Raw genomic sequence first — 72,089 nt, 5'->3', positions numbered from 1 at the left:
TATTGAGATCATGAATTGATCAGTATTAGACCATCATTGAGAACGTGGAAGCATTGGATAGGCGTTTCGTCCTAGTATGGGACTCTTCAGTAGTGCTTATTCACAATTCTTCAAGCACGACTCAAACACAGGACCTTCTGTCTCGCGTATGAACCCCTATTCTTTAGATCATTGAACTGACATCTAACAGTGTTAATGTCTAATTTCAACCAATTCACGATATTGAACTATTATCTTTCATTGTCTTCGGTGAGTAACTACCTCACACCCAACAAGGTTTAACTCCACTGAAAACTATTTATGTTGGGAATGTTTTTTTGAAAAATTTCATCAAACTTTCTATGGAAATGTCCAGAGTACCAAATGTTTCTGTCAAATTTCCCAATGACTGATATTTGGTAGGATTTAACCTATACTATCCATGGTCTATTACAGAACCATTAGAAATTATTCATTTATATCAACAACGTCTCAAATTTATAATTATCCAAGTGATCTTCATTAGGTAAGATGAAATCCTATTTGAAAATAAGTTATTATTTGAATTGAACACGACACATATCGCCTTACTTACTACTTACTGAATACATGTTTAGTAATATTAATCGAACTTAATGTGAGTGTTGACACTTGTAATCGGAAATAAAATGGCATGTTATTTGTTATTTAAATGATAGAAGATACTCTGATATTAAAATGAAGAATTACTTAAGTTGGGCCTCTCTTTGAGCTTTCCTAACGATAACCATCAATCACCTAACATCGAAATATAGGGCATAAGATGTCAAGTCACTGAGTGGCCACATTCAGTCAGGACTAAAGCACCAAAAAGAAAATGCATGATATTGGTCAGTACTAGGTTATTAGTCGGTTGTAAACATCTCATTTCCACAGCTTTTTGCTCCCCTCTTTATGTCTCCAGCTGTGAAGATAGACGATGCGGGTTCTAATCTTATAGACGGCATTGGCTCTAATAAGATTACAGGTACCTCATGACGACGAATACCAAATAGAATGGAACCTAAGTTCAGAGTTTCCAGCTAACTACCTTCATATTCTAGGATCTAACTAGTAATGTAGGCGTGAACACTGTCATCGTCTCTACTTCCTAGTGGTGAACGGACTTTGTTTGAATACCAAGTCATTAAATCTCGTTGTTACATGTAACTTCATTGAACCAATACACCAAACATTAAGGTTTAAAAAAGTATGTGATTAATTATTAATCAGTTCTTAATTAACTTAAACATTACATTATTACAAGTTAATGGTTACAATCCAGCTAACTCAATATTCGACTATGACATTAACTTGTGTAGATGTCGGTTTACTCGAGCCCCTCCAATATGTACCATCTTACAACATAGCTGTTTTTGAGAATCAGGAAACTTTCCTTCTGATATCGACCATTATATATATACGGTTACTTAAAACTTTAAAAACAAATCTAGAAGGTTTCGATTTTCAGACAAGAAACAGATTAAATTACACCAGATCATCTAAGTTGGCACATTTTTGTAGGTTTCATAAACAGCTATAATATGAGTAACGATATAACTATTCTTTCATTAATTAAAACACAGCAGTCCCTGATAATATCAGAACATAATTTTAAAACAAAGTAATCGAGTCAGTTAGCCAGTTGTCACAAACTAACATTCATTCAGAGCTGTAATTAAACAAATTTGTGAAATATTAGAATTGTAGTATTCTTAATATTTTTAGATAGAGATGGGTGGTGACTAACAATAGAATCCAAGACTTTTGACTCGTCAACTGGATGTACCAGATTCTCAGAGTTGATATTCCCTCTGGGTCTCAAGCCCAGTACGCCGTTACGATGTCTACTTAGCTACTGAATTCCAAAGTGAACATTAACTCTGAGACGCATTTACAACCGGTTAGCAAGTCCCAAATAGGATGAAACGAGCGTCCTGGATTTCAATACTAGGCATCATCCATCTCTGCTCACAATCCTTTAAAATTAGTGGCAATATTGAAGAAATCTGCACGTGATGCACATATGCCAAAAAGCGACTTGCCAATTTTAGTCGTAAACACCAGTAGGAGGAGTCAAACAACCAATAATTATAAGCATTTTTCCAATACTCTTTCATTTTTATTTATTCGCCAGTTAGTATCACTATATGATTAATTAACCAGTTTTTGACATTAAATATTTTCTAGTAGTACTTCAATTAACCACTAATTGTTGAGTTTTTATTGAGATCATGAATCGACCAACGTTAATCCACCATTAAAAACCTGGAAGCAGTGGACAGACATGTCATCCTAGTATGAGACTCCTCAGCAGTGCGCATTCACAATCCCGCATGCTGTTGTTGTCAAGATTTTCAAATGTTCCAAGGTGAATATCCTTTGTAGCTTCTTCTTTTGATCCTATATGACGTGTTGATATTTGTGGATCCTATAGTGTGCATCAAAATTCAACCTGATGTTTTTGCTGATGATGTCGTTTAGAAGAACGATGAAAGTTCCATGACCAAACCATTCAACTTAGAGAACAAAACTCCATCATAATAGAAAATTCCCGAATTCTTAACAGTACACTTACTTACTCCTGTTACTTCTCGTAAAGGAACATAGGACGCTCACCAGCATTCTCCATCCAACCCTGTACTGGGCAATCCTTGCCAGCTCCCTCCAGTTGTTATTCATCCTTTTCATATTTGCTTCTATTTCCCAACGTGATGTGTTCTTTGAACTTCCTCTTTTCCGCTTCCCTTCACGATTGCAAGTTAGGCTTTGCCTCATGATGCATTTTGATGATTTGCGTAATCTATATCCTATCCATTTCCATCGTTTTTTCCTAATTTCCTCTTCAGCTCGAACCTGGTTTTTTCTCTCACAGTTGGCTGTTTTTGATGGTATCCGGCACATCGATGTTGAGTATCTTGAGCGGTTAATCAATTTAAAAGAAATACTATTTCCACTTAAAGGAATATCATTTTCTTTTTTCTTCTGCATATTCCTTTTGTATAAATTGAATATTTGTAAACAAGTTAGTTTTAAACAAATTTCTAAAGATTTAATAAAGTCCTCATTAGTGACTAGTTTCAAGATGTTTTAGTGAAAATTCATAATTAGTGGTATTCAAATCATATTGGATTTAAAACAGTTAGATAATCTTTTGAACCAAATAGATGTAAATACATTAATCTATATGTTAGGTATTCATATGCGAGATTGAAAGTCTTAAATTTGATACCCTTCAATGTATTCATGGATTCGTATTATTCAAGCATTCCATACTAGGACAGAATAGCTAGCTATACAATGTTTTTATTTATGATCTAACTAAGAACAGTTTGTTATTAAATGGTGGTTGGAGGTAGTCGACAGGAAACCCTGGACCTGGGTACTCGTCAGCAAGGTGTACCTGTAATCTTGAGGGAACCGGTGCTTCCTGAAGGATTCGATCCTATGTCACCCAGCTTCATAGTCAGAGACGTTACCACTGAGCTATCCGGGCCGAGACTGACCTCTTGTAGAAGGTTTTCTGTCGAATACCTCCAACCACCATCTAATCTCAATATATAGTGCCCGCAGTATCGAGTCACCTAGACTGGTGGCCACATTGCAACATGATCGATAGCATTCGATCTGCACTAAATAAGGACTAGACACGCATGACATTGATCACTACCCAGTGATCAATCAATTGTGACAGTTTTTTTTTTATTTTTATACTATGAAAATCATACAGTTTACATACACAAAGTACATGTATACAAAGTCTAATTTAATCATTTAACCCTTTTTTTCATCTTTCCATTTATCATTTAATATCTACTAAATGGAGTTAATAAATTTTTTGTGTATACAAAATCATCTTTATTTATTTTTGTTTATTTTTTTTCTATTAAATAGAAAATAACATTTAATTGAACATGAGGGAGAAGCTGGTCATTCAAGTCATAAAAATGTTGTTGGATTAATAACAAACCCCCTTGTGATGAGTATAAATAATTGAGTTATATTATTATATATATGTATATACCGTTTACTGAAGTAATCATTTCTCATGTCGTTGATAGAACGGTAAGTAAATATGAGAAAGTAGATTATTAACCCAAAGGGATCATCAAGAGAAAGAGAGAGAGAGTACGAACAAAGAATTAAACCTGCAAATGATTATGTAAGTAAGTGAATTAAAATCTATCTATCTATCTATATACATATACTTGTATGGATGTATCTGTGTGTGAGTGTATATATGACAGTAAGATTGATTTTGATTTACCACAAGGGAAATAATATTGTACTAAAGGATTTGATAAGATGAAATTGATCCATTTTTATGTAAAAGAAGAAAATATTATCTAATATTCCATATAGATAACTTTTCGTTTTACAACTAGATTGTCATTTTCGGTGTTGTCCTCGTTGTTGCTGTTGTTATCACTAGTATTATTATGATGATGATGATGTTCATACTTTTATATTGGTCAAACTATCGATAAATATTTATCTAACTATATTAAAAGTAATCAACTATATTCTTTTTAAAGAGTTACAGAAAAAATATATGCAAATTGATTTACTTCATAATGAAATTGTTGTAAGACCAAGAATTATAATTTTATCAATGTTAAATATGAAACAGTTCTCTAATACAAAAGTGATGAGATCATGAACCGATTGATGTTCGATCACCATTGAAAATCTTAAAGCACTGAACGACCAACTCGTCCTATTGTGAAACTACTCAGCAATGAGCATCCACAATCCCGCTTGTGGGATTTGAACCCAGTGCTTTGGGTCTCCCGCGTGAACGCTTAACCTCTAGACCATTGAGTCGGCATTCAACTGTGTTCGAATCCCGTGAGTGGGATCGTGGATGCGTACTGCTGAGAAGTCCCACTATAGGACGAAACGGTCGTCAAATACTTTCAGGTTTTTAATGGTGGTCTAATATCAATCGGTTCATGATCACAATCAAAAACTTAATAGTCTCCATAACCCTATACAAAGGTAATGGATGAAAGTTGTACAATATCGAGAATTGATTAAAATAAAGATATTAACATAATTTGATGAGAACTTAATGATCTAGAGACTAGATGTTTACACGAGAGACTGAAGGTTCAGGATTTGAGTCTCTTATATGGAGTCGTGGATTTGCAATGCTAAAGTGTCTCAAGCTAGGATGAAATGGCCATCCGGTGCTTATATATTTCCAATGGTTTAGTTATCTAGTCAAGATTATTTTCTGATTTAGCGTTGAGAATTATAATTGTTTTGTTCAATTTAGAAAGTCGATGCTAATCGGATGATGGTGAGTCAGTTTAACAAAATAATAATCAGTTATCAGTATTGGATTGAGGAGATTATTAGGTTTCTGATTAAGATCATGAACCAATGGATGTTAGGCCACCACTTAAAACCTAAAAGCACTGGACGGCCGTTTCGTCCTAGTATAGGACTCTTCAGCAGCACGCACCGCGATCCTGTTCGCAGGATTCAAATCCAGGACCTCAGGTCTGGCTCGCGAACGCTTAACCTCTAGACCACTGAACCGGCATCTGACAGTGTTAATGTCTAACATCAAATAATCCATGAAATTGCGCGATCATCCTCCCTTATACTGAGGTAGACACCTGTCTCTACCTGACATGGGTTAGCTCCATTGGCCACGGCTTCCCACTAGAATTCCAAGAATTCCCTCACGATGTTAGTCACTAGTGAGCACATGATAATTATCAGTATTGGGTTGTGGGGATTATTAAGTTTTTGATTGAGATCACAGGTTAGGTTTTTTGATATGTATTGCTATGATTTCTGCTATATGTAAGAGTCGGATTCTGGAGCCAAAAAGTAAATATGAAGAGATTTATTAAATATCTTTAAACGCTGAAGTTTATCTATGTGGCCAGTATCGAATTTACTCAACTCATAATGTAAGCATAATTTAATGGTATCTTTTAGTAAATACTTCAGTTTTTGTCGGTTTATTCACAAAAATTAAGGAATTTCTACAAGTGTTACTTTTAGTAAAATGAACACTTGTAATGTTGCAATCGTAACTGGTTTCTGGGTTCCTAAAAATTTGTGCTTTTTGTTTTCTAATGCAGTTAAAAGAATGAGATAGAGATCCCTCTTTCGATCTGTTTCTGTTGTGTAAATCATGTTGTATCTATGTAACTTGTAGTGTCTATGATACTCTACACCCCATAATTATTTATCACTAAATAACGACTAATATCATCTGTGTCTGTTTTTTTCAATCCTGATAAAATTATATCAGCCAAGTTACTATATATCACAAGTTCAATTGACATGATATCATGTGCATTGTGGCTTGATTCTAAATGATTGGGAGTTATCAGAATGAAATTTTATTCCACTAAGGTTTCATTCTAGTTAGCACTCACCAGCAAAATATACCCATAATCTTGAGGGAACTGATGCTCCACTACAGTGTATGATTGTTTTCTATCACTAATCTGCACACTATGAAACTTTATTTCAGAAACTATCTTATTTCACGTCAACATTTTTAGAGAAATTATTATTTTCTTCAAATTCACTTCGTATTGTTTACTTGAATCTTTTAATTGATGTTTAGCACTGCAACTGTTCAGTCTCTTATCGGCATATGTGCATACTAAGTGTATTGACTCGATATTGACTTAATTAACAAAAATTATGAGCAAAGATGGACAGTGGCTAGCAGTGGAATACAGAACATGTGTTTCGTCCTACTTGAGACTCGTCAGCTGGATGTACCTGCATCTCAGATTTGGTGTTCACCCTGGGACTCGAATCCGGTACCGTTTGTTTCAAACGTCATCGCTCTATCCACTTAGCTACTGATTTCTGATAGCCACTTGCTTGTGCAATGGAACGAAGTTCAAATTCACTTAATATTATTTACTTGAATCTTCTCGTTGATTTTTAGGACTTCAATTGATCAGTCTCTTATTGGTATATGTGTATACTGTGCGTATTGACTCAACATTGCCTTTACGCAATGATCAGAATAGGTTTTGTGGAGATTTTAGAAATTTCACTGATTGAAATCATGAGTCAATTGAAGCTAGACCAACACGGAAAACCTGGGAGCACTGGACGACCGTTTCGTCCTAGTATGGGAAGCCTCAGCAGTGTGCATCCGCGATCCCGCCCCCCGAGACTCGAACCCAGGACCTATCAATCTCGAGCCAGGCGCTTAACCAACTAGACCACTGACCCGGCATCCAATGGTGTTAACGTCTAACTTAAACCAATCCACGAAGTTGCGCCACCGTACACCATTGTCTTCAATGAGTTCCTATCTCACAACAGACCTGGTTGAACTCCACTGGTAACGGCTTCTCATACTTAGACGAAACGACCGTTCAGTGCTTCCAGGTTTCCCATGGTGGTCTAGCTTCAGTTGACTCATGATTTCAACCAGTGAAATTTACGCAATGATGTTTGAAGCGAACGATACTAAGTTCAAGTCCTAGAGTGAACATCAACTCTGAGATGTAGGTACATCCAGTTGACCAGTTGTCCCAAATAGAACGAAACGCTCATCTCATATTCCACTACTCATCACTATTCATCTTTGCTTATAATGCATGTTTTCATTTCACTCAATGCTTATAACTTGTAAACATAATCATCTCAATGTTTTATAGATGTAATAATTCAATGGTCGTTTGTATTTGTATCATTATGTTTTATGACGTGTGTTTAATACAACCTAATCATAAATATTTGTATAGATACATATACATAAGATTCTATACGAATACAACAATCAATGTAAACATTGAATGTATGTTTTGCATGTATATCGAGATAATATACACGTGTAAATTTGAGTAGTGATGCATTTTTCTTAGAAAAATATTATAAAAAAATTGAAGTGTTTAATGAGATTTACGACTTCTCAATGATATAATGATCGGTAAGTCGGTAAGATTTGCATGTTACATCATCATAACATAAACTATTTTCTTATTTTTATGATCATTGTCAATAGTTACGTAAATTTATTGTTTAAATCACGAATTGGCTTCTAGTTAGATAATTATTGAAAATAAAGCTACATAGAATAGATGTTTTGTTTTAATATGAAATTCTTCAATAGACAACATCTATGACATTATCATACGAAATCTAACTAATAACAATGCTTAACCTCTAGATTAGTGAGTTGATATTCATTAATGTATCTGTTCAATTTCAATCGATTCATGGAAGTGCATGAAAAACAGTAACATTCTGTATTACTTACTTACTTTACTTACGCCTGTTACTCCTTGTAGAGGAGCATAGGACGCTCACCAGCATTCTCCATCCAACCCTGTACTGGGCAGTCCTTTCCAGTTCCTATTCATCCTTTTCATATCTGCTTCTATTTCCCAACGTAATGTGTTCTTTGGACTTCCTCTTTTCCGCTTCCCTTCACCATTCCAAGTTAGGGCTTGCTTCGTGATTCAGTTTGATGATTTGCGTAATCTATATTCTATCCATTTCCATCGTCTTTTCCTAATTTCTTCTCCAGCTGGAAGTTGGTTTGTTCCCTCCCACAGTTGGCTGTTACTGATGGCAAATAATTGTACCTTCTTGATGATGGTTGTTGTAGTTCTCCAGGTTTCAGCTCCGTACAGTACAACTTCCTTGACGTTGGTATTGAAGATTCTCATTTAGATATTGGTTAAAAGGTGTTTTGAGTTCCATATGTTCTTCAATTGTAGGAATGCGGCCCCTGCCTTACCAATCATTACCTTTACGTCTGCATTTGGACCTCCTTGTTCATCGATGATGCTTCGAAGGTATGTGAAGGATTCTACATCATCCAGAGTTTCGCCATCAAGGGTGATTCGATTGCTGTTCTCCTTGTTGTATTTGAGGACCTTGGTTTCCCTCTTGTGTATGTTGAGGCCTACTGATGCAGAGACTGTTGCTACACTGGCTGTCTTTATCTGCATTTGTTCCTGTGTATGCGACAGGAGGGCTAGGTCAACATTCTGTAACGGAGACACTGAATGTTTTGAAAAATATTCCGTTTAGTATATCTTTTGACACAATTAGAGGTAAATATGAAATTATTCTACACAAATTTGAAAAACATGAATTATTCTACACAAATTTGACGTAAAACACTGACATGGGCTCCAGTATTCTAAGGAAACAAACGGCTTATGAACCAATTATCGGTCACCGGTTACCATGAGACTACATCTCCTTAGGTTGCTCCACTGTCTTGTGGACTGGACCTTTAAATCTAAGGCTCGGGAAGTGGCCCCCTAAAAACCATATGTTTCGGTCTGGGCGCCTGGACAGTATCACAGCCCTCACATGAATTGAATAATTTATGTGAAGCATATCTGTTTGGTGCCTCCTTGTACCAATATTTATGTGTTTAAATAAATAAATTTATTAAAACAGTGATTTACTTCATTATTACACAAATCATTATGAGAACACCTTACTTCAACAAACTTTATGGCGAGACTCTAAATTATGGACGACCTTTGAACTAATTTTAAGTGACCTTGGGAAATATTAGACAATCAGCAAACAGTAAGTATAGAGTAAAATATATTATACAAAACCAAGGAAATAAAGTGGATACACTTCTTATACTTGGTTCAAAAACTTATCAAGATTAGAAAGAGGTTCAGAGGTTCTAAAATCATAATGCGCGCAGCAGATGAAACCATCCATACGGCTACATAATAGTCGGCCTCCGGAGACATGATAAAGTCTCAAAACTCTTTCAGCCTCGACCACATAGTTTCTATATTGTTTATGTACACTCCGGTTGTTGAGTACACAAAATGCTACTTGTGCATAACGAAACGATGCACATAACCAAGCCTATGCAGGAGTCTGTACGCTCTCCAAACATCCGTGTACATTGTAGTACCTGGCTGCAGCCAGTGTTGCTGGTGCTTTTTTTCTGTTCGCGATTATTTTCTTAATTTGACTTAGTTAGGAATTATATATAGGGTTTTCATCACGAACTGACATCAGCTATAATAGCAGAAATTTATTTATCCAAATGGATGAAAGGCTTTCGCATTAAAATCCCAGATTTATTGTCTTATACCTGATTGATTCGTCCACAAGTTATAGTCTCGCCGTTTTATTTGTTATAGCCGCTCAATTATCACGTTTTGTACAAAATTCCCCGTGAACCGATCGTACGTTAGCACTAAGCACTAAAGTTGGCGCCGAAACCTTTAAATCTCTAAAACGCTTCTGATTGGCTCGTTCATAAATTAGAGTCCCGTCAAGTTTATGTTGTGATCATTATTACTCTTCCAAAAAATATTGAAATGATAAACTATCAACTCTCAATATCATTTCGTAGAAATTTCTAAGAGTCCAGGATCAGTAATAATCCATCCTAGAAACAAAAACTCCTGTTTCTTCTTTATAAAGTGCTTTATAGAATGAAGTAAAATTTTCTCCGTTTGATTTCATCCAAGTTTTTCTTTTCTTTTTTTAAAGTTTATCAATTTTATTGTTAAGATATCGAGTAGACAGTCAATAAACATTCATATATTCTCAATGTACCGACCTTATTCAAGCCGCAAAATAATAAAAGTTTATTCATGTTAATGCATAAAAATGGTTTGTTCATAATAAAAATTTTCTCATTTAAACATTCTATAGACAAATGATTTATGTATTCATGCATACATTTCTATTATAATTTACTAGAATAATCTACTATTCTATATGATATAAATATAATCAGATAGTTTTACAAAATGAATTTACATACATTTTTTCACGATTACTACTACTTACTACTTACTACTAACCACTTACTACTTACTACTACTACTACTACTACTCATACTACTGAGTATTTATGAGTTACACATGCATAAAAATGAGATGAAAATGATTACAATACACATACATAAATACACCTTTTATATTTACTCATGGGAATAAGAGAATAGAAAGAAAAAAAAAGTAAAATAAGTGAATGAGAATTTTTACCTACTTGCTAATTTCTCTTATCTTGTATTTGTTTCATTCTAAAAAAAGAAAAAAAGTCAAAAAAAGAAATGATATTTTCACACTTATATACGTAAGTGTAAGTATATACATATGTAGGGAAGAAGAAGAGAGAGAAAGAGAGCGAGAGAGGGAGAAAGAGAATAGTTGAAGAACGAATAAAACACAAATTATTATAGAAGAAGGAATAGTTCTGAATAGGATTGAAATATAACGGAACTGAACTTCCGGTCAAATTATAAATTAACACTGATTATATTGTATATACATTGCTGTAGTTAATTTATGTTGATAGAATAAAAAAAATTTTTTTTAATTTTAATCAATTGGTTGTTTATATTCCATGTTTTATTTCGTTGAATATCAAAACTGAATCAATTTTTGTGTGTGTATGATCGTTAATTCTTATTTATTTTTTTTGATTGAGATCATGAACCGATTGATGTTAGATCACCTTTAAAAACCTGAAAGCACTGGACGGCCGTTTCGTCCCATTGTGAGACTCCTCAGCAGTGCGTATCCAGTACAGTACAGTACAATTTGTGAAAACCATAATAAATATGAGATAGACATTGGACTATTGTATTTATAAAAGAGCTTTCAGTTAATTATCGGCTATGTTTCTAAGATAAACGAAGAAACTCAATCAATAAAATAATGTGTATAGTTCAATTGTAAATTGAAATAATCTTTATAAGTCATCCAAATAAACAATTATAGTTCCTGAAGTTCTTGTAATTTGTGTCTTATAGAGTGAGATAATTATCATGCATCATAATAGACGATTACCACATAATATCATAAATCAATGTGTTGAATATAAGAGTCGATGATAAGCAATGATGGATAGTGGTTAGCAGTGGAATATAGGATGAGTGTTTCGTCCTGTTTGAGACTACTGGTCAGCTCGATGTATCTGTATCCTAGAGTTGATGTTCACTCTAGGAATTGAACCCAGTATCGTTCTCTTCAAACACCAAATATCAATGGGAAGATTCAATTAAACAATACCAAGTGAATTTGAACTTCATTCCATAGCACAAGCAAGTGGCTATCAGGACTCAGTAGTTAAGTGGACAACGTGATGGAGTTTGAAACGAACGATATTGAATTCAAGTCCAAGAGTGAACATGAACTCTGGGATGCAAGCACATAAAGCTGACCAGTAGTCCCAAACAGGACTAAAAGCTCATCATGGATTTCATTGTTAACTGCTATCGATCTGTGCTTATAATGCTTTTGAATTAAGGCCATATCGAGTCAATACGCTTTGTATGCACATTTGCCGATAACAGACTGATCAATTTCAGTCCTAATCATCAATGGGAAGGTTCAAGTAAATAATTCCAAGTGAATTTAAGAGTCAATGAGTTTCGACTTGCCGATATAAAAGTATACTAGCTTTCCTCGTGACCTGTTTAATTCCAAATGGGGTTATGGATGAAAGCTGATAAAGGGTTTCTAATTAGAACGAAGTAGTAGTCTGAAATTTGCCCATTTTGTATTATCGGTTGTTGTTTCCTAATTGAACTGATTAATAAAATTTATCAATCTTAAAAGAAATCGGATAGTTATCTTCACCATCACTGATTCCATTTTACTTACCTGATCTTTAGCAACTCCAACTTTTATACAACGAATAGAGTTGCATTTATCCTCTTCTTCCTTACACACTAACCAATGTGAAAAGTCCGATGTCATATAAAAGCTTTTATTGAACGGTACTTTTAAAAGAATTAAGTTGCATTTGAGTTAAATCAATTACATATTGACTGTGAGTACGGGCTTGTGAAAATTGTTGAATATCATCGAAATTACAAATCGATCTAGATTAGACAACCATTAAAAATCTGTGGGACCCCGGATGGTCATATAGTTTTAGTGAGGGAATACTATGCAGTATTCTGCAACAATACAGCAGACAAGAATTGAACCAATGACCTTTGATCGCACACGCGAACAGTTAACTTCTAGACCATTGAATCAGAATCCGACGGCGTATAAATCTAACTATCTATGATATCACGCGATCATCTACCATTGTCTTGGGTGGCTACCTTTCATGCAATTAAGATATAGGTTGATTGAATCTAGACTTATAGACTACCAGATTCTGGCTCAGAGTTCTAGGGGGATAAGCGTTCGTACGCGAGGACGATGAACCCAGGTTCAATCCCTGATTAAAAAGTAAAATTCACTCTTACTACATAAATCCATCAAGAATATTTTAAAGGTTAATTGGATAAAAATTACTTTAATCTGATAGACTAATTTTTCTTTTATGATTGATCATCTTTTTACACAATTTTGTGACATTAACTGTGTCATCAACTGAATACTCCATCACAAAATGATATTAACAGTAAGATAATAATAACATTAGATGACTTGTTTCTTTAAAATAACTCAACAGTAATAACAATAATAAATTAATTAATAAAAATGTTCATTACTCAATAAATAATATATCTATATGTGTTTTCTTTATCTATTCATCTATCAGAACTATTTGACACAATAATACTACTAATGGTAATAATATCAGTAGTATATATTATTAGTAAGATTATTAATAGTACACTTCCTGCTATCATCATTGTAAGATAGTTTATTCGTTAATTTAAAAACAAAACTGTGTAACATTAAACAATCTCATTTATTATCTTAGATGTTAATTAATGTTTGATGTTAATTTTAGAATTTGTTTGATTGTTTTAAAACAACACGTAAACAAAATAAAATGAATAAATAAATCAGAATGAGGTTTGTGAAGATGATCATAATTTCAATAGTTGAATTCATGAGTTAATTGAAGTTAGACCACCAATGAAAACCTGGAAGCAATGAATGGTCGTTTCGTTCTAGTATGAGACTCATGAAAAGTGTACATCCACGACCTAGAATATAGCGATGACATAGTTCTATTTGGTGAGGACGCTGACAAAATGCAGAGTATTCTGACCACTCTAAGCAACAATGCAAGCATGTTCGAAATGCGATTTTCTCCCTCAAAATGCAAAATGTTGCTTCAGGATTGGGTTGCATCGACACCTGAGCTAATGATAGGGAGTGAAGTGGTTTGGCGTGTCGACCGCTTCACTTATCTTGGAAGTCTCATCAGCTCTAGTGGTCTCGTGTGACGAAATCTCAGCGCGGATACAGAAGGCTTGACTAGCTTTTGCCAACTTGCTTCATTTATGGCGTTGGCGAGATATCCGTCTATCAACCGAAGGACGTGTTTACTGCGCAGCAGTTCGTTCCGTCCTACTTTATGGCAGTGAAACATGACTGGTAGGAGTAGAGGATATTCGTAAGTTACTAGTATTCGATCATAGATGTCTTCGAAGCATTGCTCGTATACCCTGGGACCATCGAGTAAGTAATGCAGTTGTTAGGAAATGTGTACTAGGTAAGGATGGCAAATCAATTGGTGAAGTAGTGAAACTTCATCAGTTAAGATAACTGGGACGTGTTACGTATGCCCAACCACTGACTGCCTCGACGTGCGATGTTCAGTGGTAAAGGAGTAGGTTCGAAGAAAGCTAGTGGTGGTCAGACCAAAACATGGCACAAGTCCATGAAGTCACTGACAAGTGGACTAAAACATGTTGGTAGACGTAGACTATCTGGTTCTGGGGGTCCGCGAGACGATAGCAACCGATGGTTAGAGACCTTGAATGTCATGGCTCAAAACCGTTTGCAATAGTGTGCGCAGGTGAATCCACTCTTTTTGTCCTCCCGAATTCTAATCTTCTGAATTCTTCATGTCCCTTTCACTTTTCTCTTTCCAAATTCATTTCACTGGATTATACTCCTTGAATAACATCTTCAAGCCCTAATGTTCACCGGACTCGAATCCGAGACCTTCAGTCTCGCGTGCGGACATTTAACCTCTAGACCACTGAGTCGTCATTCAACGGTATTAATAAGAATGTCACTTTTTCTTATTTCTCTAACAACATATCTATACATGAATTTCACAACCACGAACAAAAATCAGTTCCAACTAACTAATTCATGTCAGTGGACTCTACGGTAATGTTATCAAGTTAAGTGTTTTCGAAAAACAATGAACATATATATATATATATATATATATATATATATATATATATATATATATATATATATATATATATATATATATATACATGAGTATTTATGCACTTTATTGAATAGTCGAATACATTTTCTCGCTCAAGTGGTCAGTTAGGGAGGGAGGAGTTAGAGCATAGAATACCGTGTATCACTACCAGATTTCGGATACCGCACATCACAAGACATTACATATTAACAATGATTACTGCAACATTCAGACACTTAGTTGTAATCTAGTTCCCTGCCCTTATCGATAAAAATATACATGGACAAATCTTCCGGAAATTTGATATTAAATCTATAACGTGATAAAAGTTTCTGACAATACACGTGATTCAAGTGTATCGAATACAACAGTTTAGCTAAATATATTCATATACATATATAGATGTGTACAATAGAAAATATAGAAAGACTTGAAATTCACCTGGTGACAGTCGAATAAATTTTATTAGTACGCTTGCACTTGGTAATCATTTTAGTTATTTGTCTTGAATGATGAAATTATATCTTCATATTGAGTAAACTCACTTATTCCATGCTAACTGAATAATTGATATATATAAATTACAGATGCACCTGTAAGGTAACTCACATAAAAGTCCTTCTGTTGTTCATGCTGAACGATTATCCCTTTATATATTTCTTGTGCTTAATCCAAATTGTTAAATATAATACCTTTAAGTGTGTTCAATTCTTCCTTTCTGACTTGACCAGTGCACATACAAAATCTCACCAAGGGTCAAACCCATAACTTGTGGTATTACTCAAGAACCTTTAACATCTAGTTTATCGAGTCGGAATCAAATATTGCACGATGTTAACTGAGTTAATTTCACGATGTTGTTCGATCATTTCCTAATGTCATCTGTGAATAACTGCCGTACACCCGATACATGTCAATTTCACTGATCATGGCTTCTCATTAGAATTCCAGAACTAACTTCTGCGATTGTTCATTAGTAAAAATATGATAACCAACAGTATAAGAGATTAATGGGGTTTATTAAATGTTATTGGTGTTAAGAACACTTCTCGTTTTCGATGGATTTCTATCTTCGTGATATCATCAACACTCTACGTCTTAAGGGTATAGTAATGACTCTCTGCTACGAATAAGATAAATAATTCGCAAATTATTATTAGCAATAATATTTTACAAAGTGTTGATTAGTTTATTTGTTTAACTTAATTGTATTTTTCAGCATAAAAAATGATTGACCCATATAAAATGAAGCTTAAACGTTTATAACTACTTATAATTTGTCAGTAGCTAAAAGATAAAATCATATTTTCAACAAAGTTACCAGAAATTCAGAAAACCTCGAAATAATTTAATTATTTAAATATTTGACAGAATATTCGACTAGTCAGGTATTTCAACGGAAGCCGAATACAAAAAAGCATTAAATCTACCATTGATTAGGATGAATTCGTCAGTGAACTATTTATGAATATGTAAAATTACAAATTATTAAAAACTATTTCCTTCCGAACTGGTATTCAGCTGTGCTTCCAAAAAATTAATTCTACTTCGTCGACCATATATATTCGTGATAACAAAGTGATTGTAAATGCGGCACTTCTAATTGAGTTGGGTATATAAATTTTGGAGTAAATGTTTGCAACTTTCTTGCCCAAGTAGTAAGGATGGTCGATGAACAAAATGAATTTAATTCACTTATTTCCACTTGCAATGTGACATACGTGCATCTTGTGCGGACTGCCTTGAAGATGTACTACAAATGTCACCTCAGCAACTTTCATGTCGACCATTATTGCAAACGTTGATGTCGGTTAGAAAAAATCAGAAAGATAGTTTATTGCATGGCACAGAGGTATGGAAGAAAAATGTTTAGGTCTATTACAACTTCCTTGCTAAATTCCGAGATATAGTCGAACTTCATCGGCTTAAGATGTTATCGGATATGGTTCAAAATACAAACCTACACTAATACTATCGTAGCTCTGTCCTTCTAGTACTCTTCATCAAAGTGAAACTTCTTTGAATAAAAAGATTCTTTCTGCTAATATTTTTTTTCCTAAATGAACTGTATTTTCCATTAAATACTACTACAATTTACTACTGATTTTTAAGAGTAATATACCACTCTATAGCAGGTTCGTTACAAAAATATAATGTACTTCTTCAAAACACAGCAACAAAACAATTTATTCTTTAAAAAAAATAATAATTTTGCATTTACGGAATAACTACAATCAAAAAACTTAGTTAATTTAAATATTCATGAATTCTTCTTTGTTGTTGAAATTTTCTTAATGCATCTTCTAAGAGATTTAATGTTATTCCATGTTGAACTAAATGACATTGTACACCTAATTTGGAAATTTCATGAATATTACGAGTTTCATCATCGAAAAATAACATGTCCGCATAGTCTATACCAGATAATTCATGAAATCTAAAATATATAGAGTAAATAAAAAAATAGATTATAATTGAAGGTAGTGACTAATGTACAAGTAGATTTGAAGAAAGTGAAAGATGGTCAAACTAAAATGTGTTATTAATTCAAGATATCGTTGTCAACTGAACTAAACTATGTAAGTACATAGGTTCAAAATACTAGATTAGGGTTTACACAATCATCGTGAACAATGGTTGGAGATTTTAAGTGGTATGGCCCAGAATCATTTGTAATAGAGTATGTGCATTCGTTCTTTGTCTTCTCTTTACATTACTTTACACTCTATATTCTGTAAATTTATTTGTTATTCTCGAATTATATTATCTATACCTAACCTTTTCTACTACTACTACTACCAATACCGTTACAACTTTCTTTACTATGGAATTTTTCCTGGTAATGTTATTCTACTGTGGCAATGTAGTTTGACAATGTGAGCCGATGTACATATTTTCCAGGCTTTTACATTACGCATGACTGACTGATTAAAATGAAAATGTGAACGGTTTTTATTTATTTCGAGAATAATTTTGGAAAATGTTTGAAGATAAGAAGAAAGAGGTGCCTATCAACCATTAGTTGAATTGATTGAGGATTACTAGTTTGGCTGAAAGGTAGGTCCTAATTAAAGTAGTGTCAGGACTTTTATCGATCGGCCCTTGTTAACAGGAAAAAGAATATATTAAAGCATGTCCCATACACGATTATGTTGGGGCACGCTTATTGGCTCATTCCCATCCAATTACTGCAAGCAGATAAATGGAGAAGACTCTAGAATCTTCCTGTACAAAAGTTATCAATACATTAGAAGTTTTTCTACTGAAACTTCAACTTGGTCAGTTTTGTTTTTGGAATATAATTAATTTCCTGTTCCATTTGTGTTCTGATTTGAGGACTACTTAGATGAAATAGTGTTATCAGGTAATCCAAGTAACCGAGTCCGATGAGGGCCAGAGCAGACAATTTTTATGTATCCAATATATCACACAAAGTATGCTTTGTGTGTGAAATGCGTTTGTTGGCCATATATTTACCAGAAAATTTCAAGCCGGGGAAGGGTTAACTACCGCAACAAACAGCTTAAACATAAACCAATTTGACTAAAAAAGAAGTAGAATACCCAAAAGCACAATGGTGGATAATTACTGAGCTTCCAAACTAAAACAGTACACTAAATTTCAGACTGAACTTCATAGGGTAGTGTTTGTCTATAGCTATAGATATTTAGCTATACGGTCTTCGAACAATCGCCTAGATAGAGATGTAAAATACGTTTTTTAAACTTTCCGATCCTAGACTTTTTCTAAGCAACTGAAACGTTGTTTATTTAGTCATCTGAAAACAAATCTTTTCGAAATTATACCTTCTTAGGATCTTATCTGTACTTAAAAAAAATTAAATGTGAAACCAATTAATACATACCTCTTAAAGTGAGCAGTTTTAGACCCAGGGTAGATTTCTGTGTAATCAAATAAATCCGACCAATTAAGAGCTTGTAGAAGTTGTCGAGCAACATTGACAGCAGAAGTACTGAAAAAAGATGACAAATATAGGATAAAAAAGCAGTGATTTACGCCTGGATAAAAAACTATCTTAATATCAAATAAGATATCAGAGAGAATGATTTATTATTAAGAAAATGATACCCGGCAAATATTTATTCAAACGAATGTAGATACATTCGTAAAAGAAAGAAGCTTCCTTGTATTAGAAAAGTCAATTAATCCATGCAACTAGGCCTTATAATTTAATTATTATACAGAGAAAGACTTCAACAGATCGAATACAATCAAAAAAGTATTAGTTATCTCAGTCAGTCAACAACAACGAAGAACTTCGTACGTACGTACATCAGTTCGAGTTGCCATACCACATCACCACATAGATACAACTGTCGATTCAAATCCCATAGTGGTAGAGGTAGTAAAAGTATAAGCAGTAATCGGAAACATTAGGGTTTGAAGATGTTATTCAAGGAGTATAATCCAGTGAAATTTGGAAAGAGAATAAAAAGGGACATGAAGAATTCAGAAGATTAGAATTTGGCAGAACACAAAGTGTGTATGCACCTGCGCCATTGCAAACGGTTTTGAGCCATGATATTCAAGATCTCTAACCATCGGTTGCTATCATCTCGCGGATTCCAACCAGATAGTCTACGCCTACCAACATGGTTCAGTCCACTTGTCAATAACTTTATGGATTTGTGCCATTGTAGTGAACAAGAACACCAGTGGGGACAATCGAATGTATTTGACCACATAATTACAGACCATCTCAATTAAATCTGAGAACCATATAGTAAATCGTTAATTTGCAAAATATCAATCCGTCATATCAAACTGGACTGTTTCTGTTGCAAACATCAATCCGTTGTCTCACATTTCATTGTTCATGCGTCCTCATACAAATTGCATCGTGTTCCCGCTCTTCCTTTCTTGATCTTCCCCCATCTTCTGCTGCCAGACATTACGTTCCTAACTCGCGTCATATACTACTTATATCAATATAAGTAGTACGTACCACACCATGTTTTGGTCTGACCACCACTAGCTTTCTTCCAACTTACTCCTACACCATAAAATATCGCTCGTCGATGCAGTCGGTGGTTGGACATACGTAGCACATGTCCCAGTTTCACTACTTCACCAATTGATTTGTCATCCTTACCTAGTACACATTTCCTAACACCTGAATTACTTACTCGATGGTCCCAGGATATACGAGCAATGCTTCGAAGACATTTATGATCGAATACTAGTAACTTACGAATATCCTCTACTCCTACCAGCCATGTTTCACTGCCATAAAGTAGTTATCTTAACTGTTAAATATTTTTATTCATGTAAAATTACGTAAACTACATGTTAATGTTTATAAATTATTTTTATTCGAAAACGATCTTCAAAACCTGAGATATCAGTCCAAACAAAAGAATATAGTTTGATCTTATATAATAAACTTAATTATTTCATAACATGACAGAGAACCAGATTTAAATAAAATAATTACATAAAAACAAAATAATTAACTTAATAGATAGCTTTTTTTAAAAATTGTAAGGTCTATAATTTTTTGATACATAGTTGGATTACTTCGGTAATGCTGAGTTTTCAGATCTAGACAGTTTACTAGTAGAGCTTTTATTGCTGTTTCGCACAACATAAACACCTACTTTATGCGGCTTGAAAAGTAAAATTGGAAAAACTTATACGTATTTCTTGACAGGGTTTTAGAGCTTGGAGGGTGTTAACTGAATGGTTTATACTAACAGCACTTTATAGTGTAATTACGATATTTAATCCAAAAGATATTAAGTTTATGTGGCATTCCACTTTTCTAGACGGTACACATTATTATCGTGATATCCAAAAATCGTTAGTAAAGAAGTTGGGGAGATGAAACCATATACTATTAACTGACTTTGTGATATGTAATAGTCTATGACTAACTAAATGACCAGTTTAAACAAATGCAAGCCATTTAACAAAAATATACGAGATCCTAGAAATCAACTGTTTAAAATCTAAGGTAATAAAGTTGAAAACTAGTGTGGTGTTTGTATGAACTAATGATTCTTTTGTACTTGATGACTGTCTAATTTCGAATTCTATATACGATACGTTCGTTTGTGTTCATCTAATTCGTCACGGTACAACTGCGTTACTTCTGGGATTCCTAGTTTGTACAATAATCTAAATACTCCTAACAATCACATTGGCGTCGCGATGGAGCCTGTGATGAGACAATCGGACATACATTCGAATTTCCATGCTTTTGAAGATTACATGGAAAGATTCGAAATCTGGGCTATGACCAAGGACGATGTTGAGGATGTTAACATTGTGGCTAATTTCCTTGTATTCATTGGAAAAGAAATCTACAACTTATTAAAAACTTCGGCATTTCCAGAGAAGCCTATTTCACTTCCTTATGTAACTCTCAGGAAACTACTGCTCCCAAATAGTACGGCTGAGGGTGGAGAAATTCAGCTCTCCCTGAAGAAATGCTCTCACATGGCTACGCGTATACAGCCACTTCCAGGAAAGCCCTACTCACTGCTTTCTCGTGGCGCGGGTGTTGTTTACGAAATTGAGAGGATGGAAAGCGAATGTCCAGCGTTTTAACCGGGTTGGTGCACATGGAGAGTTCACCTAGGGAGTTGGAGAACCCTCATTACAAACCAATGGTCACATGGGCTCCATGATCCTGAGGAAACAAATGGCACATGAACCAATCGTTGGTCACCGGCTACCATGTAACTGAGTCTTCTGATGTTGCCACTGCCTTGCAGACTAGACCTTTAGGTCGAAGGCTCCGGGTGTGACCTGAGAAAATCACCTGCTTTTGTTTGGGCACCCAGGCAGTATCACAGCAAATAAACAAATCAAGTGACTTGTATGGCGCATATGTGTTCAGTACCCTTTCGTACCAATGTTTATGTGATCAAACAAAGAAATAATAATAAACAATTACAAATGAATCGTTAATTCATACAAACACCACATTCGCCACAGCTTAAATTGGATTCCAAGTTTCTGTAATCGATTGTACGTCTTCTCCTTAAGTTCATCCTGTTCGACAGTGCATTGGATGTAGACTATGTATTATCTAGAATCTACTCATTAGTATTAGAATTAACAATCGAAATCGAGACGGACTCACCTGTGTCCTGGACTCTCCATGTCCACCAACCCGGTTAAAGTGCTGGACATTCGCTTTCCATCCTCTCAATTTCGTAAACAACACCCGCGCCACGAGAAAGCAGTGACTAGGGCTTTCCTGGAAGTGGCTGTATACGCGTAACCATGTGAGAGCATTTCTTGAGGGAGAGCTGACTTTCCCCACCCTCATACGTACGAGGGCATTTGGGGGTCTTTGTGCTTGATGACTGTTTGATTTCGAATCCCAAATACAATACGTTCGTTTATGCTTATCTAATACTTCTTAGTTAAGTCGCGTTATTCTTGGGATTCCTGGTTTGTACAATAATTCAAATACTCCTAATAATCACTAGTTACTGTCATTCTTCACTCAACACTGATTTATTCACTCCTAGTTTATTGATTCTTTACCAATATCCTCATTTTAAATGTATGTGATGCAAAGTGAAGTATCAGAAATTTCCTTCAGATTCCATGTTATGCCTAACTATCCATGTGCTTAGCGACCTATTATGTATATTTGCACTTCACTTCGAAATCAGATGTGCTATATATTTGATACGTGCATATGGGCTATCCTGAATTATAGAATAGATGAAGTGTAGCTAGCAGTGAAGTTTGGGGTACATATCTTACCCTTTTTGGGACTCGAGAGCTGGATGTGCCTGCTCCTGATTCCGATCTCCGCAATAGGACTCGAACCCAATACCTTTCGCTTCAAGCCCTTAACACATTATTTACTGAGCTACTGAGTTCAGATGACCACTAACGTTTGAGATGGGTATGATGCTTAGATCACTGTTGGTATAGGTTGAAATTCTACTTTTGTTGATACAATTTACTGAATTTTGATCGAATTTGCTGACATGTGTGCGTACTACAAAGATTACCTGAAATATTGGGAAGTATGGTGCCATGCTAAAAGTGTGAAACTCCATTCAAGACTTTCCTATAATAATGAATGAGATTTCAAAGCAGCATCAACTAGATTTTTCAATGCAATATTATCCTTAAAACAAGATTTTACATCGTTCTATGAGTAATCATTAACCAGAAAAATCATTAAGCAGTCACCTTTAGATGGCTAATAGGGTAATCATATCACAAAAGCCAACAGAAACCTAGCAAAAATGACTGGACAACAAAAAAGAATAACTATCTACTACTTGACTAGTGTATATGGATCATTCCCATAAGAAATCAGTACAAAAAATTGGAACCAATGATAACTGGACATAAAATATGAAAGAAATGTTGGGACCGTAAACAATAACTACTTCTTGTGGTGTAACAAAAAAAACTGGCTAGCTATTAATGTGAAGAGAATGCTCAAATATGAAACAGCAAATGTTCACTTTAGTATTTATTACAAACTGTTTTTGTTATAGCATTAAATCAAACTGATTGATAGGCTAGTAAGGAATAAAACCAGAGTAATGAGGGTGGTTGTCAAGATATATTGGAATGGTGATACGAGGTTGTTTAAAACACAAATCTCAATTCGGCGAGACTATAACTTAGGGATGGACCAATCACATTCAAGACAACATATCTTGGATTTTGAAGCAAAATTTATCTACTCATTTGGCTAAATACCATTTTGGCATTACAACTTATATTGGTTCGTGATAAAAACATTAAATCTAATTCCTAAACCTAACATTCAAATGTAAATCCTAATTCTAATTCCTCATACATACATACATAACTCTCATTTAACCCTAGTACTTAGGACATCCTAAGGCCATTTTAACGTTGCCCAAAAGTCGTCCATAAATTACAGTCTTACCGATAATTACTGTAGGATTTAATATATCTTACAGATATTCTACTAGAACTGTGAACGCAATACTGACGACCCCAGAGTCTATGTGAAAGCTATAGTCAGGACAAGGACAACTTGGCTTTAAACTTGATCTGTTTCTAAAAGCAAAGACAACTCGATTAGTACCGTAATTAAAGGGATTATAGTCGTTAAGTTAAATGCACAAACAAACCGACCAGTAGTGCATGCCTTATCAAAATGAATAAAATTACCAGCCACACTAAAGTAATACGATAACAATATCCTTCAATTGACAGGTCATATGCAACAGGGATAACCTACAGACACAACATACCAGACTAACGTAGTGGGCGTTCAAACAACGATTTAGTCGGTCAGTTATGGACATAACTAACAGTTACTTACGCATCCAAGTAAAATATACGATGAATAGGGTTAGTACTTACCGCGAAGCACATCCCAATTTAATTTTCGGAGACTCTTTGATCATCCTGTAAAGCAGTGAATACATTACAGTACATCTCACTAAATTCCTACCTCAATATTACTTGCGCATCTGAGTAGACATCAACTCGTCTCTCACTAGCATCGTATACAGTGTTATTTCTAACAAATCACCGATCATGAAAAAAAGATTATACGAGCCTCACTTTCGTATGAATGGAGGATAAACGTGAGTGTCGCACCACAGAGGCCATAGAGTGAAGTCTAGAGATGAAGTTAACTTTACTGTTTTTCCTACCGAGATCAAACACGATAAGTTTAGGAAGCCGAGAGAATGTACTTAAAAAGTCCACAGTGACCATCTGAGTTAGCTGAACTACTTAGCCTTTAAAAGCTGTGTATAACTTACAAGTAAGTTGTTTTCAGTAAACTGTGGGGAAAGACTGAAGTACGTTTGGTGATTCAGCAGTCTATTACGTATACACGAACGATGACTCAATGAACACGAAGTAGCCGAATTACGAGAAAGAACGAGTTTTGATATATTAACGATGTAACGGTAGGTTTCACGTAACAGCTCGTCAGTCAATTATTATTAGGTTTCAGATGTTTGTCCCTTAAAAAAACACGGGATTACAAAAAACAAAACCAGTACAGAAATTTACATAAGCTCCAGTCAGTAATTGTACACCGTTATGCAGATAACCAAAAAATTACTAGGTACTTACTAAATTCTTGGGAAATCGCTTAAGTAAGTCTATTACATCACAACGCTCTCAGGAAACGCTTCAGGGGTACCGTTCACTGGCGGAGGTTGCGAGCACTTGAAGGTTAAATTGTCGCAAGATGATTGGTGCGTCATATCGACAGTTAGTGAAAATTTTCAGAAGCGGTCAAATCAAAATATTTTTGAATTTGAATTGAGTTCAGCCACACCATGTCCGGTAACGCCCACCCTTCAAGTAACGAAGACGATGCCATCGTGATGATGCATGATGTAAGACGAATCTTCAATGATATTATGTTATCTTGACGATTTACAAGTTGGGACAATATTGAGACCTGTTTAAACAGGTCATAAGGCAATATATTGACTTCTGTGGTTAATAATTATTTTTTTAGTATACGCATCCTAAGTACGTTATGTCATTATGTATAAAGAACAATGATGAACCATCTCTAAAGTATTTTTTGTGAGATATGTCTGTACATATGGACGTAAATTCAGTTCATCCGAGTCAGATGCATGCGTTCAGGATGTAGATGATGGTAGTGATCATCATTCTTCTGAAGAGCATACAACTCCTAACTCACCACCACAACCTAGATAAAGAAGACGACATCGGTCATCTACGTATGTTTTATTTCGAAATATTGCCATTGCCAATCTGGATTTTGGGTGCGTGCAGTAAATGGTGAGCTAAAAGTCACCTCTATCAAGACCATGCACAAACATCCTTGCACAGAAGAATATTCTCCTGTAGATCCTTCAAGACGAAAGTCGACGTCAAGTGAACGCTTATATTTAAGAACGTTTCTATTGAGTAATACGCCAACTCGTAGTTTACGGTATCTGGTTTCTTGGAAGTTCCATAAACAGCTTACCAAGGACGATGTCGCCGAAAAGCGTTCACAGTTGTACCCAGGTCGTTAAACTCACATTGTATTTAGTTGAGTTCAGACACTAGAAATATCAACGACATTTTTCAGCGTGTTCAAGCAAACACTGAAATAATAGTATCCAATGAACATGGAAACATATCTATGATTTGCTTCAGTCGCAGAGAGCGAATAGCTATTTACCACGCGTTCTCAGAGGTAGTATGTATTGACTCGACTTATCAGACCAAGAAAGTTGTGTAACGAAGAGTAATAAGGTTTTCCACTGTTCCAGCTAGTGACTACTGATAGTTTGGACAAGGACGCACTGTTATGTATGCTCTTTGCAGGCAAGAACGATGAGAAGACGTCGTAAGACTACTGGAATGCTTCAAAGACATAATGCGTGGTATTTATGATACACGTACTATCGTTATGGATTCGGCAGCGACCGAAATTTCAGCGGTACAGCCTACTCACAGTCATGCCAAAATAATACTGTGCTCAGTCCATGTCTTAAGAGCATTTTTCAGGAAGGTAAATGTTAACGATACAGACTATTTGCTGTATTTCAGAAATCTCTATGTACGCAAATACTTGGAAGATCTCATTAGAAAGCAGGCAATCTAGCATGTGAGCATCGCTTTTCATAACGCATTATATTCAGATTTACTCAGAGGTATGAACACCTAAGAACCCATTTTCCACAGGCATTTGATTATATAAGAGATAACTGGATTGCTCGGAAGTCAATGAGGGCTCACTGTTATCGGTGGCATGTGCTAAGCCTGGGCACACACTCGAACAATTGTGTCGAGGGTGCTCATAAATACCTAAAAGAATGTTTCAGAGGAGGTGAGTTTCTTCTGTTGGCGTTCTGGGAAATTTGGGGTAAAACAGACACTGACCTACATTTGCATCCATATGACGCTGTGACGGATCTTCAACGTTTTCCATTGCTTGAGGTAAGAAATATAGTTAAATGTATCGTTAATTCCAGGTTCCACTGTGATTCCGAACTATTTTAAATGAGTTCACAGCTTTTGCAACTGAAATTGTAGCTGTAAATTATAAACGTGTTAGGAAAATGAGAGGTGAATTTATAGCAGGTGAATATATCCACTGCTATGACAAGGGTATGATGTACGTTGTTGATACTTCACGTGCACGATGTGCTTGTGAGCGTTTCAATGACCATATGCCCTGTGGTCATATTTTGTATGCTCATTCTAAGGATCTGGTTCGTGGAGGTAAGTGTGTGTTTATTTGTCCCTATGAGACTTATTTCGGCATAGCAGCCAGTGGACAAGGAAACACATAATGGACTTGGTTTTTCGTGAGCTGAACAACATGTCAATCTCTATAGGGAGTGAAGACCTGTTAAAGAAGTTCAATGACAACTACCACTCAATCCATGCTCTTAGTGAACCTCCGCTCATGCCTCGAAGCATCAGAAGACATATGCGCACAAGTTATGAGTTCAATTGGTGCTAATGCTGAAGCCACATCGTCAGAATTCATTGTTCTCACTGACTATAGCTTTGCTTTTTGATAACAAGAAGTTCGAATATTAAAATCTTTTTAGTTTTACATAAATTCGTTTATATGGCTATTAACTTGTTCTTGTAGCGTTACAGCAGGGAGTGTACTGTACAGTCTTATGTGGCTGTGAGACGTTGAGGTCTTGGTTCGCGTCCTCGTGTGACAATTACCAGGTTGGTGCACGCGCGATTAGTCACACAGACCGTTTACCAAATACTGCAACCTTGAACATGGTGTACTATATTACTAGGTCGAATTCCGGTCTGTCACGATTGATAAGCATTGCAGTAATTAAAAGGCTGAGACGCACAAGTGATGCATTAGTAAATAACTTCCAATTCTTAAGAATTGCTCATGTGTTTTAGTTAAGTACATCAGGTTGGTGTTGAACTTTTATTCACAGTGTTCCACAAAAATAAAATGTCACATATCTGTATTACAAGTGCAGTACCAGAACAGCTTATAGTAGACAAACGAATGCCGCATATCATAGACACTATCCAACCTATGAATTCATAATGCCTATCAATGGTATAACAATGTTTGCTAAATTAAAAAATTCCAATTAGGTTTGTAAACACTTGCGAAGCCAGCTGAAAATAAGATAAACAGGAAATAGTTATCTCAGCCAAAATGTTTACCAGAAACTAATATAAATACAGAACCCGGTATTCAATTGCAGATCGAAAGTGCGTTTGGCACACCCTTTATTTGGATAGTCACCCACATATATATAAAAACTGCTATATGAACATAGTTTGAATCGTCCTGTGGAATCTGTATATACTGATGCCTATTTTATTTTGGTCCCACGTAAGGTATAAGTAATTGTCATTCCCGGCAACAGCATGTAAGCTAGACACACCTCGATTGATTTCCGAAGATCATCATATACGACCTCAGACAAACTGGTCACCTAAGATTAGGATATCTTAATTAAAAAATCGTACATTTCAATGCTTTCTCGTAATTGTTTTATTACAGTACTTATTTCTGCTACAAGCTACCTTGCATGAATACCAGCAGCCTAAAATTTGGAACTCTGTACAAGAGGTAGTATAGCTGTTAGCTTTGTCTCTAGTAAAATCTTCACATTACTGTACCTCTAGCACACGAGTCTGACTTATTTCTCACAGTACAATGATTTGGTGGCTTATATATCTAACTGTAGAAGGTGATGTTAACATCTTGGTATGTGTTATTATCATCTATAGCATATACATAACATTTACAACCCTCAGTACAGCTAATATTTTCACTATTAACCTATTTCTGCCATAAAAGTAGAACGAAATAGTGAAAATCAACCAAAATTGCAATAAAAAGTGGAAAAACGTTGAATCTTATTATGATGTCGTTACGTGTTGCGTAGTTTTGGTAGCCTTGACAACAATGAAGATTTGTATGACCACATATGCTTAAATCATGTTGCCTTATATAAAAATAAGTTGTTTGTCTACTCTCATTTTATAGCTAAGTGGAAATAATCGCCAGTCTGCGATGTAAATATGGAAAATCTACTGTAACATCACTTAAATAATGAGTTTTTAACGGCTTCGCGATACAATGTACCGCAAAATAAAAGAAAACACTTCTTTACTTGAAACTTTCAAATTTATTTATAATTAATTTCGCTTTTTGGCTGTGCGCTGGAGCACTAAAGTCAGACATCGAAGTAACTACAAACATGCTTCACCTTCTATTCAAAAAGATTTGGGAGGAGGAACAAGTGCCGATGGACTGGAAAGAAGGACACCTCGTCAAGATTCCAAAGAAAGGATCTGAGCAAATGTGAAAACTACAGAGGCATTACACTACAGTCAATACCAGGAAAAGTCTTCAACAGAGTGTTGTTGAACCGGGTGAAAGACACAGTAGACGCCCAACTTCGAGATCAACAAGCTGGATTCCGTAAGGATCGGTCGTGCACAGACCAAATTGCAACACTACGGATCATCGTCGAACAATCAGTTGAGTGGAACTCATCACTATACATCAACTTCATTGATTATGAAAAGGCATTTGACAGTGTAGATAGGAGGACATTATGGAAACTTCTTCGACACTACGGAGCTCCTGGGAAGATTGTCAACATTATCCGGAACTCATACGACGGACTACAGTGCGAGGTCGTGCATGGAGGACAGCTGACAGATGCATTTCAAGTAAGGACCGGAGTCAGACAAGGCTGTTTACTCTCGCCCTTCCTCTTTCTTCTGGTGGTCGACTGGATTATGAAGACCTCGACATCTGAAGGAAAACATGGAATACAATGGACAGCTCAGAATCAATTAGACGATTTGGACTTCGCAGATGACCTAGCCCTCCAATCGCGTACACACGAACAGATGCAGATAAAGACAGCCAGTGTAGCAGCAGTCTCCGCATCAGCAGGCCTCAACATACAGAAAGGGAAAACCAAGGTCCTCAAATTCAAAGCGGAGAACAGCAATCCAATCACTCTTGATGACAAAACTCTGGAAGATGTAGAGTCCTTCAAATACCTAGGAAGCATCATCGATGAACAAGGAGGTTCAGATGCAGACGCAAAAGTGGTTGGCGAATCAAGAGCCGCATTCCTACAGTTAGAGAACATATGGAACAACTTTCAACCAATATCAAAGTCAGGATCTTCAATACCAACTTCAAGGCAGTTCTGTAGATCACCAACGTAGATGATATATATCGAATGATCGGAAGCCTACTCGAGTTAAATGGGAACGGCGTGAAGAACCAGCTAACGTTGAGGTCACAACTCGTGGTCGGCATCTTACGTGGACTACACCATTGATGTATCAATGTACCATAGACGCTTTGGAGACTGTACAACAGAGAGGACGTTATTACAAAAATATATTAATTAAAGAAGATACAGGCGAAAGTAAGACCACTGCCGTATGGGCCAGTCCATGGTTTACGATTAACTGATGCGCGTTGGTTGTCATTGTCCTTGACGAGGACCAATGATTGGTTCGACATTCAGTGACCCAACTGATTTGGTTAGAACTTGGTGAAATTTCGCTGACCCTGCAATACTCCCCCCACCAGATTCAATGGCCGTTTGAATCGGTACCAAACATGTTAGGAGTTGTCGCACGCCGAGGGCTACCAAACGAATAATATGAATCCTCCGGGTATTGCTGAGCTGTAAAACAAAATGGAAAGTAGACGGCAAAAGCTGATCGGGAAAACGGCGAGTATTAATATGCCTCTAGGACGCTGGTTGAACGTAAAGCGATTAACCATAGAAATAATAAAAATAACATAACGTCGCACTGAAATATATAGCTCTGACAAGTAATTGAGCTCCTCTGATGAGATCGTTGAGTTTGCCGCGAGAGTAGTGATGGTATAGCGATAGTAGGATAAGTGTATTATCAATCGATGCCGTTGTCTATACTGCCATTGATTTAAAGTTAAATGTCAGACAGTGTCGTTGACAGCTTCTAGTTATATCTATATCTAACAAACTAACCGTAAGTACAGAAGTATAACCGTGAAGAGAGGTCGTGATTCCGTTGTGCTAAGCTATTAATCAACTTGTAGTCAGAGTTTGAAAATTCGATGACTTCTGTTACAGTCACTAATGGTCGAAGGCAACAAATTGACAGCAAAGGTGGCACTGTCGAGTCTCTAAAAGATTATAAACGGTGAGTGCTGCTTACTTGTTCGATTAGTGAACAGAAAGATATCTAAAAGAACACAAGAAACCAAGAGTGTCACTCTGGACTCATGCCATTGATACCAGTGAAAAACGCTGTCAGTGTTGGAATAGAGGCGACAATGTCATTTTCAGTTTTCAGGGGATTCGCTCGACTGCATAAACTGATGATTCACGCGAATGATATTGTCGTCAGACCACCAGTTCAACTGGACAGGTTGTAAATCGTCGAGTAGTTGAACAACCGATTGATGTACCGAAATCATCTGTTAGATAACAGCCACGAGGAAACAATAGTTCATAAACACAGTGTAGTGACTCACGTTTATCACGAGAACACGACTGGTTTAATAAAAACAATTATTTTTATAACCAACTGTACCAGTGTTTGTTTTAATGTGCTTTTGTTTGACTGTGCTAATGACAGCTATTTTCTGCTTCCATTCTTTCGCTTACACTTCGATTGTAACTTCGCGCGAATTCGGTTACGTTCTGTAACCAAGCTTGTATCCTGGCACGATCTCGGTATCCTTTCGATGCCACGAGATCGCCAGCAAATAAACATCGACTTGGTCCATTAATTGCCTTCTGGTATTCGGCTTCTCGGGGATTTTATGGAGTCATTTGGAACGAGCTTCTTACGCCTTCTGATTCGCTTGGCACGTGTTTCTTGGTAGCGGTGTTCACAGTCAGTCTTCAACTCGACGCCACGCTACAACTGGTAATCCCAATTCGCTACAATTGGTGAGCCGTATTTTGGAACACGCCTCACCTTCTGATCAAATCTTCCAAAGAAGCCAATTCGGTGAGTCTATGATTTATCTATCCACGTCTGTCGTATATTTTCATATTTTTAATATATAATATACGCGACATGACGGATAACGATAAGAATAGTATTAATACAATAGACTCACACGTATGTGTACCGAATCCTTGTCACTTTTTATTCGCGTGATGATGAATTCCACGCTTCATTCGAGAAATGTTACCCTATTAACGATTCTCCTCGCTGACCCGGCTGCTTGGTACGGAATGCATACGCATAAGCATATTCGTCTACCACCCAGCACCAAATGGTTAAGTTGAACGGTTTCACTGCCAACTTAAAAGTGTTCTACGAGCACACGAAAACGGCAACTGGCACGAAACCATACCTTTCGTTCTTTTAGGGGCGAGAACGAGCTTAAAGGCAGATATCCAATGTTCCGCCACTGAACTTGCATACGGCACGACATTGCGTCTGCCCGGAGAATTCTTCACACCACGGAGCAGACCTAATTTCGGTAAATCAGACTACGTCCATCGACTGTCTGCATTTATGCGAACGCTGTCTCCGGTGTCAACTCGAATACAACATCGACAGGTCGCTCTCCCTCGAGAGTTATCTACCTGTTCACATGTTTTTGTACGAGTAGATTCGGTACGCAAACCTTGGCAACAACCTTACGAAGGTTCTTTTCACGTGATCGCTCGTCACGAAAAGACCTTCAAGGTTGATCGATATGGACGCGTCGAGATCGTCAGCATTGATCGTCTCAAACCAGCACACGTCGATGACAGTGCCCTATCTGACACCCTGAGATTCAATGCTAGACCTGTCAAACCTAGCGGGATCCTTAAATCTTCTTCAGGTCCCACGCTAGATGCATCTGAGACCTCATTCTCACGTCCCAGTCAACAGCACGCGTCATCTGCACCGTCTACGGACGAGACGACAGTCTCACGTCCAGATCAGCAGACCACGCCGCCCTTGACTTCGGATGAGATTGCAGGCTCACGCGACGCGAACGAGACTGCCGTCTCACGTTCCGGTCGCCGAGTACGATTATACGTACGCTTCCTCGACTAGTCGCACAGTCAACAACCGATACGGTGTAGGGTTATTCCTATACTACACGTATGCTACACTCCTCTTTTTTTGATTTTCCTTTTGTTTCCTGAGCCCACGCCTTCGACCATCTACGTTTGGTTCCGTCGACTTCAGTCAACTTTGGCGAAAGCTGGATTGGCCACCCACGCTCTTGTCAACGTACTCAGTCGATATATTGGTTTCGAATGCTTGGCATATGCTTGGTCTCGAACTTGGTCGTTATGGTCGCTTCTGGTTCATCGGCTCAACGTGGTTTCGTCCTTCGTCTGCAGCGTTTATGGTCCGGACCCGTACGAACGCCCTCTTCAGATTCTGGATACAAACCACTCTCGTGTAGCATGCCAATTCAAGCAACAAATACAGCACATCGCTCCTGGTACCGTTCTCCGAAAACGACCTTCGTTGGCAACTCGACGATCAACGATCGCTTTCCTGTTCGCCAATTCTTCCGTCCTACAATCGCTCATCAGCCGATCAGTCCCACGATTCAAACCGCTATTTATCGAAAGTGTAAACCCTTTCTAGCGGGGGCTCCTGTAGTGACTCACGTTTATCACGAGAACACGACTGGTTTAATAAAAACAATTATTATTATAACCAACTGTACCAGTGTTTGTTTTAACGTGCTTTTGTTTGACTGTGCTAATGACAGCTATTTTCTGCTTCCATTCTTTCGCTTACACTTCGATTGTAACTTCGCGCGAATTCGGTTACGTTCTGTAACCAAGCTTGTATCCTGGCACGATCTCGGTATCCTTTCGATGCCACGAGATCGCCAGCAAATAAACATCGACTTGGTCCATTAATTGCCTTCTGGTATTCGGCTTCTCGGGGATTTTATGGAGTCATTTGGAACGAGCTTCTTACGCCTTCTGATTCGCTTGGCACGTGTTTCTTGGTAGCGGTGTTCACAGTTAATCTTCAACTCGACGCCACGCTACAACAGTATGACATTAAAGTAGAATAACTACAATATTTCGGGTGTGTTATAAAGTCAAATCTAAATAACATCGTTCTTACGTATACTGACAGTTGCACTGAACGTTCGTTTAGGTACTATTGGCGTAACAGTTGGATGTGTGAATAAAAACATATACGAAAACTATGGTTGGGTTCGTGGAGAATTTTCGAGGACGTTTAGAATTTTCCAAACCCGTATTGCATGTTAATAAACCGAATATAGAATTTAAATGACTGTCGTGTAATAAGGAAATCGAGCCCTAATTTACCGTGTGAAATAATAACAAATACAAGGAGTGTAGTAAGCATTAATTAAAATGGTAATCACCAAAGCAACTAAAGTTTAGAGGGTTCAGATAACGTTACAATTTCGTAAAAGGCTTAAACAAAGAGCTTACTACCTAGCGTTAAGTGACATATTATGTACAACAACGTGTGTACTTAGAACATGGACTAAGCGTACTCGTGTACATGCAATATGTTTTTTACTACAGTATGTCGATTAAAGAGTCATAAATGTACATGATTTCGACTGAAACTTTGCGGCAGTGACAGAATATATGACTACTTTACGTGAAAGCAACTACGAAATGTTGTCACGCAACATAAATATAGTACGAAACAATCTAATGAAATTCTGAAACTCGCCTGGGTTACTCTTGTTTCTAAGTAATGAAGATATGAAGTAGACGAACAGTCTAAACAAAATCTAAGATTGCAGAACATTTATACTTCAAACTCACTGTAAATTTCTAGCATTTGTATCCTCTGTTTGGCTACGAAACTCAGCAATTGGAAATTGGGCAGGCGGTGGTAAAAAAGTAAAACATTCTAGTGTATAGTGGTTAAGCAGAAATATGAATTTATAGTCGACAGTCAATCTTGTCTCGCTTATACAAGTGGATAAGTTACAAACAGATGCGCGTTCGTGTTGACTTGCAGCTATACTCACGAGTGGTTGATATTTTAACAGACTTATTGCACAGGAGCGTTTACATGCTGCTAATGCTTGTTAAAGAACCACGATAGCCGGTTATAATCGTAGTTGATTAGTTAGTTCTATCGACTGAACTAATTAGTTAAGTATAAATATCAATCAACATTGACATGAAGCAACGAAAGTTCACAGCAATAGATTAACATAGGCGACGATAAAAATGAAAAAGAATAAGTATAAAACGCAATAATAAAGACTATAATTATAGGTTGAGTTATTCGAAGTCTTGCTCACCAGTGTAGATCTACTATACGTAGCTAAAACTTAGAGAACTACAACAACCATCATCAAGAAGGTACAAGTATTTATGAATAGCTGTCTACGCAGGATACTCAACATCCATTGGCCGGATACCATCAGCAATAGCCTTCTGAGGGAGAGAACAAACCAACTTCCAGCTGAAGAGGAAATTAGGAAAAGACGATGGAAATGGATAGGACATAGATTACGCAAATCATCAAACTGTATCATGAGACAAACCCTAACTTGGAATAGTGAAGGGCAGCGGAAAAGAAGGAAGCCACAGGACACATTACGTTGAGAAATGGAAGCAGATATCAGTAATACATCCGTTCCCTTAACCCCAATCAGTGTGACAGGTAATTGTAGCTTAAGAATAAATAACTGTGTTTGTTCAACGACAATGGATTTGTTACGACCATCAGCTAGCATATTATCACTCCGAATATTTATTTGTTTTACTAAGAAAATATGGACTGGCGAAAGGAGGATAATTGTCATAATAAGTGAATGAGTCGTTTGCACAAAAAATATGAACAGATGAAGCGAAGTAAAACATGGAGAATGAAATGTTATGGTTCGAATCGATGTTTGGTAAGCATTTTGTGACTGATCCATTCATAGCTTCCCGCGACCTTATATATCGAAAAAATTAGCTGTTATTGAAAGTTTTCAACTTTCTACCCATTTTCGGGGGGGGTATAACTGTAGAATTATGGTCTCCTTAGTTATTATTACTATTGTAATAGTAGACGTAATCCTAAAATTATAGATATGTCACGATGTGATTACCTAATCTATGAGATCTTACTTTGAAGTCCCATTATTGTCTACACCGACTCGTCGTATCATAAGGATCAGCAACATGACGTCTAGTGCTTTTGGAGAATACATTTGCGCCAAAGATAGAATAATATATTTAGTGTGAGTAAAGAAAAGTTATACATAGTGACCAAGTCTGAAAGGCCAAGCCATGCCATCTGACTGAATTCGATTGAATTTTCTCGCGTTCACCATTGTTAGCCTTCTCTTCGTATTAAGTGTTGAATATCTATTTTCCCAGTTATTTCACGTTTGGCCTAGAGGATTATATGGTGTGTAACAGCTTAGGTTGATTGGTTAAGAGTTGACCTCAAACAACTAAGTATATGTCAAAACAACAGAGTTCAAGTATTCATCCACTTCCTTATTTTGTATAGGCATTATATTTCCTATTATCTTATGTTGAGTGCTGAGAAGCTTTGTTTGTCTGAACAGGAAATCTCACGCTCACTCCGACTTTGCGAAGATCTATATAAAGGCCTATTCGCTACTAGTCAGGTTTCTTCTATCAATAGCACGAGGGTTGCCTACAGGCACGAAAGGCGATGACCAATACGACTACACTACTCTCCCACTAGAACCAATGTTACGCTGGTTCGATGCCATATCGAGTGAGGTTACCAACAGAATGATAAGAATCCTCCGGATATTAGTAAGCTGAAAGATAAACCAACAAGACTGAGGCAATTGATGGGGAAATACATGTATTAATTTCAAAATGCTTGGTTTAATTCTAGACACGCGCAAAATAGAGATCTATGCGAAAATCTTTTAAGAGTTAAACAGAGAGAGGTTATAATAATTAAGAATGGTTTTGTGTACAGATATTTGAATAAATCACAGGAGGATACATAGTAATAGCCGTTGGTTACTAGCCTGATTCATGGGCAGTATTAGTATTTTGTGCTTAGCAATAGAAAAACAATCAATGTTACGTCGACACTGACATCGGTATTACCTTTGGTTCAAATTAGAACGTCCGTTGACGTTTATACCGGTATACTGTCCGTATGAGTCGATTTCCAATAGCATTTGCATTAACAGGCTAACTGAAGGAACAAAAGTATGACCGTAGAGAAGAATTCTAACTAATATTCTAGTTAGTTTGTTAAGTTTAGTACGGTTTATCTAGTTACAGGGAGGTATTTTCGACCTCGTTATTGTTTGATCGTGATGGGATTTAATAAAACCACTAATACATACGATTGGTTACCAAAAAATTCTTTCAGTACGGGAAAGTTGATAACTATGTGAACTATTGACATATAGCTAGGAGTAATTAGTTAGACACGAGTGTATTCGTAAGAACTCTGCCTTTAGCTCTTCTAGAGTTACTGCCGGCCCCAAGCCCGGGTAAAAGAGGAAGGTCGTGTTTGGGGTTGACGGTCTTACCCCGTAGAAAGCTAATTCGCTGAGAAAACGCTAACCAGAAAAATAATTCAAACTACTTAAACTCTGCCCTGGGAGTTTGGAAGTCTTCACTTAGAAAAGTTATGACGCCTCACGGTGAAAACTGATCTCCTTCGGAAGTCACAGTCCGATGCCCGTTCTAACAACCAGAGTAACAGTTTTTATAGGTAGATGGAACATCCGGATAATGTGGGAAATCGAGAAGACCAGTCAAATAGCGACGGAAATGAGAAGATACAAACTGGCAGCACTGGGAATCAGAGAAACCCATCAAACCCAAGCTGCAAAGCCAAGGCTAGATACGAGAAAGATGCTGTTATACTCCGGTCACGAAGAGGAAAATGCTCCACACACTCAGGGAGTTGCTACAATGTCCAAAAAAGCACGAAATGCACTTGTAGGATGAAACTAACAAGTCGACCAACCTCTAATGCAAATTGTTTGTTCTGCCGACCCCGTTAACGTAAAACGAACAGATTCGTTTAACGCGATACATATTGACCTCCAAATAACTGTCAGTTGTTAGTGCCTTTTGTCATCTCCAAATTATATATGTGAGGAATGATGAGATGTTATGCCTAACGAGCTCCGTATGTGTTTGTTAGCCAGATGGTGTTGCTCAGCACCCGAGTAAAATTAGCAGAACAAGGAATTATTTGAGAAAATTGCGTTCGTTCGTACAGAAAGTTGATAAGAGACATGAACTGGAGAAGATAAAATGGGTATACCCTAACACCAAAAAGGAAGCACAAAAAACCAACCAGTTACGAAGATATTGGACTGTCTGTGAACTAAGAACAGTACTTCACACTGGTCTGTTGATACCTTTCATAGTTCTCTTTGTTTCATAGGCCTAGGTGGTTTTGAGCGCGTGCACTCAAGGGGCAGCGCTCTAGGTGTATCGCGACACATTTTTGCGCTACTTTTTCATTTCTGCTTTTTGCACAGCCAAAATTCGAAATTAATTATAAATAAATTTGAAATTTCATTTTCGGTTTTCACAATTAGGTGAAAATGTGTTTTTTATTTTGCGGTACATGGTATAGTGAAGTCCTTGAAAATTCATTATTCAGGTCCACTTGGCGTCAACTGTCCTCTCGATGGATCGACAGAAATATATCCTTCTGTCAGGGATGGTTGTGCACGGTCTTAATAGAGGTGAGTTTTAGCTCACCATTTACTGCACGCACCCAAAATGCAGATTCGCAGTGGCAATATTTCGAAACAAAACATACGTAGATGACTGACGTCGTCTTCTTTGTCTAGGTTGTGGTGGTGAGTTAGGAGTTGTATGCTCTTCAGAAGAATGATGATCACTACCATCATCTACATCCTGAACGCATGCATCTGACTCGGATGAACTGAATTTACGTCCATATGTACAGACATATCTCACAAAAAATACTTTAGAGATGGTTCATCATTGTTCTTTATACATAATGACATAACGTACTTAGGATGCGTATACTAAAAAAATAATTATTAACCACAGAAGTCAATATATTGCCTTATGACCTGTTTAAACAGGTCTCAATATTGTCCCAACTTGTAAATCGTCAAGATAACATAATATCATTGAAGATTCGTCTTACATCATGCATCATCACGATGGCATCGTCTTCGTTACTTGAAGGGTGGGCGTTACCGGACATGGTGTGGCTGAACTCAATTCAAATTCAAAAATATTTTGATTTGACCGCTTCTGAAAATTTTCACTAACTGTCGATATGACGCACCAATCATCTTGCGACAATTTAACCTTCAAGTGCTCGCAACCTCCGCCAGTGAACGGTACCCCTGGACGTTGCCCATTCAAGGCCATCAAAACGAAAGAGCGGGGAAGTCTGGAGGAACCTTACATTGTAGAGTAGTAATTTCACTGAAATCGTATGGTTGGGTTATTCTCAGAACCATTTTTGTTTTTCTTTTTTCCTATGCTTAAGAGATTTTTTTGCATTGTTCCCCTCTGTATACTCACTTAGTTATTAAAATAACATCAGATTCAGATTTGTGTAGTAAAGACAGTAGGCCTACGGCCTATTTTATTCCTTTTCTAGTATGCTTCTGTAAGTGTCCAGTCTTCTCTTGAAAGTGTCAATTAAAGGTGCGGACACCACTGCTTCGGACAGCAGGTTCCAATACTTAAGTATTGATAACTCGGTGTGAAAACCTGTATACCACGGGTATTTGTTCGTTCTTGGCTTTTCTACTCGTCTGCTATGTCCTCTGAGATGTCCCGATCTAGTGGGAAGAAAAAGAGAGTAAGTTAGGTCCAGAATCATTCCTCAGTATTCTGTACATCAAAATTAGATCTCTCAATCTGCGAAAGGACAGAGTAGAGAGGTCCAGCTTTTCAAGCCGCTCTTTGTATGGTGAACTCCAGAGTTCTGGAATTGCACGGGTAGCTGCCCTCTGTACTTTTTCTAGGATATCTGAGTCACCTTTTGAATAGGGGCTTGCAGCCTGAATGCAGTTCTCAAGCTTAGTTCTCACTAAGGATGTGTATACTGTGGTGAACATGGTGGTATCTAACTTAGTGAATGTCCGTCTTAAAGCCCAGAGGGTTCTAAACTCCTTAGCTGCGACCTCCTGGCAATGGGCCGTCGTCTTAAGATCATGACTCACTGTCACCCCTAGATCCTTATGAGACCGGACCACGGGTAATGGCACTTCCCCTATGTTGTACCTATTAACCTTTGAATCCCCAAAGTGCATGTAGACACACTTTGCTGCACTGATAGGCATCAGCCACTCTTTAGACCAGTGAATCATTATTTAAGTCTGCCTGAAGAGCACATGCGTCTGTCTCCAGTTATTACTCTCCAGATCTTTACATCGTCATCGTATAATAACATTGGAGACTGTACTATACTTGGAAGATCATTAACATACATTGTAAAAAGTAAAGGACCTAGGACGGAACATTGAGGTACTCCACTAAGTACTGGTCTCCAGATGGAGCACTTGGAATTTATTCTTACTTTCTGTCTACGACCTACTAGGAAATCCTTAATCCATTTTGAAAGAGGTCCGGCAATGCCAAGGTTTTCCAACTTCAATAGCAGTCTATTAGTTGGCACCTTGTCAAAAGCCTTACTGAAGTATATATAGACAACATTCACTGAGTTTCCGTTGTCTAGCGCCTTTATCCAAAACTCCCTTGCTATAAGGAGGTTCTTTGTACAAGATGGACCCTTTCTAAAACCATGTTCTATGTTTAGCAAGTTATTGGTTTCCATAAATGCCAATTTGGTCCGTTTGACTATTCTTTCCAAAATTTTAACTACAACACTGGTGAGGCTTACAGGTCTGTAGCTCGATGGAACTTGTCTTGGTCCTGTTTTATTTATAGGAGTGACGATCGCGTCCTTCCAGTCCATAGGTAACCCACCTTGGTCAAGTGACACATTGAATATCACAGTCAGTGGGACCGCGATATATTGTGCAATATGTCTCAAGATTTTGGGGTGTTGTTCATCTGGTCCTGTTGACTTTTCCATGTTTAAGGTGCTAAGAGCCTTAAGCACATTGTCTTGATCGAAGTCCAAAGTGAGCAGGTGGTTTGTTGACTCTTTATTTTGGTCTGGTTCCTTCTGTAGAGGAGGTTTTTAAGTGAAAACTGCCCCAAAATAGTCAGCTATAGCCTCTGCTTTTTCCTGATCTTCCTCCGTCACTTCAGATTTACTCCCTTCTTTAATTAGGTAGGGAATCCAATGGTGCATCCTTGTTCTATTATTTATGTACGAGAATATTCTCGTGGGCTGCTTGAGTGCTGATTGTGCCAACTGCGTTCCATATTTTCTTTGAGCCTCCCAAACTTTTGTTATATTGTTTCTTATCGATCTGTAGCGTTCCATCGTACCTGCTGTGCCAAGGCGGATGGCAACGTCCCAGCATTTCTTCTTTTCTCTTAGTAAACGTCGAATATCCCGGCCTATCCAGGGATGGCCGTGCTTCTTTTTTAGAAATGTCCAGAGTATGTATGGTTGTTACCCGATTGTATAACTACCTAAAAAGAGTCCATGCCTCTTGTACTGATGCCCTTGGGTCAATTTCCCAGTTGATTGCCTCCATATCTGCCTTCCATATATTAGGACAGGCCGGCGCAACTGTTTAATAGGCAATCTCAGCCATGAATTTAAATAAGATGACTGCATAGTCACTTCTCCCCAGTGGTGGGAGGAAAGTCATTTGACTACTCGGTGTGAAAACCTGTATGCCACAGGTAGTTTGTTCGTTATTGGCTTTTCTACTCGCCTGCTATGTCCTCTGAGATGAATCAAATAAAATATAGCTATGGTAAACCCATATGCTTCTTTCCTGTTCAGGATGGAATGCAATGTGATAACTACCAAAATGGCTGTGAAAAGCAAGGTGCTCTACAAAGTCTGCTGATTCTTGAGGTTATTAAACTGCTAAATACAGCTGGAAAGCTGTTCCCAAATAAACAGACGACAGTAAATAAGCAGCTGTTGGATCAACTGTTTAGGGGGATTTATTGTAGTTAGTTAGTGGGTTAATAACTTTGTGACCAACCGATGTAAAATAAACGAATAGAGGCCTGATTAGATAACATATGATTCATCGCTTTCGAAACTTGATTATCAGATAATCAAGTTTTAGCTTTATGTATATGGGTGTTGATATAGTTGGTAAAGTATTTCCCAGCTGAATGAACCTTAAAATAAATTATATCTTAGTTATCTCCATCTAGTGATTAAAAACGTAGTTATGTTATTCATAAGTTCGTCTTTGAAACATTAGTCCAGAAGTTCAAAATCTGCTTAACTTACCTCTACCAAACCCAGCAAATCTCTTAACTAGATCTAAATCTTCACTTCATTACCGAAACGTCTGTTATAGTTTTTTGTATCTTGATGCATATATATATATATATATTACTGCCAGACAACTCTAATTACTGCAGCTCTCCTTGTCTTTTGACCCAATCACTTGTTCTTTTCGCCAGAAATTCTGCACTAATTCAAATAAAATTATACTTGATGGCGATTGATTCTTTGATTTATGTTACTACTTGTATAGAACCCTCCACCGCTTGAGTAAACATTAGCCTACCTAGCTTTAACCCATGACTGAGTCGATAAAGATTGACTACCTTTTTAGCTAATTTTCAATCCCTACTTAGTTCTCGTCTTCTAACCTCAGCGATGTGCACTCGATGATTTCAACATCAATCAATGCTTTGCAGGCATAAAATAACTATCCTACTTTTGATGGTCACATTTCACAGCCATAAAGCAGAACAGAATGTCCAGATTATTTATTTTTTTTATTGGCAAACATCTTGCAGTCCCCAAAAGCCCTGGTACGGCCGAGAGTGGGGAGAGTCAGCCCTCTCTCTCACTCTCTCGAAACGCTCTCACATGGTCACGCGTATACAGCCATTTCTAAGAAAGCTCTGCTCACTGCCTTCCCATGGCACGGCTGTTGTTTACGAAACTGAGAGGACAAAAAGCAAATGTTCGCGCTTTAACCGGGTTGGCAGATATGAAGGACCCACCTACAGGAGTTGAAAAACCTTATTACAAAACATTGGTGTATATGGGCTCCAGAATCCTGAGGAAACAAATGGCATGTGAACCAATCGTTGGTCGCCGGCTGTCACAGGACTGCATCTCCTTACGTTGCTCCACTGCCTTGTAGATTAGACCTTTAGATCATATGCTCGGGGTGTGACCCTCTAGGAAAACCACCTGTTTCGGCCTGGGCACCCAGGCAGTATCACAACTCACAAACAAATCAAGTGACTTGTATGGCGCATATGTATTCAGTGCTATTTCGTACCAATATTTATGTGATCAAATAAAGAAATAATGTATATATATACGGAATATATTCTTGGTCTTTGCCCTCATATTTTCTCAATATCGTTGTTAGCTAACTTTTCTTTTTTGTAATTCTTCCCTAGATGTATTCAGTAAACATTTGGATTGTTTTAGTATATTCTTGTACTTTGATTATTCAAAGTATTGTTGTGTCTTCATTTAATGTAAGTTTCATTTGACAATAATAATTACTAATAAATGATTTCAGATAACTTCAGATGTAATATATTGCAACCATACAAGTTTATATCAAATATCAGTTAAGAATCAAACACATACATTATGGTATTTAATATCTGCCAGTCAACATCATCCGCCTTCTCTAATATTAATACACACTACTGAAAAATCTAAAGTCAATGTGGATTGTTCCAAATTTGATGATAATAATACGTTAAACTATAGGCATTCATTTTCAGTTAATAATTCTATCCAATCTTACGGATTAATATTACATAGGGTTAGATTTACTTTGGAAATTCATGTTTTATTATTTGAATTAGATAATTCGTTATCGTGATATAAGTGATGAAACAATTGCTCCTGACACAGGAAGTCAAACAGAAACATTTTTAGGAAGTAATTTAAACTGGAAAAATTCATCATTTAAGAATAATTCAAATGATGATCAAATCAATATCGAATTTGAAGCTACACAATCGTTAGATTCTCATGAGAAAATAGACGGTGTTATTAAATTGAATGTATGTTGACTTTGAGTAATTAATTTTTTCCCAAAATAATTCAATATTTGGATAAGATATAATCTGTTTTATAGGTATTATTTACCATTTTAATCACTTATCTACAGTTAGTTGAATAATAGCTACTAGTAGAATCCACGATGTATGTTTCATCCTATTTGTGATACATCAGCATCTCAATGTTGATATTCACACTGACATTTCAACTGAAATGGCCAACTCATTATCTGTTGAGCTATTGTGTTCAAATAATCTCTGGTTTATGTAATTAAGATAAATTTTATTTGTAAAGGTTTCTATTTTTCTATTGTTGATGGTGAGGACTGTAATTAATTAATCTTCATCAAAATATGTTCATCAGCTAAGGAGATTCAATCAGCTTTGTTATGTAGTCACTTTTTATTGAAATTTGTAGTCTTTTACATTATTAACGCGGGAAAAAAAACAAAGCATTATAAATAGTCTGTCATTTATTTTGATTTCATATAAGTATTTAGTAATATGCTTTTTAAAAAAAAATCAGATTGGTAAAAAGTTAAAGTTCCAGGCAGATTTATCTGATGATTCAAATAAAGGACTAAAAGTACATCCTGGATTTCGTCACGATTTTTTAAATCTAATCCTAATAAACATTGTGATCCTACCAAAATATTCGAGCCATCAGTTTGGGATGCATATAGGTCAATGAAGACTAATCAGTTTCAGTCCTTAACATTAACAATGGCAAAATTGGAACTATTACAGCTACCATCTAGACCCGTCGCACAAGTTAGTAGCTATTTAGACTGATAATCTTATTTGATAACACATAAACCGTTTGAGGCAAAAAATACTGGATTTTAGTGTTTCCTTTATTTACCTTATGTCGAATTTTTATCTGAATAATAAACTGTCTCCACATCTTGTTCTATTCTCAACCTATTGTAAATTGATCATAAGCTTGGCATTCTGATTCTTCCTCTATACCCTTTTGGTACACATCCTTTCTGTTTTATTATGTTTTGTAGTCTATATGCTTATGTATTTGACCATGCATTTTTTGAGAGTAACATCGGATCTCTGCCTAATTTGGAGATATAGTTTTTCTAACTACAGCCGTCTTCTCTTCTGCCTACTAATCAGGATCCGTGAGGTAGATAATTAATGATCCGATGGGATAGTTTCTGCCTGCAAAACTAAATTCGTCATAATCGGACTCACTCAAGGTTACGTTAAGGAGCCTAGCTTTATTAGTCCTGAGACAAATTTTTCTACGGCTCTCAGAACAGAACTAATGGGCAGACCAAAGTCACAACAGATCACCTCATGTTCTTGCTTTTATCTTCCCATTTTATTTCAAATAAAAACACCTTATCTGATTTTTATTAATCTTTTCCCATATGCATCCAGAAACATTACAGTGCCTTCTCTAAAGAATGTAATGTGTAAATTTTCTAAACTTAAAAAATTCATAAAGACGTCATATATCATGAACTGACTAACTTGAGACTCATGGAAATCGAGAAGTACCCTGAACATAGTTGTTTCAACCCATAGACGTGGGTTTGGCTGGAAAACTATATAACAATTATATCACTAGTCATTTGAAATAAGTGAATTGTGACTAACAATGGTAATCCATTACGCTCCATTCTTCTTATTTGCAATTTATCAGTTGGATATACCTAGATTCGAATATCGATACTCATTTTGAGACTCAAACTCGGTAACTTTTGATTCAAAAGTTTAATCCATTAATCACTGAACTACTGGATGCAAACTACTGACTTAACAGGTATAATGTTTATATTATTATCAGTAAAGAGGTTTGAGTTGTCCTCTACAGATTGCTTATGTACACTAACGAAAATATGACCAAAGTGCAGTCATGAATATCAGTAGCAGAAAAGTTACTATTCCTACTTAATAGTCTGGTTATCGATGGCTTTTTTCTTCATCTCTTCCTCAGTGCTTGATGGTTTATTCAATTGTAGTGAAAGTCGTTTATCCTTAAAGTTACCATTTCCTAACCAGTACCAATTCTTCCCACTAAAATATTCTCACATTTGTTTGTTTACATTATTCATTGGGATTGTATATGGATACTAGCATTCAGTCAAAGATTAAGAATGATATATACCTATATATATGTTTTGTCTTGTAGTTCTTAAATTTTAATTTTTTCATAACTCGAGCAGACATTGATTTGTGTGCATCGTTTCTCGTCAAAATGAAAATTCAAAATCCCCATAGAATACACAAAATTAAAGAATATTCGAACGAACAATCGCCTTCAATAACTTCATTATCAGGCTCAATAGTTTTGAGTCCATAATTATTATGGCCGGGTCGGCGGATACGGAGGATCTACCTAGGGGAGTTGAAAAATCCTGATTCCAAACCAATAGTGCATATGGGCTCCAGGATCCTGAGGAAACAAATAGCGTATAAACCTATTGTTGGTCACGGGCTACCATGGGACTGCACCTCCTTACGTTGCTCCACTGCCTTGTGGATCAGACATTTAGGCCAGATGCTCGGGCTGTGACCCTCTAAGAAAACCACTTGTTTCGGTTTGGGCGCCCGAGTTATACAAATCGAATGATGAAATGTGGCGCATATCTATTTGGTGCTTCCTTGTCCCAATGTTTGTGTTTAAATAAATAATATCACAAGTGATGGCATGCATAAACGAATTTGACAACGTTATATGTTAAAAATAGTGAATGTTTGCTTCTGTTACTATATAAATACTTCAAAATTGTGTTATTTGTAAATAATACAGGCCAGAGTGATTTATAGTAAAGTACCAAGTCATAATCAATGTAATAGTGATATCGGTATGAATGACTCAATTAGGTGATCTACTGATCTTGTGTGTACTTGGTTATTTATAGCTTGGTTCCTGGATTTTGTGTACTAATTTAAATAATGACTTTGATATCGAATCGGATGTTTATCTAGAATATAGGTGTTCAATTCACGCGTTTTTACATTGATATTCTACTAATGATATGAAGTGAAGTAGCTGAGCATGTTGACTACTTCCCTCATGTTGCAAGTCTCAGTAGTACTGGTAGGTTCTTGTTTAACGAAAGTTCAGCACTGATTAAGGATGTACAATTGGTTTTTGCTAACTCGTGTCAACAATATTGTGGTTGAGATATCCATCTCCCAACCATAGAAAGGATGTACTGCACAGCAGTTCATTCTGTCCTACTTTATAGTTGTGAAATATGGTCTTTAAAAACTGGGGATTACTGGTATTTGATACCTTAGAAGCATTGGTAGTTTATTCTGGGACCACTGATTACTCATTACTGAGGTTAGATGCAGGGTACCAGGTAAAGATAGCGAGTCAGTTGATTTGATAGTGAATTTTTAGTGACTGGGGTGGTTTTGACATATATAATGCATATCCAACTACCGCTTACTTAGACGTACAACTTTTAATCGTGTAGGAGTGGGTTGTAACAAATCCAAGTGTAGCCAAACTAGGATGAGACATCCGTTCACAAAAACACTGACTGTTAGACTAAGCCGTAAAGACAAATTCAAATTAATCTATTGTGGTTATCACGATTACTGTAAGGACTGGTTGAAGGCGTTGGGTAGCGTAGCTTAAGATCTGTCACAATATTACGGATGTATTTATTGTTTATCATTCCTAAAATTATCTTATACAGTACTTTGTGAATTCATTTTTTCTTCTCAACTTATATGGTTGTCGTGCATAAATTTATCAGATTTTACATTGACTAACTGATTGCTTGATTTAACTAGAATTAGTTTATATTTGTGCTAATGATGTCGTTCAGAATAACTATGAAAGCTCCATGACCAAACCATCCAGTTCATACAACAAAACTCCATCAAAATATTTGGAAAAAAAATCAGTAACTTTCACTAAGTATACATCTTTTTTCATTCTCTCTCTCTCTCTCTCTTTACATCTTATCAGTTTACAGTGTATAAAACAGCGGAACCACCACATAAACAAATGTATTATAGAATTGAGAATGCTTTAAGTATTTTTATTGAATTAATATTGGACAAAGTGGAAGTAATAAATTCAAATGATAATTTTTCACCTGTTCTATTAATTTTTTCCAATCATTCACTTATGGACAATTCATATTATTGGAATAAAACAACTATTCAAAAATATTGTGAAGATGGTCCTTTGGGCAAAATAAAAGTATGTTAAACTACTCACTTATCATTGAGATGTATTGTTATTTTTTCAATAATTTTCTATATTTATGTAAACAGTTTCATTTTATTGAAAAATTCTTCAATAGTTCATCAGAGAACAAAACCCGATTAAAACCACTATGTCAACGTCTATTGGTATACATTTTCAGATTTAGTTAGCTCGCAGTATGATACAATGATCGTCCAAATCTTTTTTTCGGTCTCGTTTTGATTTTGACAAATGACCCCTTATTTATTATAATTGAGTACAACATTAAATGGGATTATAAGCAAAGATGGATGGTGACTAGCAGTGGAATCTAAGACGCACGTTTCGTCCTATCTTGGACTCGTCAGCTGGATGTACCTGCATCCTAGAGTTGATGTTCACTCCAAGACTCGAACCCAGTACTGTTCGCTTCAAACGCCATCGCGTGATGGACTTGGCTACTCAGTCCTGATAACCACTAGTTTGTGTAATGGGATGAAGTTTTTGCATTGTTTGTTTAAATCTTCCCATTGATGTTTAGGACTGTAATTGATCAGTCACTTACTGGCATATATGCACCCTGTGCGGATTGCTTCGATATTGCCTTCAATCACAAGCATTATAAGCAAAGATGAATGGATGAATACGATTGTTATCAATCGGTTCCTGTCAGTCTTAATGCTTCAGAAAAATCAACTGTTAAAACTTAAAATATTTACTTTATTTCATAAATAATTATTAGTGATAGTAGGTGCCTCTATATCGTGTTCTCGTTCTATATTAATTATTTTGTAAGTACATATTATTACTTGACCTTTGGATGATCCAACAATCGTATATGTGTTTGTGATATTCAGCAACTTCCTGGATTAAAATCTCATGAAGGAAGCAGTAGTTCTCTAAAAAGATCGCAAATGTGTACAGCTTTACTGCTGACAAATGCCAACAAACTAACTAAAGAAATTTCAGTCCACGGTTCCTACTGAATGCTTTTAACTAACCACTATTACTACCAATAAACATTCAATAATATAGTGCCGAGTCAGTCAGTCAGTCCTACTCACTGCCTTCTCGTGGCGGGGGTGTTGTTTACGAAAATCGGAGGACGAAAAGCGAATGTCCGGCGCTTTAACCGGATTCCAAACCAATGGTGCACATGGGCTCCAGTATCCTGCGGGAACAAATGGCGTGTGAACCAGTTGTTGGTCACCGGCTTCCATGGGACTGCATCTCCTTACGATGCTCCACTGCCTTTTGGATCAGACCTTCAGGTCGAAGGCTCGGGGAATGGCCCCCTAAGAAAACCACCTGCTTGGGTTTGGGCACCCGGGCAGTATCACAGCCCTCACACATATCGAATGATATTTGTGTGGCGCATATGTATTTTGTGCCTCTTTGTACCATTATCTATGTGTTGAAATAAATAAATAAATAAAAAGTCAGTCAGTCAGTCTTGCACAACATAAAACCTGACCACATATGTACATCAGTTTAAGTTACCACATCCCGTTAGCACAGCAAGCTGGAATTGTCAGGCCTTAGCACAGAGTAGTAGAGGTATTAACAACAGTATTAGTGGTAATAGAAAAGAATTGCTATCAAAGATACGATTCGAGTAGAAAACGTAAATTAGTAAAATGAAAGAATTTTTATCAGGAATTTAGAAACTTAGTATCCAAGGTAAAACAATGGTTGAATGCATCTGCTCTGTTTCGAATAATTTTGAGTTATGTCACTTTAGGTCTGTAACCACTGGTTACAGTAATCACACGGACCCCCACCGAGTAATCTGGACTCGTCTACTTGGCTCAGTCTTATAATCAGTTTCTCCGTGGATTGATGGCTTGGGCAACCCTAGTTTTCTTTCAACATACTCCTACACCATCCATCATCGCATATCAAGGTAGTCGGTAGGGTGGGGGGTATATGTAATGCATATCCTAACCATTTTATTGGATAAAAATTAATCACCTCGTCAATTAATTCGCCATACTTAGTACTCTGTATCTAACCTCAGAATCGCTAACTCTATGGTCTCAAAATATACGAGTAATGTTTCGAAGATACCTATAATCGAATATTAGTAATCTACGCGTATCCTGTATTTTTAGAGGTCACATTTCACAGCCATGGTATACTCGTTCTTTAATCGGTAAACGGATATCTCGCCTACTCCATAAACGATACAAATTCTTAAAACCAACCGAAGTTTCTGATATTGTGCTGAGATTTCATCACACATCAACCCAGCAGAGGTGATGAAACTTTCAAACGAAGTGAAGTGGTCAACTCCCTCAACTGCTTCACTTTCTATCATCATTAGTTTAGACGTTAAGCCAGATCAGTCTTGAAGCAACATTTTGCATTTAGATTGCTACGTTTGAAGGGATTATGAGATCACCTAAATTCGGTGAACGGAACGAAGGATCAGCAACACAACGACAAGACAAGCTAAACTATTCCGATGCGTCCCAACCCTGCTAACTAGAGGGAGAAGACCTGGTTCAGATGAGGGGAAGGTATGTTCCACAAGCAGCCAGAAGCACGATCAAACCAAGCATGCATATATATATATATATATAGTATAAGGTCTTTGGGAAAAATCACAAAATAGCATAATAAAAGAGGCAACGAATCAGTGACATTTAGGGTCCTTCTAAGTGGGAAATAGTCTGATGGCAAGAATGGGCGCTTTTGGCGCGAAAACGAGAATTTCAAAATGAAATTACAAAAATAAGACGTTTACCAAGTGATTTTTGAGCATCCTCAACATAGATAGAAGGAAATTCATCTCAAATATGTGTGCATTGTTATGTAAGGTAGTTAGAAGATCCTGGATCTTTTTTCAGCCTCTTTTTTAACTAAAATTATATCTCGATATTCTAAGTCAAGCGAATACTAATTGTTGGAATTCAATCAATAATATGTTTGTAGTCTTTATTCAGTTACATCACCCAGCGAACATCATTTGTAATAAGTTAACTGTAAACACTTACCAATTATAAATAGATTAATTTACAACTGTGTTAATGCTAAATTTGAGTACTATCTTAAAATCCAGAAAAATGTATGTTATGAAAAAATGTATTATATTTATTGTTATGACTTATGACCCTGTCAGTTATCACGGGACGAAATCTCCAGTCAGAATACCGTCTCTTATGATCATGTCCCTGTGCTAAACCAGCGATGTATCAACCACGAGTAGCCTTGAGTCAACTCTGAATCTTTATTAGTCCTCTGTACATCAGTTTCTCACCTAGTCCAGTCAGTTCAGCCCAGAACACAAATATCAGCCTCCGCTATTCGAATCGTATATTTCAGATATATTCGGTTTATGTACAAGCAGATCAGACCGCCTCACACCATACAATAAAAAACAATAATTATACAAGATCAATTCAGAACTGACTGTGAGTGTGAGAGTGTAACTAAATAGATTGGGATTAAATTAAGAATAGTAAATCGTGTTCCAGTAGCCAATAGACCAAATGGAAGATTATAGTAAAAGGAATACGAATATCAGTCGGTCAGGTGCATCTATAATTTTCATATATCAATTATTCAGTTAGCATGGTATAAGTGAGTTTACTCAATATGAAGATATAATTTCATCATTCAAGATAAATAACTAAAATGATTACCATTATTTAACTTTAACAAAAAGAATGTAAGCGTGCTAGTAAAATTTATTCGACTGTCACCAGGTGAATTACAAGTCTTTCTATATTTTCTATTGTACACATCTATATGTATATGAATATATTTAGCTAAACTGTTGTATTCGATACACTTGAATCACGTGTATTGTCAGAAGCTTTTATCACGTTATAGTTTTAATATCAAATTTCCGGAAGATTTGTCCATGTATATGTTTATCGATAAGGGCAGAGAACTAGATACAACTAAGTGTCTGAATGTTATAGTAATCATTGTTAATATGTAAAGTCTTGTGATTTGCGGTATCCGAAATCTGGTACTGATACCCGGTATTCTATGCTCTAACTCCTCCCTCCCTAATTGACTACTTGAGCGAGAACACAAGAGTGAGCGAGAAAATGTATTCGACTATTCAATAAAGTGCATAAATACTCATGTATATATATATATGTTCATTGTTTTTCGAAAACACTTAACTTTGTAACATTACCGTAGAGTCCACTGACATGAATTAGTTAGTTGGAACTGATTTTTGTTCGTGGTTGTGAAATTCATGTATAGATATGTTGTTAGAGAAATAAGAATAAGTGACATTCTTATTTATACCGTTGAATGACGACTCAGTGGTCTAGAGGTTAAATATCCGCACGCGAGACTGAAGGTCTCGGATTAAAAATGACAAGAGATCAATGAAATCCATTAATTTTAATGTTTATAACTCATTCAAGTATACAGGTTCGTGTACACTTGTAGTGAATGAACACTCAGGTGGGGAAGACCAATTTATTTTTTAATGCATAATCGCATAGTGGTTTAGTAAAATGTGGAAATCATACATCAAATATATCATTTACACATCTTTGAATTGTCTTTTATAAGCTTCATTGTTTCTTCACTCCTGTTGTTCTCTTGATCATCTTCAGTTTCCTTTTGTCTTGTCTTCATTTCAATCTTCTTAACCTTGTCTCAGACATCCCACTTCCGACTGGTGCTACACGTTACTTATATATGCAAACATTAGTAGCATACACTACACTCGTCCCCTCTTTAAACGTTCGCTTCTGCGGTTATTCTCCCTCTTTCTTCTCTACCTCAGTCTGCCACCCTCCTCTTTAAAATGTCGAGTCCGCCGGTGCGCTGAATTTCGTAGCTCCGTCAATCTGCCGAGCCAATTTATTTTGTTAATACAAAATTTCGGGATGTCTTCGTAAAATAAGAAACTACATTAAATACATCGTCTGCACATCTTCCATCAATTGTCCTTTATACGCTTCATAATTCCCTCAATTTTTTTTATCACAATTACTTTCTGTTCTCTTCAATTGGATCCTCTCAATCTTCTGCTGGCATGCATTCCATTTTCGATTGGTGCCACATGCTACTTATATATATATATTGACATAAGTAGCATATACCACTCACTTAGTTTTATGTTACATATCAAATATTTTGTGTTAGTAATACTTACAAACTGGTTTCTCAAATACTAATAGTAATATGAGAGAATAGTGTTTGTGAATTTGTCATTTAGTAATTGAAAGTTGAATATCTTTAACCATTGAACAGTTGTTCCACTTTTCCATGTAAGTATTCTTATCAAAGAATATAATTAGATGGCTATTAATACTATATAGAGTTCTCTTTCGCTTTAATTAATGGTATTTATCATTAAAAAAAGGGGATAAATTAACTCAAGATTAAAAGATCCTACGGATTATCATCTTGCGAATTAAATTCTAGACGTTGCTATGGTCTACCGGTTAATAAAAAAGTGCCTACCCACTTCTATACTTATATACAGTTACAATCTACTTCTTATATGACTATATTGAAAATAACAATTCTCATATCACTCTTTACCACAAAATACTACTTAAAGACACAAGTTTCACGATGTACTTTCAACATACAATTCAAAGTTAAGAATGATTTCATGGAAATTAGTATTTTGAATAGTTTGTTGACGGATTACCTCTTGTTTATCTATTATCTCTTGAGACACTAATCAATATCACGTGCTGTATTCAGTAATAGGAATTCCAACTATAATTTTTCTATCTAGCGTCTACTATTCCATCTATAGTCTAACATTTTAGAGTTGACCAACTATACGTTCTAAACTGGACTGTTGTTAACTTTAAGTCAACATAAACTACAATTCTATTGGCTCTCCCTGAAAAGAAGTCATCAATCAACCGTCTACTATTATTATATTTTAATTAACAACTAGTTCAATCAGCCAGCACAACTAACAACTATCTCAAACACTCCTTACTTCGTATACACAAATTATTAGTCTGGTACAGTACATCAAATAAGGTATCACATTTTAAACATTATAATATCATAACTGATAGAGAACAAAACAAACAGTACGTGATTGATTAACAATAATTAAGGAATAAAGTATGGTAACAGTTGATAGGTCTACTAGTAGTCTATAATAAAGAGAATATGACAATAAGTATAATACAATCCATCTATTAATTAATTAATTCATTTTCTTTCATAATATATTTCTCAGTCACCATTTATCCAATTGGGATTGGAAGTATCAAAAGATAATAAATTAATTCAATCTACATGGCCTAATGCTTACTTACAATTTCCTGCAGCTTATTGGATTGATCGTGAAAATACTGAAGCTCAATTAGTACGACTTGGTATTGCACGCCCAATTGATCATCGTTATGTTAAGCCAAAATCATATCATTTTAGTTTACCATTTGCTTTGTACGGTGATCGATTTAATCAAATTCATAGTCAGTCAACTGAAAATCAAGTTGCTGTACGTGAATTAATTATCAATTTAGGCAGTCCTCATTCGAAACATTACTATGCTGACACAAATTATTCATCATGGTAAGCTTATTTATTATTTGATTATTGCTCCATTATATATATATATATATATTACGGTCATTGTGGAAGGGATTTTTGAGTTGAAACATGCTACTCAGTTACTCATTCGCAAAAAATGTGAAAACTTCAGCTGAATAGTCTGCATCTACTTTTACTGCTCAGTTTAACAGTCAGTGATTATGTGGGGTGATGTCTCGTCTCGGTTTCAACGCCCTTAGATTTCTTACAACTTAGTCGTACATCACCTAACATCGGTAGCTGAATATACATAACACTTATCCTAACTACCTTGACTGATGAAAATTCGTCACCTCATCAGCTTACCATCTTTACCTAGTACCATGTACCTAAATTCATCATTGATGATTCGGTGGTTTAAATAAATGCGATCAGTGCTTTGAAGACATCTGTATTTAAATACTAGTAACCTAGGGATATCCTTGTTTTCCAAACACCACGTTTCACGGTCATAAAATAAGAAAACGAACTGATGTATACTATTATCGAGGACTAGAAGAGAATAGAGATGTTATATCCAGTGTTCAATAAAGTTCGCTAGAGTTATTACCTCTGTTCATCAAACGTATCAAGTACATTAATCCTTTGATTAAAAGATGGACATCTAGACTATAACACAGCTGACGCGAATAGGCAAAATGCAACCAGGCTTTATGAATATATACTCAGATTCCATTAGACACCAACTCAGCAGGGCTAATGAAACTTCCATGATAAGTAAATTGGTCGATGCGTTTAACTTTTTTTCGTTAATTTATTCGTTCGCTCAGACTAGTCCGGAAGTAACAGTTTGTAGTTAAGGTATAAAAACCCCACTCCAAACGTGCTTGCATTGTTGCCCAAGGTAGCTAAAAGACTGAATTTTATTAGAGTATTTATCTAACAGAACTATGTTATCTATATTTTCTAAATGGAATGATGAAATCTCACTGCAAGTTATCAACGCTTGGATAATTGAATCACGAAAGCTCCAAAAGAATGTCTATGACAGAGTTAAATGAAATAAACATATATGCTACTCACATAACTAGAAATGTGAGTAGCTTTAGAATTGGCATTGCGTATTAGACCCAGTCGATTGTACTGAATGTAATATTCACTTAAAGTATACAAGTCAAGTGTAATTACTTTGGGATTGATTTTAATTACCGATTGAATGATATTACACTACGTTGTCGTTTACTGAATCGTGCTATGAAAAAGGTGATTTTTCACGTGTCTGGAGACGTATTAGCCTTAATTTCAGATAGTTTGTCAGCCAATAGTAGACGTACAATCTAGTAGAAATATACAGTGGATTAAGTTGCCATTTCATGTCAACACGACTTGATAAGTTTAACAACATGAATACCAAAGTAATCGAAGATATATAAATAAGGAAGACAAAATGTAGACGAATACTAGAAATCATGATCTAGAATAAGATAATATATGTATTTGGATCATCGTGATCATTTCTATGCCATATCACCGAATATCCTCAACTAATGATCACGATAGTTGTTCGGAACCCAACCAGATAGTTTGCATTTAAAGTCATAACTTATATCAACAGTTGTTGACTTCGTGGTCTGGTGCCAAGTTTTGGTTTCGCTACCCTCAAGCTTTTCTTCCAAACTACTCTTACACCGACAAGCATCAAGCACTAAAATAGACTATAGTTATGCTTACACACTACAAGTTCCAATCACTTCAGTAATGAATAAAAATATTATACTATCCCATAAACCGACTTACCACATTTACCTAGCATATCTCTTTTAACCTAGAAAAAACGCCCATCCGGTTTTTCTATGATACGCGATCACTCATTGTCGAACCATTCAATCTACATCTTTTACTTTCATAGATCATGTTTCATAATCAACATACTGTTCAGCAAAGTATAGTTATCCTTCAGTTAACATTTTTAATATCTCGTCTACAGTAAGTTTAATCGAGAAAAAAACTATTAACTTGCTACCCTAAGAAAACCCTTTTTATTCTTCCATTTTTTTGTCTTATCCTCTTTAGTTTTTAGTTTCGTTTTTTCTTTTCTTCATTTTTTCCTCATTTTCCTCACGACGTCGTATAGGATTGTCATTGCCGGCCTAGGTGATCCTGATATTGTACCACCAAATGATGATGATGACAAAAATAATAGCAACGAAAATTCAATTATTTCAGCGTTTATTTGTGGATTATTGATTATTATTGGCGCAATCAGTAGTGTTTCTGTAATACGTCGAATACAACGTAGACATTATCAAAGAATATCTGAATTAAATAGTAGTGGTAATAATAATAATAATAATAATAATAATAATAATAATAATAATAAAGCTATTAATAGTCATTCACCAATTATGGTACAAGAACTATCATCAATAAATGACAATCGTATAGTTGAACCATATCAATATGAAAAATTAATTGGTCAACCAAATCATGAACTAATCAGAAATAATTATCATACTATAACTAATGAAAATAATTATTTACCAAATAATAATATATCTAATGTCAATTGGGTTAATGCTCCACCTTCATATGGATCTGTTACAAAGGATTATTAAAGATTCAATGATTAAACTGTATACTACTACTATTAATACTACTACTACTACTACTACTACTGAAAACTGTTCATCAAATAGCCATTATTGTACTTTAACATGATTACTTTTTTGTTGTTGAATAAAACAAAATTCTTGTATTTATGTACTATTTTTAACAAATCAAGCATCATCATCATCATCTCCATCCTGTTGGTATTTTTTTGGTATCATATTTATCCCCGGTATCTTCTAATTATTATTATTATCATTATTATTATCATTACTATTATTATTTTTATTACGAACACATGTATTGCCCGGTCTAATCAACACATTTTAGATACTTTAATTCTTCAATTATATAATTATTACAATAGATTTTTCTTTTTGAAATTTGTATTTATTCACTGATTTATTAAGATCTTCAAATAATTATTTATTGTAGTTTTCAGGAGTCAGGGAATAGCTAAAACACTTTCGCCATTCACCATCCAATAGAAGTTATCAGAAAACTCTAAAAAAATAATCGATAGTTGTACATATCAGGTTGATTTGGATGGTTATCTACTCTGGTTGGGTTGTCCCTTCCAGCCAAACAAGTTGCTGAAGCCTAGTAGGCCCTTCTGGAGAGAAGTAGGTCATATCGAAGCACGATACAACTACCGGGGCTAGAATAGCTGTTTTTGCGACCAGTTGAAGTTTTCCCCGTGAGGAGCAACCCCGTACATTACATGCATCACTTTTGTCAATTTTTTGTCGTTTTTCCATCCAAGAGTAATTGTGCTGCGTTTCTTTGTGAAGTTCGTAATCGATTTGAGGGTGTCGGTTGAGTGGGTGATTAGCCCGATCTCTACCTCCCGGGTTACCGCTCACGTTAGTTCATGGATCATCCGTCCCACTATCCGGGAGGCACGACACGGACGTATGAGTCGGATTTCGCCTCCCATCTACTCTGGTACTAAATTCGATACTATCCCAGAAGTCTGTGTTTATTGGTCAGGTGTAATACTAAAATGACGTACATTTTTCTATGAACAAACTGATCTTAGAGTAAAGCTTTTATTCTTAATTTGAGCTTTTTTAGTGCCCCAGTTGACGTGTAAAAGTAGTTGGGGTTATATGAACCGGTTAAGAAGACAGTTTAAGCGTGTCGGTAGCAAGACTTATTAACATGTCTGTCTTTTTTATGAATATGCTGACAAGTGGGTACAAGATAGGGATTAGTTAAAGTATATATTGGATATTTGATACTTCAAGTGAATTTCGCGGAATACGTACTATTAAAAACTGTTCGAGATCTGTTCTTACGAACAACGGTGTTGAATTGTAGAAAACAGGTTAGTATTTGATCAACTATTGAATAGTGATGCATGTCATGTGTATTTAGTCCCTTAATGCAGACCGAACTCTCGATCAAATTGCATTATGTTCAGTAGTCTAAGTGCATCACGTGCTCTAAGTTTTGTTGTCAGATAGTTGAAAGTAATCGGCAGAAAACCCTGCACCCATGTTTAGAATCTCACCGAGAATGCCATTTCCTTCAGGAATACAGGGATGCCTTGGTGACATGTTCCAACTAGTAAGAAATCTCGATTCAGTATTTTTTTAACTTTCTCCAACTACCTACCAGAATAGACATCAGATTGTACTGTACAGAGAAAATGCTCACCTGATTTTTAATTCCAGGAATAATATATGTTACGTTGTCAGTTTATTGTTTGACAAAAATTTGCTATTAGAAGCATTAGAGTAGTTTGTTATCGTATGATTGTTTATTATGGTTTGAATTCGAAGGTATTCTCGGTAGTATATGATTGATAATACTACTAACTGTGTATATAAATCTTGACATGTATGTTTAACTAATTTCAAAGCTGTGAAATATTAGTTAACCTCTGTTATCAGCACTGAAGCTCTTTTTGTTGCTTTAACATGCGTTTGTATTAAAATTTACGGGAATTAAGTTAAAATCTGTCAGTAATGATTTAATTTTTAGATTAGGTAGAAATAAAATGCTTGTAATTTAGTTCAAGAGGTTTTGTGGACATTCGTTGACAACTTCACTTATCTTGGAGGTCTGACTGACCCTAATGGGTTGGTGTCTGACGAAATCTGTGCGCGGACTCAAAAAGGTCGTTTGGATTTTGCAAACTTACGTCACCTGTGGCGACGGTGAGATATTCACCTATCAATTAAGCGGTGAGTATACTACGCATCAGTTCGTTCTGTTTTACTTTACGGCTGAGAACCGTGGCCGTTATGGGTAGAGGATACTCGTAAGTTACAAGTATTTAGACATAGATGTCTTAGAAATATTGCTCGCATCTGCTGGGATCATCGGATGAGTAATAGTGGGTCTGGGTCACGTATCACGCATGCTCAACCACCGATTACGACGACACGCAATGCTGACTGGTGTTGGAGATGGATGGAAGAAAGGGGCGGACAAATCAAAACGTGTTATCAGTTCATAAAGTCAATAACATTTGTTAGGTGTTTGCAAAAACTTTTATGTTTATCCACAACCATATTCACAATGATCTCAAAAGGTTCACCATACGCCCTTCTAATTGCTACTACCTTCAGCACTATTTGCAACATAGTAAAATCTTTCCTCAAAAACTCAGGAGTGAATAGTAAGTAATATACAGTTTACAAATGGTAAAATTAAATATCGACCAATCCCAATAGCATGTAACCTCTTTATATAGTAAGTCAAACGGTAAACTTTCTATCTAAATAAAACATGAGAAAGTCATGAGTGATCAGAGGGAAAGCTTATACCAAGATAAATAGTCACAGATACTACTCTTCATTACGGAATATGAGCAGTAATAATGAAGTCGGCTAGTTAATGTGTGTTATGATAGTCGGAGAAATATACCAATAATTATCGTGTTAAGTCTATGGTGGCCTTGGACCTTAAATGTACATTTCCTATTAGTCGATGTTTATTTCACTTGTTAAATATTGTGTAAATGTTGTTTTCTATTTTATGGTACGATGTGGTTTGTTTGTTTGGTATATAAATAGACTATGTCTGAAATACAATGATTCATAACTCAGAGGCTGTGACTTGTGTTATTGATTCAACTGGCTAGGACAGACAGCGAAGCAGGGCCAATCAGGGCACTAAGTCGTCCACTACGTGTTTGCGTGTCCACTGTAATCGATCGATAAATACGCTGCTTGTCAAAACCTGCAGTCTCACACGTTACAACAATGTGCATTCTTCTTTATGTCATTCTGCTAATTAGCTATTTGATGTCCAATTATCTGTTCTATTATTTATGTTTATTGTAGTCGATTGACTGGAAATATTTCGAAATTTAGTATCTTTTTAGTGACCCGTGGATCTGACTCCATTTAGATCATATGAATGTTCGTTATCACCTATCCTCGCATACAATCATCGACTCGAATCACGTTTGTCACTAACGGAATTCAGGTAAGTCAATTAACGAGAATGGCCTTTGAATACACATACTTTGTATGTAAAGTGAATGTAATAGGACAAAGCAAAATGACGCACAGGGTAGATGGCTGGTAAGCCAACTCATTTTTAGCCAGCCGTTACTCAATATTTATAGGCAGACAAAATAAACTACAAACATGTGATGAGACATAGGATATCAAGTGTACACACATATACGCTCATATAAAAACAGTCAAAACTGATAAGCAAATAATGAACAAGGTCAAAATATGACTCAAGTAGAATGAATAGATTGGTCTGTCCGGAAGTTAGAATAAAGTATATGGGCTTAACATAATAACCGACACTACACCTATACCATTTAGATGGATCATATTAACCATTCCCGAAAGCATGTCACCGTTTTTAGCTACGTTTTCTTTAAAATATGTTTAAAGTACTTAACTTAGACATGTCTTTTTTCTAGTATATTTGTGAAGATATATTGGAATATACTTTTAAATTTCATTTGTTATCAAGGCATACCTTAGAAGGAGATCTGCAAAATATAACTTGACCAGTTTCTTGTTAACTTCATTAAAATAAAATTACTTAACATAAGTATTATTACACATAAGGCACATTTTTAGTCGATCCATTTAGATATCTATGATGATATGGGGAAATGCAAAGATCATTTCATGATGTCAATGAAAAGAAACCTTGACATTTGTTGAATTCATCTGTTTGCAAATTGTGAAATATATAAGAAACAACAAAACATTCTATACAAAAAGCGGTAGATTATCACTGGCTTTTAGGAACGGTGCTCTAATTGCTGAACACAGTAGCTTGTAGCGTGGAGTCGAGTTGAGATTAACTATGAACACCGCTACCAAGAAACACGTGCCAAGTAAATCAGAAGGCGAAGGTTGAACGTAACCAAATAAATCCATAAAATCCCCGAGAAGCCAAATATTAGAAGGCAGTTAATGGACCAAGTTGAGATATATTTGCTGGCGATCTCGTGGTATCGAAAGGATACCGAGATTGTGCCAGGATACAAGCTTGGTTACAGAATGTAACCGAATTCGCGCGAAGTCACAATCAAAGTGTAAGAATCAGAATGGAAGCACAATATAGCTGTCATTAGCACAATCAAACAAAAGCACATTAAAACAAACACTGGTACAGTTGGTTATAATAATAATTGTTTTTACTAAACCAGTCGTGTTTTCGTGAGCAATGTGAGTCACTACAAGCTATCGCATGGTGTATGCTGCATATGTTGACAGATATAAGTAGTGTATAACATCAATCAACAGTTGAAGAGTTTCATACACATAGTTCCCTTTATCATTTTGAAACGGGCAAGAACAAACATTCTAGCAGAATAGCATGAATTCATTTTTACTTCGTTGGTTCTCGTCAGCTGCTTACAACCTGTGATATTTCAAATCATAATTAATGGGTTTAAATTACTTACATGAAAGAGTTTAATTGGAAGTTATATTGAAGACATATTCGTATAGTATAGCAAGGGTGTAAATAAATTTAATAGACTGAATATTGTAAATATATACCTTATGTGATGAAAGAACATTGTGACAACAGTTCAAACGGTTAGAAACAAATAAACCTTGATAGGAATAAAATGAGTAGAGTTCAGTTGATAAAATAAGAGTTGGAATAAAACTCAATGGTGTAATAAATGCAAGAAAGAGTTTAAAGAAAAGAAAAAGATATTAAGATACAACGAAGGAATATTAGTCACCAAGGCAAGGAAAGATTAATAACCATCTCCTTTTGAACATATAAATCAGGCTTTTGGCTCCTGATAGCAACTACTTCAGAAGACTGGAGTTTAGCTGCTTACTAATCACCTTGAATGATTGTAGGGTATCGACCTGATGTCCTGTATCAAACAAACATGATTAGATTATCAGATTATAGATCAACTAGTAATAGAATAAACTCCAAATATATAATTGTAAGTTAGAAATATGAGATTCATTTTATACGAATATGCGTCAATATTCAAAATAGGCATGAGGAACGTATTCACTGATGATCATGATAGATGACTGAGACCTATCGTGGATTGATTGAATTTAGACTTATACACTTTTGGATGCCGATTGAGTAGTGTAAAGTTTGACCTAGACTATAATTCCCAGGTGCGATTTTTGGTCGTGAATAAACACTTATAAAGAGTTTCATACTAAGACGAAACGACCGTTCATTACTCTCAGATTTGCAGCCATTATCTAACTTGGATTTTGTTTAATCACATTCAGATGTTGATTTTGTTGAATAGGAAAATATAGGTCAATAAAATGCAAAGAACGTGAAAAGTTCACAATGTGAGAAAGAATGAATGAGTGGGTTTTTTTTGTTATTAATAACCATAATCTAGTAAATAAGTGTAATATTTGTCTGCAATTAAAAACATGTTAATCAGAATGTTATCTATGAAACGAAATGTGGTGTGATGTGAGAGGAACATTCAGGTAGCTCAAGGCTATGTTGACAGAATATCAACAGTGTTTGAAACATGCTACTGAACCGTTGGTCGACTTTAAGAAACTGGAAGATTGGACGACAATATAGTTACATTTGTTAGGAATAGAACACAAGATCAACTTCGAAGGGACAAAAGTAGTTCAGAACGAGTTTGGCATACACAAAGAAAAATTGACAGTGGAAGTAATGTGTGTATGAGCTAATCTGAACAACCTGAACGAAAAACGTGGAATGCAACCAGTCACCTGTTGACAAATGTTTATTAACAGATAATTTGAACTTTATCTATCTCCACCTTATTGAATCCACACTTAGCATTATTCCGACAAAAAGCATTCATTACATAATTTTAACATAACAACCATGTATCTGACTTTCTTCATTTCTCATATATATTGAGCAACATAATATCTGCTTAAGTTTGTAAATGTATAACTTTATCAAGCCCCTTTAATTAAGTTATTTACTAAGCAGTGTTATTTATATTGTGGTGGACCAGACAAATATGAACGCAGAAATTATAAACAAAGTTACTAAAGATCAATAGTAATATTAATATAAACAGTTAATTGTTACAAATACAATTAAAATTAGGGACGTTACTTAAATTGACCAAACGCTGAGTGTTCTGATTAGGTCCGGTAATGTAAATCCACAATTATAAATGTTTGATAATTCCAAACAGGTTGGCGAACTCTCTGGTGATATAATCCCACGTAGAATGTGATGTATTCCAATTACAGTGTATAAATAATGATAATATTTAATTTAGAATTCAGCTAATTCAATCACAAATGGAAATAGAACGAGGGATGTGTGAGTAGTAATGTATTTGTTAGCCAGTAAGTATATGTCACGCTATGTTCGAATTACAGCGGAAAAAGTGTTCAAGGTCATTGACTAAAACAACACGTACAGTCATTTAATGATAAATGTACATACAGTGAAAAATTGGCAAAACAAATAGAAATAACATTGAAAACTATTTACAAAATAAGCTTGTTAGTCATATCTCCACATAGCTCCCCCAGAGTGTCCGGAGGTAACACTGGTTACAATAACTATAATAAAAAAATTTTATACAAAAAAATTAACATTTACAATAATAACCAATAAACAATGTGGAGATGCGTATGACATGTACGTTCATAATATACAGTGTATTATTGTGTGAAAATAGCGGTGATGTGGCATAGCATGACAAACAAAAGTAATGAGAATACCGTCATTTAAAGGCTTGGTTTGCTAACAATGATACTAATGTACAGAACTGTTACTGAACCCAAAAAAATGAACTGCTTATTTTGTGTGTGTGTGTGTGTGTACAACAAATGAACAATTAAATAGAGTTTACTCGTTTATTATTGTAACAAATTTTTTATAAAAAAAGTGACAAAACGAATAATTGTGGGAAAAAATATGGTTAATTATGTACACTGTAAAAAAGGGGAAAAACTCATGGATTTTGTTGGGAACAATCGGGTGAGTATAATCGTATAGTACATCAGTAATTGTTTGTTTAGATTTTTTTATTCGGCGAAATGTACATAGCGTTTGGGTTTTTACGGCTCTGCCTGAGCGCGTTAAACAAGTAGGTTTGATACTCAGTTTTTCTTCCATGTCTGCTGTAGTGGTGGTTGCTGGACGGGGTTGGTTCAGTGAAATAGTATGTTCTTTGTCAAGTTGTGCTTCGTAGAAAGCAGGCTTTATTCTATCGATAGCGATAGTCTCTTTCTTTCCACACTTGTTGATTATGAAGTGTTTGGTCGTTCTTTTAATTACTTGATATGGTCCTTCATAAGGTTGTTTCAATGGCTTTTTAACAGCATCAACTCGAACAAAGACAAACTTGCATGTTTCTAGATTTCTGTTGAGTTGTATTCGATTGTTATGTTCACGAGGCGGTATGGCTTTGATTCGTTGCATGGTTTGCAGCAGTTGGCTAGCAAAACGACTTGGGTCCGTTGGTGTTAAAGTGTTTGGGTCCACTAGTTGACCTGGTAATGTAAGGGTTGTACCGTAAACTAGCTCAGCGGCTGTACAACCTATATCTTCCTTTATAGTTGAACGGATACCCAGGAGTACAAGTGGTAATGCGTCACTCCATTTTGTCGTATCATCTTGTGCCATCAGCGAGCTTTTCAATTGGCGGTGAAATCTTTCGACCAAGCCGTTAGCTGCTGGGTGGTAGGCTGTTGTTTTGATGTGGTTCACGCCCAGAAGTCTTGTGAATTCCTGAAATAAGATAGACTGAAACTGGGGACCACGGTCAAGGAATACGCCGGCTACTGTTTCTGCAGAAGTATCAGCAATAGGGCATGCTATGGCCCATCTTGTGAACCTGTCCACCGCAGTGAGAATATGAGTGAATGAATTAGATGGTGGCAATGGACCAACTATGTCTAAGTGGATATGCTGAAAACGTTTTTCCGGCAGGGGATACTTGCCAACTGGACTGATCGTGTGCTTCTGAATCTTGCTGCGTTGACATTGTAGGCAGCTTCGCGTCCATCGTTTTATATCTGAATTGATTTTTGGCCACACAAAACGCTCAGTAACCAATTTGATTGTGGCTCTGATTCCTGGGTGAGAAAGGTCATGCAGTTGATGAAATACCTGTCGACGACATGCTAGAGGTACAAAAGGGCGATTGTTACCCGTTGAAACATCGCAAATGATAGATGTATTTGAGAAAGGGATGGGTACTGGTTTAAGGTTCAAGTTAGACTTCTCCTGGCAGACCTTCAAATCTGCATCGTCTACTTGTAGTTTTGCGATGGTTTCTAGATCGATGTCTTGTTTACGTAACAGGGTATTTACGTCCTTACGTGACAATGCGTCAGCTACGACGTTGGTGTGTCCTTTGACAAATTGGATATCTGTCGTAAACTGGGAGATGTAATCCAGTTGTCGTGCTTCGCGAGGTGAATGTCGGTCGTACGATGTGTGGAATGAGTAACATAAAGGTTTGTGATCGGTCATGATGGTAAAAGTTCGTCCTTGTAGTAAAAAGTTAAAGTGTTTAACGGCTAAGTAGATAGCAAGTAACTCCCGTCCAAAGGTACTATAGCGTTCCTGAGTTGATGACAATCTTTTGGGAAAAACGCTATGGGGGTAGTCATATTGTTTACCTGTTGTTGTAATACTGCCCCGACGGCTTTTTGAGATGCATCGGTACACAGAATTAAGTGGGTTGTGGGGTCAGTATTTAGATATTGTAGCATGGTGGCATTAGCTATCATCGACTTTGCTTTTTCAAACGCTGTTTTGGCATCAAGAGATAGATTGAATGTTTGATTCTTCTCTCTCTTCGTACCTTTTTGTCGACTTTCAACAGATCGGTTAATGGCTGTAATACTTCAGCACAATGTGGTAAGAATGGCGGTAAAATTACACATACCGAGGAAACGTCGTAATGACTTCACCGAGGTTGGTTCGGGATAATTGGTAATAGCTTCAACCTTTTCTGGGAGTGGTTTGATGCCTTGACAGTCAATGTAATGTCCTAAAAACTCTAAGGCTGGGACGGCGAATATACATTTAGAAGGATCGATAACCACACCATGTTTCTTAAAACGTTCAAAGAGGATCTGAACATGCTGGGCGTGCTCTTCTATTGATGAGCTTGCGATCAAAACGTCGTCTATGTAGGCGAATACGAAGTCTAAACATCTTGTAACATCATCCATGAATCGTTGGAATGTCTGGCGCGGCATTTTTCAATCCGAATGGCATTCTTAGAAACTCAAACAGGCCAAAGGGTGTGATGATAGCTGTTTTCTCGATGTCTTCTGGTGCCATCGGAATTTGATGGTATGCACGCACGAGGTCGAGTTTCGAGAAGATGCATTTACCATGTAAATTTAACGCAAAGTCATGTATATGTGGAATAGGATACCTATCCGTGATGGTTTGACTGTTTAATCGTCGATAGTCACCACACGGATGCCAATCTTGATCCTTCTTAGGTACCATGTGTAAAGGCGAGGCCCAGGGGCTGTTGGATGGTCTGATAATACCAAGTTGCATCATGTGTTCGAATTCTCTTTTCGCTACTTGCAACTTGCTTGGTGGTAATCTCCTCGCCCTGGCGCTAATAGGTGGTCCGGTGGTAGTGATATGGTGTTGTACCAGCTGTGGGTTACCTTCCTTTTGGTAATCTGATTTCGTAATCCACTGGTATTCTGTTAGAATGTCGTTGAAGATGTTGTTCACAGGCTTCATTATTCGAACACCATGGATATCGTTGTCGTTGGAGAGTGTACCATTTACCTGTAAACGTGTGTTTACGTCGATTAATCTCTTCTTGGTCATATCAACTAACAGGTTGTACGCACTAAGAAAATCGGCCCCGAGGATGGGTCGTTTGACTTGAGCAACTATGAATACCCATGTGAATCTTCTACGGAGCCCGAGATCTAATATAAGAGATTGTTCTCCATAAGTTTTGATAACTGATTCGTTAGCCGCTACCAACGACAATTCAGTGCTTATCGTATGTTGTCTGCGTGAGAGATGGAGTGGGATGATGCTGATTTCTGCTCCCGTATCGACTAAAATGTCTGAGCCAGAAATACGGTCCCTGATGTGGAAGAGGCGGCTGACATGTTGACCAGCAACAGCTGCCGCTATTACTGTCTGGCCACTTCGTTTCCCTGATGGTCTGACTTGCTTGTCGTGAAGTTGCACGGTTTTGTGCAACGACGTACTTTCCCACCATAATTCGAATGATACCAACAAATTGCGGCTGCCCGCTTAGGTGACCTAAGACGATGTCTGGATAATGATCTCCTTCTGGACATAGATCTGGGGCGTCGAGAATGGATGGTGGCAATAGTCGCCTGTAGTGATGCTAGCTGCCGTGTTAAGTGTGCCATTTGTTGCTGAATGTCAAGAGTAGGGTTCATAGCATCTCTACTAGCGGGTTGTACAGCGTTAATTCCCCAACTATCGGGATATATTTCTATCATCTTATCGGCCATGTCTGCTAAATCATCAAGACTGACAGAGGCTCCTGATACGCTGAGAATTTGTCTGACGCTATAAGGTAACCTTTGTGACCACATCTGCTTAAGTAATGCTTCGTCTAACTCGTATGAACCTGCTAGTTGTCTCATATGTCTAAGCAACTGTGAAGGTCTTTTGTCCCCTAACTCGCATGCGGTGAGTAGTTGCTGTAAGCGTTTTTCATGAGACTGCGAAGTACGGTGGATTACTGCGGCTTTTATTTTGTCATAGGGGTCCGTTTCTGGTACGTTATCTATCAGGTCTCCGACTTCTGCTGCCACTTCTATGGGTAATGCTCCAACGATGTATGCATATTTTGTCGCTTGCGAGCGTATGCCTCTCGACAAAAATAATGCCTCAACCTGTGCAAACCAGATCCTGGGATTATTAACACCGTACGTTGGTAATCTTAGTTCCGAGATAGCGTTGATTGAGTTTAAAACATTATCCTCTGATTGTGGAGAGTTTAGAAGGTTGGTCGGTGAACTATCAATATCAATAAGTTTACCCGGAGAGTTCATAATGACAAAAACAAAAATATGGTGTCGTGCCGATTAATAATAATAAAAAAATTATGTAGATATATATAGTAAATGTCTATAAAAAAATAATCCAGGCTCACCAAATAATTGTGGTGGACCAAACAATATATAAACGCAAAAGTATCAACAAAGTTAATAACAATCAATAGTAATATTAATATTTACAAGTTAAATGTTACAAATGCAATAACAAATTAGGGACGTTACTTAAATCGGCTAGTCTTTGCGTGTTCTGTTGAGTTTTGGTCTCAAGAATCCACAATTATAAATGCGTAATAATTCCACAGAGGTAAATATGACGCCAATAAGTTTCTTTGACGTAGGATATAATGGGAATGACACGGCAGTCTGAAATGAGGATAATATCCAGTTTAGAACGCAATTGACTTGGTAACGAGCGAGAATAGAACAATGGGTATGTGCGTAATAGTGTATTTGTGAACAACCGAAAATGTGTGTCACGCTATGTTCGAATTACAACGGAAAAAGTGTTCAAGGTCGTTGACTAAAACAACACGTACAGTCATTTAATGATAAATGTACATACAGTGAAAAATTGACAAAACAAATAGAAATAACATTGAAAACTATTTACAAAATAAGCTTGTTAGTCATATCTCCACAATAGTGTTGGAAAATCTATGGTTCGAATTCTAGATATTATTGATTTCATTACAAAATCGACATGCTGGTTGTATACAATTCCAGGTGAGTCTGTTCCGATTTCGTTTGTTAATTCCAATACTAATGAGCACTTTCTAGATACTACAAAGTTTTCATCTTATAAAATGTCGGACAGACTCAGAATGAACTTAACAAGAAGACGTACATCCGATTACAAACACATACTCCTATTTAAGCTGTGGCGGATGTGGTGTTTGAATGGACTAATGATACTCGAATTCCAAATACAATACATTCGCTTGTGCTTGTGTCTTACTTTTTAATTCGATTGCGTTAATTCTGGGACTCTTAGTTCGTGCTATAATTCAAATAATTCGAAACGTTATAGCTTAATGAAGTATTATCTAGTGTTTCTCTAGTTTGGCTTTGATGCAATATGGTGTAGTCTATATATTACGGTTCTTTCAAGTACTCAGTCACTTAGTATTAACTCGGTCACCGATGCTATTATTGTATTATAAGTAATATCTCGTGCAAGAAACTAAAATATTCAAATCTAAATGTTATAATAAAACTAGAAGAATAAGCATGCAATAATTCTTTAAGTTCTTGTTATATCTTACGCAACTTATTCTTCTTTGATAAGTCGATGTGTCATCTTAGTTCGAACAATTATTTTATAATTCAGTGTAGAAGTACTTTTCCTTATGTTTATCACAATTAGCTCTATTGAAATTATTCTCTTCGGCATAATCATTCACTTCTCTTATTGTAATATTCTGTTATTATATATAAGCTTTTTACCATATCTATCTCCGTCTACATTTGCTAGTAATTTGTCCGCTACGTATTTGGATATATAAACTAGGTTATACTTAAAGAATTTGGCTAAAGCTGATTTGCACATCACATTTTGATGCAGTTTTTTTCTGTGAACTGGATGGTTTAGTCATGGGGCTTTTATCGTTCTTCTGAACGACATCATCAGCATGAAATTCAGGTAGAAGTGAAGTGTTCGAATTTCTTCACCTGTGGTTCACAACTTGTCCTGTAGACCTTGATGTTGAATAGTTCTTGTTGACCAGCACATCATATTTTCTAATTTTACAACTTTTTGCGATAACAATGTGAATTTGTGGAATGAAAATGTCTTCAATACATCTGTTTTCATTTCGTTGCATCATCCTTGTTATAATATTCAATACACAATGGTTACGTCCAACTTAATATATGGAGTTAATTAGGATCTATATTTCATCAATAGTCAGATGACAGATATTGTTTTTATTTTAATAATAATCTTCAGTAAATATTTAAACCCTTTTTATTGATCTACAATGCCAGAAATTGAAATAAATAATTGTCCAACTTTTCTTACTTATTGTGCAATGTATTTTGTTGATTAAGCCTAAAAATGTGTTTCATCACTCCAGACTACTTATCGAAATTGAGTAGTATGTCGTAATTGTTCAAAAAGTGAGTAGAGTAGAAAATAAATAGAATTATTGTGATGTGTGCTACTGATGTCGATAGATTTAGGTAGTATGTATCATCAATCAAAAGTGAAATGTCTGATAGCAGAAAGTTAAGAAGATCGAAGTAAATACGACGAGAACATACAGTGATTCGTGTGGAAGCACAGGAACTATGATATCTAGGACAATTGATTGACATTTTGCAAATTAAGTATTCACTGTATGATTCTCAGATTTTACTAAAATATTCTGTAATTTTGTGTTTAACTACATTCGATTAGTCTCCACTAGTGTCCTCGTCAACTACACTATGAGTTTTATCCGAAAACACATTATGTGATGTTCTGAATTGCTATCTCCTAGACACTGCATAATGTTTATCAGAAAGATTCCCAACATTTTTGTTCATTCTGATTAAACAACTGGTTGTGTTTTTCTTAAAGCTTCAAATAACATGAGACAATTTTCTGATGAAGTTATGTTTGATTAGTCTTTCTAGTTTACAGTTGAAATGCCAACTTCAAAGTTTGGGCAGTACCCTTGACATAAAATACAAATACGTTTTAATATCATAAAGGAATGAAACGTGTTTTATTTCAATGAGAATCTTTGAATGCATAATAAAATACCTAACGGCTATAACTCTTTACGTTCAATCGGTGATATTACTGAAGTAAGCATTGATTTAAGTCATTGGATTAACTTTAAGATTTTTAGTGATTTACGAATAGAAAAGTGATTAGTTATCTCATATTATAGAAGGAGTCAAGGTTCTGTCAACTAATTTTACTTACTTTTACTTACGCTTGTTAGCCACAATGGAGAAGCATAGGCATACATCTCGAACAATCCGATCACATATTATATACTTGTTAAGAACATTCATATCTGAAGAATAATAGGTCAACTAGACAAAAAATGGAGGGTAAGAGGAGACAAGGATAATAAAGCAGATAATGTGAAAAAATTTGAAACCTTATCACTCTGGATAATATATGGTAATATTGCCAAGGTAAGTTTAAGGGGAGAACAGACTGTTTTTGAATACACACAAAGGGGTTTGAATTTTCGTATGGCTAAGGCTTCAATAAACCTTAGTATACGCCCTTTTACTCTTTTATACAACACCACAAAAGCCAAGTTATAACCTGTTTCAACTATGTGTTTGACAATAGAGGATGATGGACGTTTATCTTC

At 36.2% G+C, this 72,089-nt stretch overlaps 2 protein-coding genes across 2 annotated transcripts; one reads left to right on the top strand and one right to left on the bottom strand.

Annotated features, from left to right (window-relative positions):
* Window positions 1–15,740: 15,740 nt before the first annotated feature.
* Window positions 15,741–25,464, bottom strand: MDP1_1 (Magnesium-dependent phosphatase 1). The gene is made up of 9 exons (XM_051217456.1): window positions 25,142–25,464; window positions 24,823–25,029; window positions 24,712–24,784; window positions 24,620–24,677; window positions 24,507–24,575; window positions 24,416–24,460; window positions 18,942–19,049; window positions 17,178–17,513; window positions 15,741–17,141 (listed from the first exon to the last, which is right to left on the bottom strand). Exons 3-8 carry the CDS (start codon window positions 24,773–24,775, stop codon window positions 17,324–17,326), a joined length of 534 nt encoding a protein of 177 aa, XP_051064862.1. The 5' UTR covers window positions 24,776–24,784; window positions 24,823–25,029; window positions 25,142–25,464; the 3' UTR covers window positions 15,741–17,141; window positions 17,178–17,323.
* Window positions 25,465–35,825: 10,361 nt separating this feature from the next.
* Window positions 35,826–57,682, top strand: TSC2 (Tuberous sclerosis 2-like protein; the record flags this gene model as incomplete). Its single annotated transcript, XM_051219538.1, has 8 exons — window positions 35,826–35,879; window positions 39,284–39,379; window positions 43,447–43,527; window positions 43,572–43,823; window positions 43,867–44,067; window positions 48,008–48,244; window positions 54,414–54,751; window positions 56,844–57,682. 8 exons carry the CDS (start codon window positions 35,826–35,828, stop codon window positions 57,322–57,324), a joined length of 1,740 nt encoding a protein of 579 aa, XP_051064861.1. The 3' UTR covers window positions 57,325–57,682.
* Between the last annotated feature and the right edge of the window lie 14,407 nt (window positions 57,683–72,089).

The sequence above is a fragment of the Schistosoma haematobium genome, chromosome 5, assembly GCF_000699445.3.
Source record: "Schistosoma haematobium chromosome 5, whole genome shotgun sequence".
NCBI lineage: Eukaryota > Metazoa > Platyhelminthes > Trematoda > Strigeidida > Schistosomatidae > Schistosoma > Schistosoma haematobium.
This window is presented reverse-complemented; position numbering and strand designations above follow the sequence as displayed.

What these genes read in the sequence shown, in the direction of transcription:
- MDP1_1 (XM_051217456.1), bottom strand. Translation starts at nt 24,775, where the DNA reads ATGGTCACTGTGGACTTTTTAAGTACATTCTCTCGGCTTCCTAAACTT. An exon ending in ACTTATCGTGTTTGATCTCG is followed by an intron (nt 24,678 to 24,711) that starts GTAGGAAAAACA and finishes CTTCATCTCTAG; the next exon opens with ACTTCACTCTATGGCCTCTG. An exon ending in GATGCGCAAGTAATATTGAG is followed by an intron (nt 24,461 to 24,506) that starts GTAGGAATTTAG and finishes ACTGCTTTACAG; the next exon opens with GATGATCAAAGAGTCTCCGA.